Source organism: Ovis aries, chromosome 8 (assembly GCF_016772045.2).
Source record: "Ovis aries strain OAR_USU_Benz2616 breed Rambouillet chromosome 8, ARS-UI_Ramb_v3.0, whole genome shotgun sequence".
Taxonomy (NCBI): domain Eukaryota; kingdom Metazoa; phylum Chordata; class Mammalia; order Artiodactyla; family Bovidae; genus Ovis; species Ovis aries.
This window is the reverse complement of record NC_056061.1, coordinates 20,954,656-21,026,744: the sequence shown is the minus strand read 5'-3', so window position 1 is coordinate 21,026,744 and position 72,089 is coordinate 20,954,656. Positions and strand designations below refer to the sequence as shown.

At 37.3% G+C, this 72,089-nt stretch overlaps 1 protein-coding gene across 1 annotated transcript; it reads left to right on the top strand.

Annotated features, from left to right (window-relative positions):
- The first annotated feature begins 15,261 nt into the window (after positions 1-15,261).
- RFX6 (regulatory factor X6) lies at positions 15,262-68,607 on the top strand. Its single transcript, XM_004011174.6, has 19 exons — positions 15,262-15,538; positions 15,795-15,951; positions 18,630-18,753; positions 20,502-20,563; positions 35,188-35,265; positions 36,334-36,361; positions 46,102-46,209; positions 49,669-49,746; positions 49,864-49,977; positions 52,065-52,114; positions 54,733-54,892; positions 56,040-56,184; positions 57,494-57,603; positions 58,549-58,666; positions 60,087-60,209; positions 61,014-61,220; positions 62,631-63,143; positions 64,406-64,618; positions 67,192-68,607. The coding sequence occupies exons 1-19, from the start codon at positions 15,319-15,321 to the stop codon at positions 67,365-67,367; spliced, it is 2,784 nt and encodes a 927-aa protein (XP_004011223.3). The 5' UTR covers positions 15,262-15,318; the 3' UTR covers positions 67,368-68,607.
- Positions 68,608-72,089: the final 3,482 nt, after the last annotated feature.

Genomic DNA, 72,089 nt, shown 5'->3' with positions numbered 1-72,089 from the left:
AGTGTCTTATAGTTTTCTGCATATAGGTCTTTCGTCTCTTTAGGTAGGTTTATTCCTAGGTATTTTATTCTTTTTGTTTCAATGGTGAATGGAATTGTTTCCTTCTCTTTCTAAGTTTTCATTGTTATTGTATAAGAGTGCATGGGATTTCTGTGTATTAATTTTATATCCCGTGACTTCACTATTTTCATTGAATAACTAATAATTTTCTGGTGGAACGTTTAGGATTTTCTATGTATAGTATCATGTCATCTGCTAATAGCGTGAGTTTTACTACTTCTTTTCCCATCTGGATTCCTTTTATTTCTTTTTCTTCTCTGATTGCCATGGCTAGGACTTCCAAAACTATGTTAAATAATAGTGGTGGGAGTGGGCACCCTTGTCTTATTCCTGATTTTAAAGGAAATGCTTTCAGTTTTTCACCATCAAGAATAATGTTTGCTGTGAGTTTGTCTTATATGGCCTTTATTATGTTGAGGTAGGTTCCTTCTATGCCTACTTTCTGAAGAGTTTTTATCATAAATGGGCTTTGAATTTTGTGAAGGCTTTCTCTGCATCTTTTGAGATGATCATATAGTTTTTATCTTTCAGTTTGTTGATGGGGTTGATTTGCATACGTTGAAGAATCCTTGTATCCTGGGATAAATCCCTCTTGATCATGGTGTATGATCCCTTTAATGTGTTGTTGGATTCTATTTGCTAGAATTTTGTTGAGGATTTTTTCATCTATGTTCATCAGGGATATTGGCCTGTAATTTTCTTTTTTGATGATATCTTTCCTCTGGTGGCTCAGACAGTAAAGAATCTGTCTGCAATGCAGGAGACTCAGGTTCAATCCTTGGGTCAGGAATATTCTCTGGAGAAGGGAATGGCTACCCACTCCAGTATTCTTGCCTGGAGAATTCCATGGACAGAGGAGCGTGGCAGTATCAGGGTGATGGTGGCCTTATAGAATGAGTTTGGAGTTTTCCTTCCTCTGCAATTTTCTGGAAGAGTTTGAGCAGGATAGGTATTAGTTCATCTCGAAACTTGGTAGAATTTGCCTGTGATGCCATCTGGTCCTGGACTTTTCTTTGTTGGAAGATTTTTTATCAGTTTTTATTTAAGTGTTTATGATTGGCCTGTTCGTGATTTCTGTTTCTTCCTTGTTCAGTTTTAGAAGGTTGTACTTTTCTAAGAACTTGTCCATTTCTTCCATATTTTTATAATAATTATTAAATTATTTCATTCAAATTTAAATTATGTCTTATAATAATCAAAAATACTCCACATGTAGTATTCTATTCATTTAATAGCATTCGCTAGTTGACTATGGAAATGAAAAAATTATCCCATGACTTCATAAGGAGCTAGAGAAAGATCTTGCAACTTCTTGGTACTAACTTTTATGTTCTTCAAAGCAGAGAACATGCAGGCAGTGCCAGGCATTGGTAACAGTGCATAGTGATATACATGCTAACAGAGAGACTGATGGCTGTTCCCAACACAGTGTCCCCAAGGGAAAGTATTGATTCCCCTCAGTCTCTTTTAGGGGATTCAGAGTCTCTTATCTGCTTACTTCTGTCTGTGAGAAGATTCATCTGTTTACCCTAGTGTGTTGGATATAACATTATCATTTTCTACATGTACTATGGTGTGAAAAAAACAGGAAAGCACTGTTGAGACTATTGAGAGATTGTGATCACCTTCTTATTCCTCAGCCTCCATATGTGTTATTATTATATTATTATTCCTCCATATGTGTTCTCTTCTCCTTTCTCCAACTCTCTCCTCCCTATTGTCATTCCAAATGAGCTGATGCCAAATCAAATCCAGTTGACAGATCCTTTGTTATGCTTCTAAGGTTTTAGACTGTGGCTAAGGCTGAGAGATATTTTCCTCCCTCATATCTTCACAAAGCAAATTTTCCTTGTCTTGATGTGAGACATTTATGACACTATGTCGATAAATCTATTTCTTGCAGTGATTCCCTGGTTATCTGCATATTTCACATGTACTTCAGGTAATTCTGGTGCAGATGGTCCAACTTCAAGAAGTGCCATTTTAAACCTTACATTAGGTCTAACAACCTACCTCTTCTTTTGACCTAATGTTTACTTACTTATTATGTTGTCCCATTGTTATTTATCCTTTACTGGCACCCAAAAGCAATATGTCATGGAAAGAGCAACATTTACTCAGCTCCTCCAACTGATAGATTGTTCCGTAAAGATGATGTATTGGTCTCAAAAGCTTTCAAACACAGTGAGAGATGAGGAATAAATATATTGTACACACAGTCTTAGAACCACAGCTTGCAGTTAGTAGGCATAGTGTCCATTCCACTCAGTGACAAGTAACAAAATTAGTGATTTAAGCAAAACTAATCTTGTTTAACTTGAGGAAATTACATGAGTTCTGAAAAGAGTTACTGATTTCAGTATTACATTAAAAAGCAATGTATTTCATCAAAAGTACTAGTGATTATTAGTCAAATGATGATATACAATAAAGTCATTGTAATCAATTATTCACATGTTAATTTTATAAAATACAAAAATGGAAAGGTTGAGAAAAAATAAAAGCTACAATCTTCAATATTCATGGAACAGAAATTTTAAGTAAGGGTATCATTTAGCTTGTATGTCACAACTGGGCAATGATAAACAGAAAGTATACCTAGTATACTAAGTATACTATTGAACTAAGTATACTATTGATTTTTTTTTGGTTAAATATAAGGATGAAATTATGATAAATCATGTATCCTACCTTAAATTTTAGATAATTTAATTTCTTCAAAATTTTCCATGACAGTATATATAACATAACTGAAAATTCATACTTACAATATAATCTTTTAATTATTTGCCTTGTTTCGGTGAGAATATTAGGACTAAAAAGCATTTCTGGTTTTGCCCATTTCTCCCAAGTAAGCACTGATATGACATGAAGTTGTTTACTGTTTTCACTTTTGGATTTTTTAAATTAAAATATAGTTGATTCCCAATATTGTGTTAGTTTCAGGTGTACAGCAAAGTGATTTTCCATATAGGTTATTATAAGATATTGAATATAATTCCCTGTGATATACCGTAGGTCCTTGTTTACCCATTTTATATATAGTAGTTTGTATCTGTTAATCCCAAGCTCCTAATTTATCTGTCCTTCCCCCTTTTCCCTTCTGGTAATTATAAGTTTGTTCTGTGGGTCTGTGAGTCTGTTTCTGTTTTGTAAATAAACTCTTTTGTATCATTTTTTAAGATTCCACATATAAGTATATCATGATATTTATCTTTCTCTGCCCAACTTATTTCTCTTAATGTGATCATTTCTAAGTCCACCCATGTTGCTGCAAATGGCATTATTTTATTCTTTTTTTATGGTTAGTGATATCCCACTACATATACATATACACACGCATACATACACATAACATATCTTCTTTATCCATTCATCTGTTGATGGGTGCTTAGGTTGTTTCCGTGTCTGGGCTATTAGTAATTAATGCTGCTTTTAACATTGGCATACATTATCTTTTCAAATTAATTTTCATCTTCTCTGGATATAGGCCCAGGAGTGAGATTATTGGATCATATGGTAACTCTAGTATTAGTTTTTTAAGGAACCTCCATGAAAAGTGAAAGTGAAGTCACTCAGTCATGTCCAACTCTTTTGAGACCCCATGGACTATAGCCTACCAGGCTCCTCCCTCCATGGGATTCTCCCTCCATGGGATTCTCCAGGCAAGAGTACTGGAGTGGGTTGCCATTTCCTTCTCCAGGGGATCTTCCTGACCCAGGGATCGAACCCAGGTCTCCCGCATTCCAGACAGCCGCTTTAACCTCTGAGCCACCAGGGAAGTTCTCCATAGTGGCTTCGCCAACTTACTTTCCCACCAACAGTGTAAAAGGTTTCCCTTTTCTCCACACCCTCCCTAGTGTTTATTATTTGTAGACTTTTTGATAATTCCTATTCTGACTGATTAGCTGGGTCATGAAGCTCTTTTTTGTACAATTCTTCTGTGTATAAGAATACACCTCTTCTAAATATCTTCTGCTTCTGTTAGGTCCCTACCATTTCTGTCCTTTATCAAGCCCATCTTTGCATGAAATGTTCCCTTGGTGTCTCTAATTTTCTTGAAGAGATCTCTAGTCTTTCCCATTCTGTTGTTTTCCTCTATTTCTTTGCATTGATCACTGAGGAAGGCTTTCTTATCTCTCCTGGCTATTCTTTGGAACTCTGCATTCAGATGCTTATATCTTTCCTTTTCTCCTTTGCTTTTCACTTCTCTTCTTTTCACAGCTATTTGTAAGGCCTTCTCAGAGAGCCATTTTGCTTTTTTGCATTTCTTTTCCATGGGGATGGTCTTGATCCCTGTCTTCTGTACAATGTCATGAACTTCCTTCCATAGTTCATCAGGCACTCTGTCTATCAAATCTAGGCCCTTAAATCTATTTCTCACTTCCACTGTATAATCATAAGGGATTTGATTTAGGTCATACATGAATGGTCTAGTGGTTTTCCCGACTTTCTTTAAGTCTGAATTTGGCAATAGGGAGTTCATGATCTGAGCCACAGTCAGCTCCCGGTCTTGTTTTTATTGACAGTATAGAGCTTCTCCATCTTTGGCTGCAAAGAATATAATCAATCTGATTTTGGTGTTGACCATCTGGTGAAGTCAATGTGTAGAGTCCTCTCTTGTGTTGTTGGAAGATGGTGTTTGCTATGACCAGTGTGTTCTCTTGGCAAAACTTTGTTAGCCTTTGCCCTGCTTCATTCCGTACTCCAAGGCCAAATCTGCCTGTTACTCCAGGTGTTTCTTGACTTCCTACTTTTGCATTCCAGTTCCCAATAATGAAAAGGACATCTTTCTTGGGTGTTACTTCTAAAAGGTCTTGTAGGTCTTCATAAAAGAAACAGAAGCAGAAGATACTAAGAAGAGGTGGCAAGAATACACAGAAGAACTGTACAGAAAAGAGCTTCATGACCCAGATAATCACGATGGCATGATCACTCATCTAGAGCCAGACATCCTGGAATGTGAAGTCAAGTGGGCCTTAGAAAGCATCGCTATAACAAAGCTAGTGGAGGTGATGGAATTCCAGTTGAGCTATTTCAAATCCTGAAAGATGATGCTGTGAAAGTGCTGCACTCAATATGCCAGCAAATTTGGAAAACTCAGCAGTGGCCACAGGACTAGAAGAGGTCAGTTTTCATTCTAATCCCAAAGAAAGGCAATGCCAAAGAATGCTCAAACTACCTCACAATTGCACTCATCTCACATGCTAGTAAAGTAATGCTCAAAATTCTCCAAGCCAGGCTTCAGCAGTACATGAACCGTGAAATTCCTGATGTTCAAGCTGGATTTAGAAAAGGCAGAGGAATCAGAGATCAAATTGCCAACATCCGCTGGATCATCAAAAAAGCAAGAGAGTTCCAGAAAAACATCTATTTCTGCTTTATTGGCTACGCCAAAGCCTTTGACTGTGTGGATCACAATAAACTGTGGAAAATTCTGAAAGAGATGGGAATACAGACCACCTGACCTGCCTCTTGAGAAACCTATATGCAGGTCAGGAAGCAACAGTTAGAACTGGACATGGAACAACAACAGACTGGTTCCAAATAGGAAAAGGAGTATGTCAAGGCTGTATATTGTCACCCTGCTTATTTAACTTATATGCAGAGTACATCATGAGAAACGCTGGACTGGAAGAAGCTTAAGCTGGAATCAAGATTGCCGAGAGAAATACCAATAACCTCAGATATGCCAATGACACCACCCTTATGGCAGAAAGTGAAGAGGAACTAAAAAGCCTCTTGATGAAAGTGAAAGAGGAGAGTGCAAAAGTTGGCTTAAAGCTCAACATTCAGAAAATGAAGATCATGGCATCTGGTCCCATCACTTCATGGGAAACAGTGGAAACAGTGTCAGACTTTATTTTTTTGGGCTCCAAAATCACTGCAGATGGTGATTGCAGCCATGAAATTAAAAGATGCTACCTCCTTGGAAGGAAAGTTATGACCAACCTAGATAGCATATTCAAAAACAGAGATATTACTTTGCCAACAAAGGACTGTCTAGTCAAGGGTATGGTTTTTCCATATGGTTTTCCATACAGTCATGTATGGATATAAGAGTTGGACTGTGAAGAAAGCTGAATGCTGAAGAATTGATGCTTTTGAACTGTGGTGTTGGAGAAGACTCTTGAGAGTCCTTTGGACTGCAAGGAGGTCCAACCAGCCCATCCTAAAGGAGATCAGTCCTGGGTGTTCTTTGGAAAGACTGATGCTAAAGCTGAAACTCCAGTACTTTGGCCACCTCATGCGAAGAGTTGACTCATTGGAAAAGACTCTGATGCTGGGAGGGATTGTGGGCAGGAGGAGAAGGGGACGACCGAGAATTAGATGGCTGGATGGCATCTCCGACCCGATGGACATGAGTTTGAGTAAACTCCGGGAGTTGGTGACAGACAGGGAGGTCTAGCGTGCTGCGATTCATGGGGTTGCAAAGAGTCGGACACAACAGAGTGACTGAACTGAACTGAACTGAACTGAACTGATTCTGACTGATGTAAGGTGATACCTCATTGTAGTTTTGATTTGCATGTCTCTAATTATAATAGCAATTTTGAGCATCTTTTCATGTACCCATTGTCCATCTGTATATCTTCTTCAGAGAAATGCTTATTTAGGTTTTCTGCCATTTTTTCATTGGGTTACTTGGTTATCTTGTTATTGAGCTCTATGGGCTGTTTGTATATTTTGGAAATTAAGCCTCTGTCTTTCACATTGTTTGTGATTTTTTTCTGCCATTCTTTAGATTGTCTTTTTTTTGTTTATGGTTTATTTGGCTGTTCAAAAGCTTATACGTTTGATTAGGTCCCATTTCTTTATTTTTGCTTTTATTTATTTTTTTGCCCTGGGGCACTGTATTGTTTTCATCTTATATACTACACATTATATTTTGAAATTAAATGTTGGCTAATTAACATATTTTTACATAATTTATTTATCTGAAATAATAGGCATTTCAGCTGCAAGGCCACTAGGAAAATGTGTGGTAAGTATAATACTGTAATGAAAAGTTTTCAAATGAATAGAGTTTGTTTAGCTCTCAAATGTGCTTAATTTATTCAGAGGATTTAGTGTGCACACTTCTTTTTTTCTGCGTATATCCATAGAGTGTGTCTCTGTACAGACTCTTCACTTTGAAGAAGCAAGTGCAGAATTTGCTGGGCTTGGGGATAGAAGGAGATGTGCCTCTGAAAATTATATTCCACTTGCAGCCAGAAACTTTACAGAGTTGTTTTGCTGTACTGGGCACTCCATGTTGCTTCTCTGGAAAATGGGATGCATATGTAGATCTCTCTGTGTGTTTAGTGTGAATTTCCTTAAAAAGTCAAGAAAAAAAATAAAATATGTATGGTTTGCATAAGTAGATGCAATGGTTATTTTTCATTTGGTGTTCTTGTGTATATTTTTGAATTTAATCTTTATGAACTCTTTGAAGTAAGTTTTATTACTCAAATCTCCCACACCTTTGAGTTCTATTCTTCTTCTTCTTAAAAAAAAAAATACACACAAGCCAAAACCCCATGAAAACCAAATAAAAATTCGTCCACATATACTAGCCAAATTGCTTTCCCACAAGCTACTGCTACTTCTAAAGTGTCTAAAAGTTCAACAAACTTTTTGCAATATGCAAGGCTATCACCGATCCATCATTAAATCAGTGAGATTTTGACATGTAACAAACCACCCCAAACTTTACTGGCATAAAGCCACAATCGTTTATTAGTGCACAAATTTATAGGTCAGCAATTTGGGTTGAGCTCAGCTGGGCTGGACTTCACTGAGACTCACTCATGAAGTTGCACTCAGCTGGCAAGTCAGCTGGAGACTAGTTACCTCAGATTGGCTTCTTTTAGATCACTCACATGTCTAGCAGTTGGTTCTTGTTATTAATTAACTCTGGGTGTCACTGGAGTGATGGATCTGACGTGTCTCTAGCAGGCTAGCCTGGGCTTGGCCACATGGTGGTGTATCAAGGTTTCCAGCATCATCAAGAGAACTGGAGATTCAATATATATTAGGTGCTTTTCAAGACTCTGCTTGCATGTTTGCTAATAGACATGTTCAGACTCAACATAGGGGATTTCCCAAAGGCATGGGTGGAGAATTCATGAATCATTAGGAGCTAATACTGTAAAGAAATCTATCAGCATCACCCTGTATGCATCCTCAATATGTTCTTGAATCACTCCTTTCTTTTCTGTTTTCACTGCCATTTTCCTAGTCCAGACCTTTGTTTATCACCTGGAGTAGCAATCCTCATATCAGACAAAATAGACCTTAAAATAAAGAATATTACAAGAAATAAGGAAGGGCACTACCTAATGATCAAGGGATCAATCCAAGAGGAGGACATAACAATTGTAAATATCTATGCACCCAACATAGGAGCACCTCAATACATAAGACAGACACTAACAGACATAAAAGGAGAAATTGACAGTAACATGATAGTAGTAAGGGACTTTAACACCCCACTCACACCAATGGACAGATCATCAAAACAGAAAGTTAATAAGGAAACACAAGTCTTAAATGACACATTAGATGAGATGGATCTCATTGATATCTTCAGGACATTCCATCCAAATGCAGAAAAATACACTTTCTTCTCAAGTGCACATGGAACATTCTCCAGGATAGACCACATCTTGGGTCACAAATCAAATCTCAGTAAATTTAAGAAAATTAAAATCATATTAAGCATCTTCTCTGACCACAGTGCTATGAGGCTAGATATCAATTACAAGAAAAAAACTGTAAGAAGCACAAATACATGGAGATTAAACAACACGTTTCTGAATAACCAACAAGTTAATGAAGAACTCAAAAGGGAAATCAAAAAATTTCTAGAAACAAATGACAATGAAAACATGACAACTTAAAACCTTTGGGATACAGTGAAAGCAGTTCTAAGAGGGAAGTTTATAGCAATACAACCCTACTTCAAGAAACAAGAAAAACCTCAAATAGACAACCTAACTTCACACCTAAAACAAGGGGAAAAAGAACAACAACAACAAAACCAAAATTAGTAGAAGGAAAGAAATCATGAAGGCCTGAGCAGAAATAAACAAAAAAGAAATGAAAGAAACAAGAGCAAAGATTAATAAAACCAAAAGCTGGTTCTTTGAGAAGATAAACAAAATTGGCAAACCTTTAGCCAGACTTATCCAGAAAACAAGAGAGAAGAATCAAATCAACAAAATTAGAAATGAAGGAGAGGTTACAACAGACGATGCAGAAATACAAAGGATTATAAGAGACTATTGAGAACAACCATATGGCAATAAAATAGATCACCTGGAAGAATGGACAGATTCTTAGAAAAGTTCAATTTTCCAAGACTGAACCAGGATGGAATAGAAATTATGAACAACCCAATTGCAAGCACTGAAATTGAAGCTGTGATCAAAAATCTCCCAAAAAACAAAAGCCCAGGACCAGATGGCTTTACAGGAGAATTCTAGCAAACATTTAGAGAAGAGCTAATGCCTATCCTTGTAAAACTCTTTCAAAAAATTGCAGAGGAAGGAACACTTTCGAACTCATCTTATGAGGTCACCATCACCCTGATATGAAAATCAGACAAACACAACACAAAAAAAGAAAACTATAGACGAATATCACTGATTAACATAGATGCAAAAATCCTCAACAAAATTTTAGCAAACAGAATTCAGCAAAACATCAAGAAGCTTATACACCACGATCAAGTTGGGTTGCATCCTTTCATCCAAGGATGCAAGGATTCTTCAATATACACAAATCAATCAATGTGATACACTATATTAACAAATTGAAAGATAAAAATCATATGATAATCTCAATGGATACAGAAAAAGCCTTTGACAAAATTCAGCACCCATTTATGATCAAAACTCTTCAAAAAATGGGCATACAAGGAACCTACCTCAACATAGTTAAGGTGATATATGATAAGCCTACACCAAACATTATTCTCAGTAGTGAAAAACTGAAAGCATTCCACTTAAGATAGGAACAAGACAAGAGTGTCCACTTTTGCCACTATTATTCAACATAGTTCTGGAAGTCCTAGCTACAGCAATCAGAGAAGAAAAATAAATAAAAGGAATCCAGATCGGAAAAGAAGTAAAGCTCTCACTCTTTGCAGATGACATGATACTGTACATTAAAACCCTAAAGATAGTATCAGAAAGTTATTAGAGCTAATCAGTGAATTTAGCAAAGTTTCAGGATATAAAATCAATATACAAATCAATTGCATTTCTATATACTAATAATGAAAAATCAGAAGAGAAATTAAGGAATTGATCCCATTCACCATTGCAACAAAAAGAATAAAAGATCTAGGAATAAACTTACCTAAGGAGACAAAAAAACTGTATACAGAAAATTATAAGACACTAATGAAATTGCAAGGAGATCCAACCAGTCCATTCTGAAGGAGATCAGCCCTGGGATTTCTTTGGAAGGAATGATGCTAAAGCTGAAACTCCAGTACTTTGGCCACCTCATGCGAAGAGCTGACTCATTGGAAAAGACTGATGCTGGGAGCGATTGGGGGCAGGAGGAGAAGAGGACGACCGAGGATGAGATGGCTGGATGGCATCACTGACTCGATGAACGTGAGTCTGAGTGAATTCTGGGAGTTGGTGATGGACAGGGAGGCCTGGCATGCTGCGATTTATGGGGTCGCAACGAGTCGGACACGACTGAGTGACTGAACTGAACTGAACTGAAGGATAATGATATTGAACATCCTTTCATGTGTTTATTGGACATTTATTTACCTTCTTTGAAGAAATGTCTATTCATATCTTAGGTCCGTCTATAAATTGGGCTGCTATCTTTTCATTGTGGAGTTATAACAATTATTTAGATATTTTGGGTACTAGATCTTTATCAGATAAGTGATTTTTAACTGTTCTGTCATTCTATGTGTTTTCACTTTCTTGATAGTGTGTTCCTTGATGTACACAGTTTAGTACAGTTCATCTTTTTTTGTTTGTTGCTGTGCTTTTGGTATTATATTTAAGAAATATCTGCTTACTCTAAGGACATGCAGATTTATACTTAGATTTCCTTTTAAGAGCTGTACAGTTTTAGCTCTTATATTTAGGTCTCTGATTCATTTTGAGTTAATTTTTTTATATATTAGAAGTGTGAGGAAGAGCATCAAATTCAAAAGCCCAGAAAGAGTCTGGGCAAGGAGCAAAATGTTTCTCAGAATCATTCTGCAATGAAAGAGAAAATTTATTTTTCTTTTTTGCCTATGGAGCTAAAAAAAGATCTAAAGTTTCAGAATAAAACTATGGATACCTTTTATTGAGTGCTTAACTGTTCCAGTCACTGTCATAAAAAAGAACACACCTAGGTTCTTTTTCACGATGTTTTATTTAATTCTTACATCTGTGCTATAGGGTGGTATCTTATGTCAGCAGAACATGAGTCAAGCAGTCATCTACAAATGTGATTTTTAAGAAACTGTTTCAAGGAGAAACAAAGGATGGGGCAGGACAGAGAAGAGGAAGAAGCCAAATAAGAATGTGTTTCCACAACCTAGATGTCCATCAACAGATGAATGGATAAGGAAGTTGTGGTACATATACACAATGGAATATTACTCAGCTATAAAAAGGAATGCATTTGAGTCAGTTCTAATGAGGTGGAGGAACCTAGAGCCTATTATACAAAGTGAAGTTAAGTCAGAAAAGGACAAATGTCATGTATTAACACATGTATACGGAATCTAGATAGTACTGGTGATCCTACTTGCAGGGCAGGAAAGAAGGCATGGACATTTTGGACACAGTGGGGAAGGAGAGGGTGGGATGATATGAGAGAACAGTAGGGAGGAAGGTAGGAAGGGTTTCAAGAGGGAGGGGACATACGGATACCTAATGCGGATTCATGTCAAAGTATGGCAAAAACCATCATAATATCATAAATTGGTTATCCTCTAATTTAAAAAGCTAATAAAATTTTAAAAAGGAAAAACAGAAAAAAACCAGGCTTCCAGGAACAGCCCAGCAGATGATGCTTCAGCCTGATCCCACAGAGGAAATCTGGATTGTAAACTGCAGCTCATATTTATCCAGCACGAGGTCAATGAGCTAGACTTTTATTTTCCTTAATCGTCAGTCATTGGCTAAGGGCTATCCAGGGGACGTATAAACACTGAGGTACTGGGGCTCACTCTGCCTATGGGCAAAGGTTGTCTAGTAGCCTAGGGCAGTTCCTCCAAAGAAGAGTCTCAGGTTCTTTCAGGCAGTGGGTGGTAGAGCTGGTTACTGGAAATAAAAGGAAATTGAAGCTGGAGAAAGTGTGGTTCACAAATGTAAGGTGGACCCAAGAGGATCTGAGAAAGCACCCATGAGTCTGCTATAGATAGCTACTATTTTTTCCAGTTTAGAGAGAAAGAAACAGAAAGGTTAAGTGCCCAGAGTCACTAGGAGAATGAGTGTCAGTGTATCTGACTCCAAATTCCTTTTCCCTTTAATGTGGTACCTCCAGTCATGAAGCCAGAGAAGGCAATGGCACCCTACTCCCGTACTCTTGCCTGGAAAATCCCATGGATGGAGGAGCCTGGTGGGCTGCAGTCCATCGGGTCGCTAAGAGTCGGACATGACTAAGCGACTTCACTTTCACTTTTTATTTCCATGCATTGGAGAAGGAAATGGCAACCCACTCCAGTGTTCTTGCCTGGAGAATCCCAGGGACGGGGGAGCCTGGTGGGCTGCTGTCTATGGGGTCGCACAGAGTCAGATATGACTGAAGCGACTTAGCAGCAGCCAGTCATGAAGATACTCTCATTTGGGAACTTCCAAGAATCTGCTTTCTTGTATATTGTTGGGTTGTTTTATTCAAACAGTAAACTTTTTCAGATATTCTTTGAGATCTGTACTGCATACAGAATTTGTATGTGCGTATGTGAGTGTATGCATGTGCTTTTATCTTCTGGGAAGAGAATCTATGGCTTATGCAAATTTCTTAAAGGAATACAAAAACCAAAATGCTTAGAAGCAGTATTTTAAAAGATCATTTTCTATATTTACCTATTTTCCTGCCTAGGATTTTTTTTTTTAACTTGCTTATCAGTCTTATGTCTCTAAATCATTTTTCTTAGGAGCTCAAATTATGATAATCACAAATGGCAGTTTAGGATGATAAAAGCTTTTTTCCCCCCCTTTTCAGAACACCACTCTTACTGCATCTGACAGGGATTGGTATGAACTCTTTTTTAAACATCTGGTATAATTCAGCATTCAAGTCCTCTTGTCCTAGGCTTTTATTGTTGGAAATGTTTTTATTACTGATTCAAGCTCTTCACTTATGATAAGTCTTTCAGATTTTTATTTCTGACCAGTAGTACAAAGAACTTACATATTATTTTGTTAGGGGAAAGAGTTTACTTAAAAATAAAGCAAGAAATTCACTTGGGGCCTTAAACAGTTTGTGTTTTCGCTGATCAATTCAACTGGATAATTGCCAGATATTCACTTAGTGTCCGTATGACATACACACACACATACAACCTGTCCATCAAGTGATATTTTTAAAAAGCTATTTTTAAATCCTAGTAATTTTTTTGAATGTTTTTCTTCTGATTATGTGATACAAGTGGACAGAGTCTTTCTGTGTACAGTTAACCACGAGGACTTCCTTTATAGAGTGAGTCTGAGGGTGTTTCTGTAAAGAAGGGACATTCTAAACTTTATCATTGTAGGACTGAGCCCCATGGACTGAGAAAACTCTGAGGCTTTACAGAGACAGGGTACTGGGTGGAGGAGACTGATACTCAAGGTTGTAGGGAGTGATGGTGGTATAGACTTAGAGCTTTGGTTGCCTGGATAGCTGGACTGCCCCAACCTAGATCCAGGCTCTGGAGGTACCAGGAGAAAATCTCTGACAGAGAAGTGGTGACTTTTCCATAAGTTACGCTGAAAAATGGGTAAGGGTCAAATGTACTCATAATGTTAGCCACTTTGGCAAAGTAATGCTCTTAGATTGTTTTACTCCCACCTATAATCCACCCTTCAGCCATCCACCACCTTGGGTCCCATTTTGCTTTTTCCATGTTATATTTGGATATAATATAGTTTAATATTGTTAAATTTCAGGAGTGATCTATCTTACTAAGCTCCAAATGAGGATGGCAGGCTGCAGATTGTGGTGAAGAAGTGTGAATGAAAGCAAGATATTTGCTCTCTCTGGAGAGCACCAAACATATAGATAGTGAGCACAGGGCAATATCTGTCAAAAGAACAGAAGGTGGAAGGAAGGAAAGATTCGGTGTCAATGGGGCAACACAGAGCCCAAGTCTACTGATTTCTCCTTAAAGAAAGAACAAGATATTTTCCCCCATACACGACTATCTCGGCATTTTAGATTGGAAATGAAATGTGGCAACTTCATTTTTTCATTTCCGCAATGGTCCATTGCACTACTACCAGGTATGAGGGGTGAGGAATCGCCAGGGATGCGTTTAAATTACAAAATACGTAGAGAGTGGATGCATCTTTTCCTCTAAGCTCAGAGCCAGATCCCCAGAGGGCAGAGAGGCAGGCATTCTGCGCTGGGGAGCAAGGCAGTCTTCCCACTAGTGGGCCGAGATGGCGTCTGTCCGGGTCACTGAGAAGACCCCTTACCACTCCCCACCCCCCACCGCCCAGGATTACTCTGGGAATAAATCAGCCCAGACCATGTTCTGCAAAGACTGAGCGGTGCTCTGAGGTCCCCCTCCTCCGGCCTGGGCGTGCAGAATCAGGGCAGTCCCCTGAAGCATCCTTGATGTCACCCGAGAGTAGAGGTGGGGAGAGTTGCTTCTCCCCTCCCTCGGCCCCCCACCCCACCCCGAGATGACAGTGTCGCTTTCTTGGTTCCTTGGAGAGCTTTGGGTGTGGAAAAGTGTCCTCGGTCCCAGCTCAAGATGGGAGAAGAGGAAACAGAGGGAAGAGATGTGGGGAAAGGGACTTCATTGCTCAGGCTTGACTCGCGCAGGTGAGAAGTGAGTTCTGAGCGGAGCATCTGTCAGGATGGCAGGCAGGTGGAGACGGGCAGTCCCGCCTCGGCCCACCCGGTTCCCTGGGCTGTCAGAGCTGCCCCTGGGCCGGGCCTTCCTTCTCCGCGACGCCCGGGGGATCCCGAGCCGCGGCCTCCGCCTCCGCCCCAGCGGCCCGGGGTCCGCAGCCCCGCCCCGCCCCGCCCCGCCCCGGCCTCCCGGCTCCGCTGGGCGCCGGTCGAGCGGCTGGCGCCCAAGTCTCGGCGGCCAGGAGGATGGCCAAGGTCCCGGAGCTGGAAGACGCCTTCCTGCAGGCGCAGGCTTCTCCCCCGGTTTCCCCCGAAGTCCAGGAGTGTTGTGTGCAGCTCCTGGGCAAGGGTTTGCTCGTTTACCCCGAAGAAAGGGTGTACCTGACGGGCGAAGCGCAGCCGGGGCGCGAGCTGGGCAGCGGGGAGAAAGCGGACGACTCGGAGCTGCCCGGGGGAGTTAAAGCCGGTGAGTGCTCTGCCCTCCCGGGACGTGACTGGGACTCGGATGTAGTTTTAAAAGGGCCTCCAATGATAAACACATCGCAAACGTACATGTGTTTCCCCTAGGAAAATGCTGGTCGAATAGAAATTAAGTCTAAGGGATTTTGTATAACTCTCCTCCGAACCCCCCATAGACCACCCCGTTTGACGCCAAGATACATTTAGAGCTAATTAATTGATTTTATATTCTGGTTTTCTTTATCTTTTCAACTGGCAATTAGAAATGCATTTAAGCAATGGTAACTTTTCCTCCGAAGAAGAGGATGCGGATAATCCAGACAGCAAAACTAAAGCAACCGATCCACACCTCTCACAGAAGAAAACCATCACGCAGATTATGAAGGATAAAAAGAAGCAGACCCAGCTCACCCTGCAGTGGTAAGGCTCGCTCAAGGGTACCCTTGAATTTTGAAAGTCAGTATATTCAGATTCTTTGCTTTTTTCCATTTGGTTCTCTCAAACGTTCTTGCAGGAGTTTAAAAGACCAATTAGAAATTCATCCAAAAATTGTTTTCACTGAATGTTTTGTATAGAGACATATTCTGGTAAAGGTGAAAAATGATCTGCAATGCAAATAAAAACCATCACTTTGTTCATTATTGGCTAACTTCTTTGTAATTTTGTAATTTCTTTGTTGTAGTTTCATTATTGTAATTCCTTTGAATGTAAGCAATAATGAATTTTAATGACTTGTTCAACATGCAATCAACTCATAAGCTTTTATGTTTATAAAACATGATTCTTAAAAAATAAGTTAAAAAGAGGAAGGATCTTAACCCTACCTTTTACCATAGAGTGCAAATTCAAAATTGTGTATCAGTTGTGTATCAATTCAGCCATAAGATGAAATATGTTTGAACTAGAAGACATAGATCAATCAGTTAAAATGGTGCTATTAACTTAAATAAATATTCAACTATTTTAAAAGTAGCTTTTATATATGATTTATTACAGTGAAATATCACTAATTAGATTTTATGGAAAATCTTCTAAAACCAAGAGTTTATCAGTAGGCTCTCTAAGTAAAAGTCCTACAGAAACTTTTATAATATTGTTTCAAAAGGAAGAGGAATCTAAAGTAAAAACATAATATTAAACTTCCCTATGTAGGGTAAAGAAATTTCCTCCCAAATTCCAAATAGGATGCAAATAAGTAAAAATGTCTATTTGCTAATAAGTTACACAATCTGTTTATATGTAAAATGTGATCTAAATCTTAAAAAAATACAATAGAAAAAGCAGTATCTTAATAAAAACTAGTACATTTTATTTCATTTAAACATTGAATTACAATTTGCATATACTGTTTGTGATTGTGTCCTTAATTCTTCCAAACATTTGAAATATAAGTTTAATATCCTTCTAAAATTATGGCTAATCTATTGAAATTGATATTTCATTTATTAGTTGAGAATATACTAGGGCAGTAAATAATTGAGCTAATTATCTTAAATATTTAGGAAACAGCTATTTTCTTTAGGATAATTGGAGCAAAAAGGTTTTGACTTCAGATATATTATGAAGGCTTTTTGAATGATCACTTCCATTCAATTTGAATGAATGGAAACAAATGGGTTTTTATTTTATAAATATAAATACATTACAATTAAAGAAAAAAGTCATATCCAAAATTAAGATTGTATTTATGTCTAGGATTAGTCAGTATTTTGAAGACAAAAACAATGCCAACAATATCAATACAGCCAGATGAAAAAGTGGACATTATATGTGTCATTTAAATATAGTTAAAACAGTTGAATATTTCTCAGTAATTTTCATATGTTTTGAGACTATAAAATGTCATCATTTTTGTTTGAACTTTCCACACTCTCACCCCCTCCCAGAGATATATAGTTTTAAAAAAACCTACATGAGTTATTTACCTTTTGATAATTTTCCCTTACGACTACAGATTAGAGTGGGGATGTTAAAAATTAGAATTAAAAATTAAAGTGCCTGAGTAGCTTCAATTTTCACTGTCAACTAGGTGTTTGGTTTTGTGTATGTAAATTTTACTGGGATTTCCATCTTTCTAAGACAAAGGAAAAAAAGAACCAAATCCCAGGAAACATCCTGTAGCTTTTATCTCACGCACCTTGGGAACATGTTAAATCAGAGATCTTGAAGAGTTTCACTCAATTTTAACCTAAATGTATATTCTATATTGTGTTGCTCTTGTATAGTACTAATTATGATCTTACTGTACATAAAAAGAAAGTAAGTAAATTTTAGCCATTATCGTCTACTGAAAGGGTGGAAGAATTGAGACTAGAATCCACAAGTTCTGATTTCTTGATGGCTGTTCAGGTATTTGTAACACTTAAATATATGTTATTACCTTTATATAAATTGTGTGCAATTGCAATTGCTGGTATCCAAATTAAGTGGAATTATTTCTAAATTTTCAAAGATTATATGATTATGTTTATAATATAGAACCGAATTTAGTGTCACGTTTGGCGGCATCCATAGAGAATAACATTATGTTTCGTGAGTACAGGATCTTTTAGGTAATGATAAGTACTAATTACAGCAAAAAAGGGTAGAGATAGAGGTAAACTGGTACTATTTCAAACTTACAGTTAATGTATTCTTATGTATTTTGCAAATAAATGTGTCACCATACTTCCGTAACTATTCAATGTTCAGAGCCAGTTTGGGAGTGAAAGTAAGAGATTGTAGGAAGCCTCTCGACAATGTTATTTTAAAAATCCATCACCTTCAATTTCACCATTCATATTTGGATATCACAGAGCAAAGCATGATGAACAGTGAAGATTTACTCAGAAGTAAGGCTTATTCAGGCAGGTGGACCAGGCAGAAGTGATTTTGTCTTAGCCGTGGGTGTTTTAACTGCACTAACAGGTGTTCATTGAGGTTCTTGCTCTTCTAACTTTAATCCTTGTGATCATATTTTCAATATTATCCAGAATAAAAGAACATGAACACTTTTATATAGAGTCTGTGTTCAAAGGGAGCAGTAAAACAATGTGAGAGGGGGAAGGAAAGAAGAAATAAAGAAAAGGTTTGAACTAATTCTTTGCCCTTTTTCTTAGGCTTGAAGAGAATTACATTGTATGTGAAGGAGTTTGCTTACCACGGTGCATCCTTTATGCACACTACTTAGATTTCTGCAGGAAAGAGAAATTAGAGCCAGCCTGCGCGGCCACCTTTGGAAAGGTAAATAACACATTTTGGCTATACTACCTTACAACTGAAGTCGTGTGAGGCAAACAGTATGGAAACAAACTTAACTGTTCAAGTTTTCTTACAGAATATTAAGAAATCTGTTTTGTAAATGAAATCTCTTAAAGACTGCATTTGGAACTGCTATATGTTTAATGTAGATTTTACCTACTATTTGTTTTACCTTGAACTGTAATTCTGTATGTTTTAAATATTAGAACCCTGGCTACCAGATTTAATGTGACCTTAAAAGAAGCTTCAAATAAGCTTCATTCCCTTCAAAGAGGGATACATTAAAAAGAATTATATGGCCTGTACTGAGAAGCAAAATCAAGTGGAAATGACAAGTATCTCGTTAATATATTTGGTGATTGCATTTATTCTATCTCATAAACAGTTCTCTTAATTCTCCATTTGCTCTTAAGTATATTTACACCCCAAACTCCTGAGATGTTGTGACGGGATTGGTTAAATTTCTCTCCTTTAAAAACATTCGTTTTTACTGAACCTGTGTGGTTAGGATGGGAATTGCTATAACTGAATGCTACTGTATTTACATACATAGGACTCATTTTAAGAATTTGGAAATAGTATCTATCTCTTGAGAAAGTCTTGGTTTTTGAGATTCTTGTCCTACTCTATTGTCTTGAAATCTCAGATATCCCAGAAAAATTGGAAGTTTAGATCTCAACTATTACATCTCTTATCAACTGAAATCCAAATTCTAACCTGTAGAGGGACTCATTGTATTAGAAAATAATGATGACTATGGTCTGGCTTCTCAGTTTTTTTTAAAAATAAAATAATTTATGAATTTATTTTGAAAACTTATCTGTTTACAGCACACAGTTTGATAAGGGCATGGTAATCCAGTGATTTTGGTTCCAGCCTAGGCTCTAATTTGTTGGGAGACCTGAAAAGCACTTAATCTCCTCAAAACTCAGTTCACTCATTCTATAAAATGAGGAGTTGCATAAGATGACTTCTAACATCCATTTTAGCTGTAATATTTTACTAGGCCTCCTTATGATAGTAATTCTTAACTGTTTGGGGAGCCATGAAACACTGAGGATGTGATAAAAACTACAGAACCAGTCCTCAAGAAATTGATGCATATTAATGCATAAAGTTTGCCATGGAGTCTTTAGAAGATCATGTCTAGATCTCCTAAGATTCACATTAAAACTGCTGTTTTATGCAGAAGAGATTTTTGTTCATTAATCAAGCGCTAATTTTTAGCCAGTTTAGAGGAAAAGAATTTAAAACACTAAAATCTGAAACCACAGAAAATAAAAAATTTAAAACACTGCTGTGGAGATCTGGTAAGACAAAGAAAATTTCCATGTCCTTTCAGAGCTGGAGATAGATATTTAATTTGGATAAATCTCTGCAAAGAATTACTATAAAGAAACCCAGATCTTCCCACAAAGAAGAAGAATTTGGAAACTTTATTTATATAAATAAAGTAATAATTGTTCTAGTAATAACATCAAGCAAGAGCACATATGGGTATAATCTGCTTTGGAAATTGAGAAAAGGACAATGAAACAATATCATCAAAAAAACCCCTCTCTCCCTGTGCAGCCGTGTCATTATGTATCAATATGTGCATGACATTGTTTTTTCCAGACTAAGTATTTACTCAAAGCTCAGCATTTGTTTTCTAGAATTAATTGGTCGTGAGAGGCTTGCAATAGAACCACACACCTTGTGAAAACTAAAGTAATTGACTTTCATTTCAGACAATTCGTCAAAAGTTTCCCCTCTTGACGACTCGGCGACTGGGAACAAGAGGCCATTCAAAGTAAGGCACATGAGTGAGCACATTTCAGATCTGTCCACATGGTACCTTTACATGAGGACTAAGACAGTGTGAAACAAGGATTGTCTTTATCGGTGAATAGAACTAGGTATTCTCTTCTTGATAAAGCAGAGAACTGCTTTACTAACTATTAAGACCTAAAAAGAAAAAAATAAATGGATTGTAGAATAATGTTTAAAAAGCTAAATTTACACAGAAAAATCATATTTTTCTGGTGAAATACTCTTTTCATTATTTTTATTATTTTCATTAATTTTACATTATTTATTTAATTTTGGCTCTACAGCATCTTTGCGGCTGCTCGGGCTTTTCTCTAGTTTCAGCGAGTGGGGGCTACTCTGTAGCTGTGGTGCACAGGCTCCTCATTGCGGTGGGTTCACTTGTTGCAGGACACAGACTCGAGGGTGCACGGCTTTCAGGAGTTGTGGTTCCCGGGCTCTAAAGCACAGACTCAGTAGTTGTAGTACACAGGCTGTTGCTCCGTGTCATGTGGGATCTTCTCAGACCAGGAATCGAACTTGTGTCTCCTGCATTGGCAGGCGGACTCTATACCACTGAGCCACCGGGGAAGTCTTCTGGTAGAATAATCTAAATGAATCATTTTTATAACCTCAAAGGCACGGCTGAAGGTGCCAGCATCATGAAAAGGAAATGCACATGGATACCCAAGTGAATGGGTGGAATCCACACACTTCCAAAGAGCAGGAAGGGGAGGGAGGGATTGAACATGGTCCAGGTTCTTCCTTTGGTTTTCTTTCCCAGATAATAATTTTTTTATATCACCCTCTTTTCCATTCAAGACAAATGGCAGGCACAAATGACTCAGTGGAAATATGAATATAAAATAAGCAGTCACATTTTCTCTCTGTTGGTAACGTTAGCTTTTATATATCTCTCATGACAATCTTTGCGGAGCCTTCAGTTACGGGTTCCTGTTCATCCGTTATTTCTTTTGTCCACCGTGTTTTTTTTAGTTTTTCCTTTCCTAATGTCTACAAACATATTCAGATCTCTTCTGTGTTGATAAAAATAAAATTATCTCAAACCTGCTATACTCTCCAATATTGCTGTTATTTTTCTTCTCTTTGCTATTTCTTGAGAGTAGCTATCTGTTCACTTACCTTACCACTGATCACATACCTCTGTCTCGTCCATTTCTCGTCCATTACCTGGACAAAAACTCAATGGCTCGTTTTTACTGTTACTGATCTTCTAGGCACGTGTCTAGAGTTTGAATCCACTGATAATGTCCTCTTAAATAAATGCATAAAGCTTCCTCTGTGGCTTTTCTGTCACACCACTATCAAGTCTTTTTCCCTCTTCTGCCACTTATTTTCCAGTTTATCCAGTGTCTCTTTCTGCCCTAACATGTAGTCCAGCATTGTCCAAAAAAAATATAATGCGACCACACATTTAATTCGAAATTTTCTAGAAGCCACGTTAAAAAAGTAAGATGAGATTGATTTTAATATTTTTTTAAGCCAGCATATCCAAAACTTGATAATTTGACCATATAAAAATAAAATTATTGATGAGATATTTTACATTCTTTCTTTTCTACCAGTGTTTGAGATCCCATGTGTATTTTATAGCTACACTACATAGCAATTCAGACTAGTCACATTTCAGATGGCTCAGTAATAGACATGTGATTTGTGGCTTTTCTATTGGCTAGCTCAGCCCTAGTCATTTGCCAAAAAAATAGATCCTATTTTATTATGAATTCTCTTGAACCTGTGTCTCTCTCCATTCATACTTCTAAAACCTGACCTTGACCCTGTCTTTCTCCTCTGTTCAGTACAGTTCTCATCTTGACCTTGTGAAGTTCAGATTCAATCTTTTCTCTGTCATCCTCAGACACTTTCACCTGCTCATGACAAGCTTTTGTAACCTTGACATTAAAGGTCCGTTACGATTCGGTGCCAAACCATTTTCTTGCCTTACTATCTGCTCCTCACTTTTAAGCATGAAGCCTGTGCTCTCACCAACTTATTGATCACTTAGCTCCCTTTGCTTCCCTCTCAACTGCCACTGTTTTGTTCATGCTGTCTTCCTCCATGGAAGATCTCCTTTTCCCTAGAAAGGAGTTGAACCCCTACCCATTTAAAAGAATGTCTCCTGAACTGCCTCTTTTGAATCTTTTCTTTGCCTCTTGACATTTTGTAGGCTTTTTCTTTGTACCCTCATAGCAGTTTTTGATACCTATCCTAGTGGGAAATTAACTCATCTCCTCCTCTCAAAAGATAGTGTTTTGAAGATAGAGACTGTCTCGCCCATTCTTGTATTCTTTCTGTGGTCTGCTATGTAATAGATTGGACTCCCCTGGTGAAAGTGAAAGTTGCTCAGTTGTGTCCGACTCTTTGCAACCCCATGGACTGTACAGTCCATGGAATTCTCCAGGCCAAAATACTGGAATCAGTAGTGTTCTCCTTCTTCAGGGGATCTTCAAGCTAGGGATTGAACCCAGATCTTCCGCATTGTGGGCAGATTCCTTACCAGCTGAGCCACAAGGGAAGCCCAGGACTTCCTTGGTGGATCAGTGGCAAAGAATCCGCTGGCCAATGCAGGAGATGTGGGTTTGATCCCTGGGTTGGGTAGACCCCTCAGAGAAGGAAATAGTGACCCACTTGAGTATTCTTTCTTGGGAAATCCCATGGACAGAGGAGTGTGATGGGCTACAGTTCAAGGGGTAGCAGAAGAGTTGGACGCAACTTAGCAACAAAACAAAAACAATATAATAGGTTATCAATTAATATCTATTTCACTGATTCCTATTAATGTTAATAGTATTGTGACCTGAGAAATGAAATGCCAGATTGAAAAAGACAAAATTGGCTCATTCCTTTGAACCAAATCAGCTTTTTTTCAAATTTGAATCAGTTTAACTGGCTAATTTCTACTGAATTTGATTCCTGCTGAACTGTGTAAGGAGATAAAAGATTAAATAGTGTTTGAGGTAAATAGACAGTGGAAAAAGAGGCTAAGCCATGCAGAGAAATCCTCTTCACAGGGTCTACAAGAGGACAAGCAGGCAGGCTGCAGAGAAAGTCGATTAATCCTAGAAGGAGCCTTTAGGATTAGAATGAATCATTAACCTTGTCCATTGTGACAGTGAGGCTCCCGTGTGTAGGTTTATGTTTTAAAACAATATATAGTGACTTCAGGGAGTTTGTTTGGTATCTAACAGCTGATGCCCAAGAGCATAGCATTAACAATTTGAATTTGTTCCTACTTTGCTGATACGCCATTTGCTTTTTATAAATTGCATATTATACTTTCGGGATTTGATATCATGGGGACATTTTTTCCTATCAGCTAAGTGTGTTGAAAGATATGGCAAGCTATAGAGTTCGTGTATTTTGTCATTGTTCATATTTTGATGTAATTATTCTCAGTGAGATGATTTTCCTGACTTTTTTCATTTCCAAGAAATACTCTTAGACTTTTTTTTAAATCTTAGAAGATAATATATCAAGAGGTAGAGTCACCTAGTGGTTAGGAGTATGAGGTTTAAAGTTGAACAAATCTGAGCTTTAATCCCATATTCCCATATATAACTGGGTGAGTTGTTCAGCTTTTCATCAAGAAATTGGCTATGCCATTTGGTATGAAAATTAAATGAAAAAGTATAGAAATGAATGGAGACGTGAACATGCTTTCAACCTCGCTATCCTTAATAGTAAAGAATTATTATTAATAGTAATATGAAATTAATAATATATTATTCACAGTGCATCCAAAAATCAGCAATGCAATTAAAAGTTATTACTTATCAAGCACTACACACAAATGCACACACACACACTCACTCTCTAATCTTTGCGATGACAATACAAGATTGGAATTACTGTGTTTTACAAAGGAGGAAACTGCAGTTCAGAGATCACTGACTTGCCCAAGGCCATACAGATTCTATAAAATAGAAATGTTGGCATTTAAATCAAGGTTTATTTGGCTGTAAAGTTTGTGCTTTAACAACTGATAAAATTTCTTCTCTCCAATATGTTATATCAAAGAGTTATATAATTGAACTTTTGGGATTTTGAGGTATACATTTTATTTATTTTTTCTGATATAGCAGTTGTAAATGTTTGTTAATATATTAGACTCTTCTTCAAAGAGCTAACAACATTTCTCAAGCATCAGCATAAGGCATTTAAAATTATTTTATATTTATTTAGAGATATTTTTGTTTTCTATAAAAGCAAATTTGTTTTACGTTCTGCTTTGAATTTTTGTCCAAAATTTCTCTATGTTGGCATATTATCTTTACAATCATCGTTTCTACTGGCTATTTAATATTTCAAAAATTTGCCTTTTATGAAAAATATTTTTATGTGTTTGGAAATGTGAAAAATTGAGGAAACAAATATAAATGAAGAAGTAAGCATGTTATAATTTCTCCCAATTTTACTAGTAATTTTGGAAAACTTTTTCTTGTCATTTGTATAATAGTGCCCAGAATGTACCATCACTAAATATCTATTAAATTATTTCTAACATATGAATAAATTTAGTATTAATTTATTTATAAGTAAATAGTAAACACAGTCTTCCATCCTTCCATTCACTCTCACCGTCCCCTTCCTGCCAAGGAAACCAATAATCCCAATGGCAGTTTTGCATGTTCTCAATACCAGTATAAAAAGTGACTTTGCTTTTGAGGTTTTTTCCTCTCTTCTCCTTGATTCACCACCAATGTCAATAATACACCTTGATTTTCTTTCCTGTGCAAAATTTTAAATTTAGATTTTGAATAAATAGAAATGGATCAAAATTCTATAGGTACAAAGAATGTTTAATGAAAAGTAATTTCTGCTTATTTTATATCATGAAAGTATTATTTTGGATGTAATATCTTATGGATTTTTATTGATGTATAAAGCATGGTGCTAAAGAGTTTTAGACAATAGTAAAGTAGAGTACATACTGTCAAAAAACTTTCACTATTAATATTCATGTATTCAGTAAACATTTTACTGTTGTGTCCTGGTGCTATTAAGCCCTAGAGATACAATGATTAGCAAGAGTCTGTGTCCCACCATTGCTCAAAACCGCTCAGCAGAATAAGGGAAAAGACAGGGGAGCCCACTGAGCAGATTTCATGAGACTTCATGCACACAGTAAACTGTTTGATTTGAAGTTACATTTTAATTTCTTGTAGACTTTGATCAGTCAAATCTCGGTTTTCAGACATGACAGATAAAAGCTATTATCTTATTTATTAGTAGTGATTTAGTGGGTTAATAAAACTGATATGGCAGCTGCTCTTATCATAGTAAGTTATTGCAAGGCCCTGAACAGCTTAATCCCATCATTTCCTTATCAGTTATCATTTGTCTAATGTAAACTAACATCAGGGCTACTAGCTCAGTGGGAACATATGTTTCAGGAATTCTATATAATGACAAAATGGAAAAGAAGGTGCAGGTATAAACTGATCATCAAATGAAGGAAAGTATTGGACACAAAGTAAATATTTTAGTACTAAAAAGAGGAGCAATAATTTCATTTGTCCTATTAAAATATAACACACTCACTTGAAAATGTGGACATAAAAATTAATGAATAATTTTTCTTCATTCCTAAAATGTAAATGATGTCTGTCACCTGTTACAAGGCAAAGGACAGTTGATGCTAATGAATGAACACAATTTCGTTAATCACAAGGACTACTAGTATTATGCAAATGTTTTATTAGCTAACTTCGGTAATCATATCCAGGATTCTTAAGCAGTTATCATATATCTTTCAGGATAAAAATGGATAAAAATCATATAGGGAGAAAGAACTGTGAAATATTTGGAAATAGAGTAACCTACAGCATAGGCATTGTCTATTGGTATATAAATTTAAAAAACTATTTATCCCATAGTGAGGCAAACCTCACTTTTTAATTCAACATTTACCTGTATATATTCTTATTATTCGAGAATATTTCTGGCAAATATTTCCTAGCAAGATTTATTTTAGGGTAATATTTTAACAACAAATACTGATATAAAATGTTGCAAGTGAGATGAAAAAAATTCACATATACTTTGTTTGAAATTACTCTCCCCTGTTTTATGAGTTTTATCTTCAGCTATTAGGAAGACAGAGAGCTGCTCAATTATCTCTCTCAAAGACACTAAATCATCACTCAAATGATAACATGTTCCTAGTCAGACTAAAAGGAAGATTAAAGGGGAAAGATTATTTTACTGGCACTGGAAGAAACTGGATATGAAGTGTGCTAAAGCATTACAATGGTCATTGCAAAATATTGAGATTTATATTTCTAGTCTTTTCACCTAAATATACTGACTGCCATGTCCTTTATATACATTGTTCAGGTATACAACTTTTGTTCAACTCCAATATTTTACCAGTAACCTGAAAAGGCACAGTCTCAGAAAGCAGTTATTGAAAACTATTGGCTTTAAGAAAATGTGTGTTTTATCAGTTTCTAGATTTCTAGCAGAACACATTGACTGGTCCAATAAATGAGGATTTTTCTAAGGGGGAATACAATGAAGGGAAAGATACAATTCCCTTCCTGTAAATCTTATTGGTTAGTAGGAGAGATAAGCTGTGTGTGCACATACCAATAGTATGAGATACAAAGCTACATGGGATAACTGACCAAGAGTTTGAAGGACAGAGAAATTAATTTTACCTAAGATACCATGCAAAACTTCGTTGAATCATGTATAACAAATGAGGACATGTAGGAAGAAGGGCATTCCCAGAGAAGAGGCTCAACAAGATAAAAGCATGAAGGGAGGAAAGCACACATTGTTTATGGAAAGCAAGGAACTCAGAAAGAGATAAATTCTCTTTATTATTATTCAGTATAAATAGTTACCACATATTAAGCAACTATTACATGTAAAGAACTTAACATATACTTCACCTTGAACTTCCACAGCAGCCTGCAAGTAAAGTAATATTTATTTTACTTTACTTTATATGTAAACTATATATTCAATAAATGTAATACTTTATTATTATTATTATTATTATTATTCACAAAAGTGAAAGTAAAGTCGCTCAGTCGTGTCCGACTCTTTGCGACCCCATGGACTGTAGCCTACCAGGCTCCTCCATCCATGGGATCTTCCAGGCGAGAATACTAGAGTGGGTTGCCATTTCCTTCTCCAGGAGATCTTCCCAACCGAGGGATTGAACTCAGGTCTCCCTAAATCATTCAGTACTTGTGGTAGAGTTAAAGGAAATAGTCGATTTCCTCACATCACATTAGACAAGAGATTTTAAAATCTCTATCAAATTTTAAATTGTGCTATGTTTAAGTGTATGATACTATATGCATGCCCTTTATTAACAAATTCTTGTTTTTAACATTTTCTTTATGACATACTGTTATTTTTAACTTTTTTCATGTGATAAATTTATTTATTCAACAAATATTTATTGATTTCCCTTTATAGGGAGCTTATATTCTAGAGGGTATGTTTGTTTACATATAGAATTTCAAATATGAAACATTCAGACCAACGGTATTGTTCTTAATGATTCAAGTTAGCTATTAATTCTTAATGATTAATGCTGAAGTTGGAGAGGGAATGTGTCTGCTAAGTGCAAGCATGTTTGAACTATATTTCATCTAAGAATTTCTAATTATAAATTAAATTAAGATGCAGTGTAATTTTGTATCATGAGTATGGAGGGAACATGGTCTCACAGAGAGTGCTCTGTGGAGCTTCGGGTTTGAATATTGTCTTCAAACTCATAATCTTTCACACAACTTATTCAAAAAAATCACATAACCTTTTTGAACTTTGCTTTGAAATGGAAATATTACTTTACTAGCAGGCTGCTGTGGAATTTCAAGGTGAAATATAGGTAAAATTCTTTACATGTAATAGTTGCTCAATAAGTGGTAACTGTTTATACTAGTATTGACTATCACCTGCTTCAGTTTTAACACATATTAATTTGCAATTCTTTCTTTGCATGCTTCGCCCCGCCCCACGAGACTACCCACTCCCCCAGGGCAGAAACCCTCATCAGTCTCTATTTGAATCCTTAGCTCCTAGCACACAGTGAGCCTTGGATGCATATTTGAAAGAAAGAGTGTTCACTCTTTCACTAGTTCCTTGTTGGCCAGCATATTTATAAGGTTGTGCTCATGTAACATGCTCAAGTACATCAACATGTCTCAATTATGAGACATTGCTAATGAGAAAAGGGCTGGCTGCTTCTCCCTTGTAGAGTGGAAAATTGCTGACCAATTACCTTCTTCAGGTGTCAATGTGTATCTGGTTGATGGTATCATTTATATGTGACCTATGAATAAAAGATTTATATGTGACCTACTTAAAAGATTTTTTTTTCAGATATAATATCTTGATTCTCATTGTAGGTGGAGGTATTAAATACTTCTATTTTTAAAGATGTGTGTGTGCATAGTTGCTCAGTTGTGTCCGACTCTTTGCGACCCCATGGGCTGTAGTGAGTCAGGCTCCTCTGTCCATGGGGATTCTCCAGGCAAGAATACTGGAGTGAGTTGCCATGCCTTCCTCCAGGAAATCTTCCTGACCCAGGTCTCCCGCATTGCAGGTGGATTCTTTACCGTCTGAGCAACCAGGGAAACCCAGAATAAAGATATTCTGCCTTAATGATGAGAAGGGAGGAAGCGAAAATAATAGCTGTTTTATAAAAATGAGGAACAAATGAATTGTGAAATAAAAATATTCTTTCCTTAAAAATCTGAAGTAAAAAAAGAAATACAAATCCGTTACTCAGTATTTTGGGGGGGGGTCCTAAAGGATGTTGCAATTTTTACAAAAAGTGATCATCAAGTGATATTTTTAAATGAAAGTAAAGTTTGCCTAAGGGTTTTTCAGTGTGGTTGCTGCTCTGTGACTGGCAGGCAGCCGGGCTCAGGAAGCCATGAACCACGATGAAATTCAGAAACGTATAGGTTCCTGGTTGATCATCCATGTCTGGTTTTTAATCATTGTGTTGACAGCTCACACGGTGGTCAGGATACAGTGTGCCATCCAATATTTGCTGAACTCGTGGTTATCCCTTTGATTTGTCTTACAAATGTTGTCTACCACATGTGAAGGCAAGTAGTTCCTTCTCAGTTTACATGGCAAACATTTCATCATGGTGTAATATTACTTACATGTTGAAAAAAGGATTATAGATGAGAAACAAGAAGATCAAATTATATAAAAGAATGAGTGCTGAGTACTAAGTTGCTTCCGTCATGTCTGATTCTTTGTGACCCTATGGACTGTAGCATGCCAGGTTCCCCGTCCATGGGATTCTCTAAGCAAGAATACTAACTAGAGTGGGTTGCTATGCTCTTCTCCAGGGCATCTTCCCAACCCAGGGACTGAACCCATGTCTCTTAGTCTCCTGCATTGACAGGGGGATTTTCTTTTTACCCCTAGCACCACCTGGAAGATCAATCAGCTTTTAAAGCAATGCTTACCATGTATTGCTTCAGACAGTGGCTACAATGATGTTTGTATTAATTCATTTTTATTTGGAGTATAATTGATTTACAATGCTGTGTTAGTGAAGTTATTTGTTTGTTTGTTTGTTTTTTAGTTTTTATTTTTAAATTTTAAATTCTTTAATTCTTACATGCATTCACAAACATGAACCCCCCTCCCACCTCCCTCCCCATAACATCTTTCTGGGTCATCCCCATACACCAGCCCCAAGCATGCTGCATCCTGCGTCAGACATAGACTGGCGATTCAATTCACATGATAGTATACATGTTAGAATGTCATTCTCCCAAATCATCCCACCCTCTCCCTCTCCCTCTGAGTCCAAAAGTCCGTTATACACATCTGTGTCTCTTTCCCTGTCTTGCATACAGGGTCGTCATTGCCATCTTCCTAAATTCCATATATATGTGTTAGTATACTGTATTGGTGTTTTTCTTTCTGGCTTACTTCACTCTGTATAATCGGCTCCAGTTTCATCCATCTCATCAGAACTGATTCAAATGAATTCTTTTAACAGCTGAGTAATACTCCATTGTGTATATGTACCACAGCTTTCTTATCCATTCATCTGCTGATGGACATCTAGGTTGTTTCCATGTCCTGGCTATTATAAACAGTGCTGCGATGAACATTGGGGTACATGTGTCTCTTTCAATTCTGGTTTCTCGGTGTGTATGCCCAGAAGTGGGATTGCTGGGTCATAAGGTAGTTCTATTTGCAATTTTTAAGGAATCTCCACACTGTTCTCCATAGTGGCTGTACTAGTTTGCATTCCCACCAACAGTGTAGGAGGGTTCCTTTCTCCACACCCTCTCCAGCATTTATTGCTTGTAGATTTTTGGATCGCAGCCATTCTGACTGGTGTGAAGTGGTACCTCATTGTGGTTTTGATTTGCATTTCTCTAATAATGAGTGATGTTGAGCATCTTTTCATGTGTTTGTTAGCCATCCGTATGTCTTCTTTGGAGAAATGTCTATTTAGTTCTTTGGCCCATTTTTGATAGGGTCGTTTATTTTTCTGGAGTTGAGCTGCAGAAGTTGCTTGTATATTTTGAGATGAGTTGTTTGTCAGTTGCTTCATTTGCTATTATTTTCTCCCATTCAGAAGGCTGTCTTTTCACCTTGCTTATATTTTCCTTTGTTGTGCAGAAGCTTTTAATTTTAATTAGATCCCATTTGTTTATTTTTGCTTTTATTTCCAGCATTCTGGGAGGTGGATCATAGAGGATCCTGCTGTGATTTATGTCTGAGAGTGTTTTGCCTATGTTCTCCTCTAGGAGTTTTATAGTTTCTGATCTTACATTTAGATCTTTAATCCATTTTGAGTTTATTTTTGTGTGCGGTGTTAGAAAGTGATCTAGTTTCATTCTTTTACAAGTGGTTGACCAGTTTTCCCAGCACCACTTGTTAAAGAGATTGTCTTTACTCCATTGTATATTCTTGCCTCCTTTGTCAAAGATAAGGTGTCCATATGTGTGGATTTATCTCTGGGCTTTCTATTTTGTTCCATTGATCTATATGTCTGTCTTTGTGCCAGTACCATACTGTCTTGATGACTGTGGCTTTGTAGTAGAGCCTGAAGTCAGGCAAGTTGATTCCTCCCGTTCCATTCTTCTTTCTCAAGATTGCTTTGGCTATTCGAGGTTTTTTGTATTTCCATACAAATCTTGAAATTATTTGTTCTAGTTCTGTGAAAATGTGGCTGGTAGCTTGATAGGGATTGCATTGAATTTGTAAATTGCTTTGGGTAGTACACTCATTTTCACTATATTGATTCTTCCGATCCATGAACATGGTATATTTCTCCATCTATTAGTGTCCTCTTTGATTTCTTTCATCAGTGTTTTATAGTTTTCTATATATAGGTCTTTAGTTTCTTTAGGTAGATATATTCCTAAGTATTTTATTCTTTTGTTGCAATGGTGAATGGAATTGTTTCCTTAATTTCTTTTCTACTTTCTCATTATTCGTGTATAGGAATGCAAGGGATTTCTGTGTGTTGATTTTATATCCTGCAACTTTACTATATTCATTGATGAGCTCTAATAATTTTCTGGTGGAGTCTTTAGGGTTTTCCATGTAGAGGATCATGTCATCTGCAAACAGTGAGAGTTTTACTTCTTCTTTCCAATTTGGATTCCTTTTATTTCTTTTTCTGCTCTGATTGCTGTGGCCAAAACTTCCAGAACTATGTTGAATAGTAGCGGTGAAAGTGGACACCTTGTCTTGTTCCTGACTTTAGGGAAATGCTTTCAATTTTTCACCATTGAGGATAATGTTTGCTGTGGGTTTGTCATAGATAGCTTTTATTATGTTGAGGTATGTTCCTTCTATTCCTGCTTTCTGGAGAGTTTTTATCATAAATGGATGTTGAATTTTGTCAAAGGCCTTCTGCATCTATTGAGATAATCATATGGTTTTTATTTTCAATTTGTTAATGTGGTGAATTACATTGATTGATTTGCGGATATTGAAGAATCCTTGCATCCCTGGGATAAAGCCCACTTGGTCATGGTGTATGATCTTTTTAATGTGTTGTTGGATTCTGATTGCTAGAATTTTGTTGAGGATTTTTGCATCTATGTTCATCAGAGATATTGGCCTGTAGTTTTCTTTTTTGTGACATCTTTGTCAGGTTTTGGTATTAGGGTGATGGTGGCCTCATAGAATGAGTTTGGAAGTTTACCTTCCAACTGTGGCATCTATAGAGCAAAGAGCAAGCTTTGCAAAAGATCATGAAATTGCCGTTTATTTTCACTGTAATAGTTTCTCTTGTTCTCAGGCATTTCTTGCTTTATTTAACCCAATACAAAGTCATTTTCTTTTGGTATCTTAGTTCTAAAACCTAATAAAAGAAAAATAGTTATAATTATTTCAGACTTATGTTCACTAACTAATCCTAATATGCTTGGCCAAATGTCATCTAAATATGTCCATTTGTTATGGTTTTTAGGTATTTACCTTATCATTTTCTATTACTATAGCTGCTTTTGGTAATGTCTTTATCTATGATTTAAATAGTTTTCTTCTTTTAGCTTCTAATTAGAGACAAATAAACTCAAATTTTGGAGTTTTCTCAAGTTTCGTATTTCCTTCATTTCTCTCTTTGTCCCAATATACCATAGCAGTGTTTTTCCCTTATCTACCAGAGGGTTATTTTTTTACTGTAAAAGTGGAGCTTATTCTCTTTAGGTTAATAGACTGCTTTCGGTTTTCTGCCAAAACTGAAGGCTTGAAAACTTATACCAAGTCTGCTACATTCCTAAAATATCTTCCCTACCTTGATCAAATAGAACAGCTCTTTCTGAAGCATTTCTTATTATAATTGTGTAATTTTTTTCATATTTAGAAATGCTTTCTTTTCCATCTCAAATGGCCCAGTGTCATTAGAGGCATCTTCTCTACCACTATACTGCCAGAAACCTGACGGGTGAGAAGCCATCTCTGGGACTCACACTCACAGAGGGCTCTGTTTCTGCCCTCTTTCAGCTGGTCTCCTCAGGAGACAAGGAAGTCACAGCCCGTATGGATGTGCCCACCTGGAGACTACATGCTCCCTCCGGCCCACATTTTAAGTCCATGGGGCCCAAGAACTCCAAACGGCCTCAGGCCTGCCTCTGGGCCTATGCAGGCCTCTTCCCTCATCCATCCTCAAGAGACAGAGACCTGCTAGGCGGCTCGGGGGCAGCTGTTCAGGTGTGTGTGAGGGTGGATCTTGGATGTGGAGGCTGGAGTGGTCTCGAGCAGCCCCTCACAGGGAGCAGAGGAGCAGAGGCTGGGGAGAGGAGTGAGGTGGGGATGGCTCTTCTCACACCACCATGTTTCCTCGTGGAACTTCAGGAGGCCAGGCATTCTAAGCTCAGACCTACCTGCCCGATCATTATGGCCGTATGCTGTCACGACAGGAGGACAGGAACATTTTGTTTCACAGTGTGTTCACACGACTTAATTAGGTATAAGGCCTGTGGGCCCCCATTTGTACTCTTGTCCTGAGACTTGAAAACATTTAGGGTCAGAGTTGCTCTGCCAAGTCCCTTCTTTATTATTGAGGTCAGCAAAGGGGCCTTGAAGCATAGATCCTCCATTGTCTTCTCCACTTTAAACTCAGATGGCGATGCTAAGAAACGAACTTTTAAATATGATTACACTGAAGTCTACTGGAAGCCCCCTTATCTTTTTCTTTCATTCTTTCCCTGATTTTAGATGAGTGCAAATTGAAATGGTAGATAACCAAATATTTAATGGTGCTGCATGGTAGGCAGAGAAGGGAGGGAAAGTGAAGGCAGAAATTAGCAGACTTTGGCCAGCCTCACTAAATACCCACTGTCCACCTGGTGTTTGTGTCCCCTGTGTAGCATTCGTACTTGAGTGTGAAGTAAGTTGGGATTCTGCAGTTGAGGAGAATGAGGTACAATTTGAGATTCCACGGGATGCTGCATTGGCCCGTGTCTCACTCCATAGAGACACTGATAGCAAATTGTTCGTTACATTCCACATTTCATATTTCCACTGATTCACCACATAGTTGTTTTCTCCCCACTGTCGCATAAAAACTTGAAGTGAAAATGACAGTGAATTGGGTTTTTCACTCCTCCTGAGGAAAATAACTTTTAAAGGGTCATATGCTTTGTACATATTCTTATACATGACATCATTGTCTCCCCCACACATAAAGTCACATTCTTCTCCATTCAATAGATGTACTGTGAAGAAGACCCACCGTTTTCTGTTTCAATTGACCACATTCAAATTGAACCAAGCAATTTGTTGATAGATACACTGGATATATTTAGAGCCGGTGTCTACATTTACAAATTTAAGTGCCTACAGTTAAATGCCTACAATTACATTTTTTTTTCTTTTTCTGGCTTTTGAGACCTAATTTTTTAGAGGTTTGAAAGGGATTGGCAGTAGGTGATTTTCCTTCTTTTTCAAGCTTAGAGCCAGAAATATGACCATAAGTAGGCTTAGTTACTGTTAAAGAAGGATTAAACACATTAAGATGTTACTTGAAAAAAGTCAGGAAAGGAAGATGATGATCAAGGGACTGCAGTTCTCACCTGTGATTCACTTCAATTCTACTTTAGTTTTCCACTTCAAGAAACTATATTAACACAGAGCTGGTTCTTGTTCCAGGTATCATTATTATGGGATTGGCATCAAAGAGAGTAGTGCATATTACCATTCCGTTTATTCTGGAAAAGGCCTGACAAGGTAGAGTCCTGCTATCTTCAAGACAAGTTCTCTGAATGTCTTTAAATAATATATATCGAATAAAATGACTTGCTAATTTTGCTTATTGAAATGTTTTCCTTTCAGCATCAGACCTTAATTTTAACTTTGTATGGACACTTACAATGACTGGGCAATTTATATAATTTGCAGTCATTAATGAGAAATTAATGGTGAGCCAGGTGTCCCAGAGAGATGTAAAAAAGAAACCAGGGAAGCAGAATTGCTTTTAAATTAATATTTGCTTCTAAGGCTAAATTGATTTTCAAGCTAGATTCAATAAAATAAAGGCAGAAAATATATTTTTTTCTATGTGATAACCTGCTTTAAAGATGCTTTGGCCAGTATCTTATGAGAATGAAAAGCTTATTCATCTCTAGTCACATATGCTCTGATATATCAGCTTACTTTAGTATGATAAGGCTTCTGACCCCAGCTACTGAGTCTCTGTGAAGGAAAAAATACAAATGAATATAAAGAACATGTTGCTCTAATCTGCCATCAACTCTCAGGAGGATATTATTGACAAGTAAGGTGGCATCCAATGAAACCAGTGATAATATGCAATTATTATTTTTTAAAAATTAGAACTCCAAATGATTAAATCTGCATCTGAAATTTCTTTATGGTTTGATTTACCAATAACTGCTCTAACTCTCAAAAGAATGATTTATTTTTAAAAGTAAGGTATCTTATGGAAAAACAAATAACTTCAGTCACCTGAGTCATACTAAGATGAACTCAGATACTATAGAGAACTTAATGGCAGCTTATTAACCACTGCTTGTTGTGAAGTGAAAATACAGGTTAGAACACACAAATGCTTCATATTGTGTGCCTTCATTGTCTCAATTCTTACCTGACTGCTCAACATCCTTTATTCTACTTTCCCTTAGAGGCTTGGGTCCCTTTGAAAATCAAACACATTTCTCTAGATTTATTTCACTAGTCGTGGTATAAAGTTACTACTTTTGTAGATCCTCTGCATTTCCTTGATAGCTCTAACTGTATGTGTATTTTTAATTACTGAAAAATATTCTTATTTTTAAGGTTTTCTGGAAGCAAGCTGAAGAATGAGGTAAGAATTATTTTCATTTACATTGTATATCGCTATAACATGTATTACAATCTTAACAACAGGGTTATTCATCCTTATTGGCAAATATAGAAATAAATGTTATTTATGAAGAGTCCCTTGAATGGCTGAGCACTTCAGACAGAGTTAAATTAGATTTGGGGCAACTAACGATTCTTTACATGGACCTACTGAACCTCCAAATAACGTAGCAGGGGGAATTTTTCAATTATTCTCATCTAATGTTAGATACTAGAAAGAGTATTTTTTTAAAGACCACCGTTGATCCAAGAAATTTTTATTTAAACTTTAAAAAGCCTAAAGCTGAGGATATGGAAAAAAATGGTATTTGGAGTATATATACCTATTTAGACAAAACCTTTAGTAGTAGTTAAGAACCCAAATGTTATGCTGTGATGTTTTGCCATGTGTGTGTGTGATGCTGCTGCTCTGTTCTGCACTGGGAGTGATGGCAGGGTGTGGCAGAGGTGGGAGCCCAGGAGAAAGGGCCCAGCACACACACAGCACACACTTTCTCACCCAACACACACTTTCTCTGTAGACTCCCCTCCCCCTTCTCACTCCCAACCAAAGGACAGGTCAACAAACTGACTTTATCTAAATGACTGAAACTACCATTAGAGACTGCATGGCTAATTAGGCACATGATCAGGTCTTCATTATCCTCAAGTTAACTAATCATTAAAGGAGGTGCCACAGAACCCGGGCCCGTGGCAATGTGTTGTGTGGTCCATCTGGACCTGAGGGAAATTGTAACTCCATTAGTTTGGTGAAATGATGCAAGCATATTAAGAAATAATATAAAAACCCCCAATCTTCTGAAATGACCAATTTCTTCCCACAAGTGCTTTTAATACATTTAATGGCTAATTACATAATAAAATCCTCCAGATTGCTTTTTTTATCAATGAAATAATAGCTCTTTATTAGATAAACAGTTGTGAAAGTGCAAAAATATTGACTTAGAAATACACTTCAGTTGACTGAAGTTTATGTCAATAGGGAGTTTAAATCATTTCTCTCAGGTGTTCCTTCTACTGTTTTGAAGAGCTGGTGGTACCATCAGTCCATTAGCTGGTACAGCATGCAGGTGGCAAGCCTCGCTTTATCGAGTAAAAGAAAATTTTTTCTCATGTCTACTTCTTCCCCCTTAGAAGAGCACAATAAAAACTCGGGTATAGATTTTGTTAATAAAGTAAAAATAATTTTTCGATTAGGCTATCCAGCCTATTTTTCTAACCTGAAGCAATAATAGAGTATAATTATTGTGATTATTATATAAATGAACACAGTTAAGGGCCATTGAAAAGCTTGAAAATATTCTTTTTGTTGTTCAGTCACTAAGTCATGTCTAACTTTTTGTGACCCCATGGACTGCAGCATGCCAGGCTTCCCTGTCCCTCACTATCTCCTGGAGCTTGCTCAAACTCATGTTTATTGAGTCAGTGATGTCATCCAACCATCTCATCCTCTGTTGCCCCCTTCTCCTCTTGCCCTCAGTCTTTCCCAGCATCAGGGTCTTTCCCAATGAGTCTAAATACTTTTTAAAAATTATGATAAGATGCTTGTTTAACAAAGTTGAAATTTTAAAAAATTGTTTTGTATTTGGAGTGACCAACCATCAGTTTGCTCAGGATGTGAAACTTTCAGTGCAAATCTTTATATCCTTCAGGTCATTTAAGCATTAAGAATGGTGAGATAGGGAAAATAGGTAATAATATTACTAATTTACAGCTAAGGAAACTGTGATGTATTTGTTTTCTTACAAATTCAAAATGAAATTCTATTTTTTAAACCCATGGTTGAAATGTTAATTGATAGATATGTGGTATTATAGGTATGTGGGACCAAAATTGTGAATGGATAAGTTTAATCCTATATACTGTAGCAGGAAAACGTACCTTGAGCAAGTAATCATAACTAATTATAAACAGTGTCTTGAGAGTTAACCTAGTATAAGTGATTCAGGACATTTCCCACAGGAAGTAACATTTAAAGATAGAACTGAGATAAGTAGGATTTGGAGGAGGAGGAGGAGAGGAGTGGTCCAGACAGATGGAACATGGATTAGGATTTCTCAGCCTTAGTACCACTGACATTTTAGGCCAGATAATTCTGTGTAGTGGGAGATGTCCTGTGCATTTGTAGGATATTTCAACATCACAGATCTCTGGTTTCTATCCATCAGATCCAATAGCTCTCCCTCCACCTCACTGTGAAAACCAAAAATGACTCTGATGTTGCCAAATATTAAAAACCAGCAAACAGGAAGGCAAACAAAAGGAGCATCATGCTATAGATACATGGTTAGTCTGGATAAGAAAATATCCAAATAAGGATAAAAGCCCAAAGGATGGAGAGAAATGACTGATTTTAGCCTGGAAGTACTGGAAGACAAGCAGGTAGAAAGAATAGAAAGACAAAGGGCTCAGTTTGGAACTTGCTATATATGATGTTGTGTCCGACTCTTTGTGACCCCATGGACTGCAGCCCGCCAGGCTCCTCTGTCCATAGAATTCTCCAGGCAAGAATACTGAAGCGGGTAGCCATTCCCGTCTCCAGGGGATTTTCCCAACCTAGGGAATGAACCCAAATCTCTTGCATTGCAAGCAGATTCTTTACTGTCTGAGCCACCAGGAAGCCACCAAGGAAAAGACCCTGATCCTGAGAAAGACTGAGGGTGAGAGGAGGAGAGGATGACAGAGGATGAGATGGTTGTATAGCACCAGCAACTCAACAAACATGAGTTTGAGCCAACTCTGAGTGATAGTGAAGAACAGGGAAGTCTGATTTGCTGCAGTCTGTGGGCTTGCAAAGAGCTGGACATGACTTAGTGGCTGAACAACAACAAATATTTGATGTGTTTATAAAATATCCAGTGTATACTTGAAGTGAGCAGTTGGATATATATGACTGGATGAGAGGATTTAGGTATTTAGTTTGATGGTGACTGAAGTCATGGTAAAGGGTAAACACATTTAGGTAGAAAATAAAGGAGAAGAAAAAAACATTATGAGAAAAGAGTTGTGAAAAGTGGGAAAGAAGAACAAGAGGAGGATCCAGAGAGGGAAGAGAAAGGAGAAATAGTGGCACGGAAGCCAGGAGAAAAGAGTGCTTCCAAGGGAAGGGAATGCTTGCTGCTATCAAATGGGGCTAAAGGGCCATCAAGATACGGACTGGAAAAGGTCTGTGGAACGAGTTAAGTACAGATAATAACTGCAGGGAGAACATTTTCACTGCTGGGGTTTCGTTGGTTTGTGAGAGAGCTAGGGTTTGATTGATTTGTGAAATGAGTGGGAAGTGGAATTGAATGCAGAAAACTTAGTCAGGATAGCGGTGGGCTTGACAATTAGTTCAGAAGGAAGATTGAACTGTGGTTCTAACGTTGATAAAACATAGTAAAGAGGAGAGACTGAAGATGTGAAAGAGAGTTGAGAGTACAGGGTCACTGAAGAGATGGGCAAGGAAGGGCTTTAGAGTGGAGGAAGTGGCCCTAGAGAGAAGGACATTTATTTCATTAAAACTGGAAAGAGGAATGGGTTAGTTCAGATGAAGTGGGTTTGTGGATTTTGTGGCAGGAAATTGAGGGAGATTGGTGGTTTTGGTTTCCTCTCTGAGGTATCAGCAGTCAGGTCATTTTCTGTGAGTGAAATCTTGGTAGAGGGTAGTAGAAGTCTGAAGAACTTTGAAGTCTCAGCTCTTCTCAGTCAGGATTTCCAGAGAGAATGTAGTCTTAATGCCCCAAGACATCCATTGTATGTAGGGAATGAGCTCTTTTATGCAACTGAAATTGTACTAGCCAAGTGCTTTCCTTGGGAGAACTGAGAAAATGCTCATTCAAATTGTTTTCTTACAGAACTTTTCTCACAGATTCCCTGTTGAAAGAGGTGGGAACAGTCTCTGGGGAAGACAGGAAAGGTAGAACATTGTAAAATGTAAATTTCAGGAAACAGCAGAAATGCAAAATATTTGGGAGTAGTCAAAAGAAAAGGCATCCCTGGTGGCTCAGATGGTAAAGAATCTGCCTGCAAAGCAGGAGACCCAGGTTCAATCCCTGGGTTGGGAAGATCCTCTGAAAAAGGGAATGGCTACCCTGTGTCAATTCTTCCTTAAATTTAGACATTTAATACTCTATTTAAAAATTTGAGAGGGAGGTGGGAGGGGGCTTCAGGATGGGGAACACGTGTACACCCGTGGTGGATGCATGTTGATGTATGGCAAAACCAATACAGTATTGTAAAGTAATTAGCCTCCAATTAAAATAAATAAATTGATATTAAAAAATTTGAATGAGCAGTTATTTTGGGAAATTAACTTGATCTAAAAGGATATATGGGGTTTCCCAGGTTGCTCAGTGGTAAAGAATCCACCTGCCAATGCAGGAGACACAGGGACATGCGTTCGATGCCTGGATGGGGAAGATTCCTGGCAGTACGAAATGGCAACTCATTGTAGTGTTCTTGTCTGGGGAATTCCATGGACAAAGCAGCCTGGCAGCCTACAGTCCATGTGGTCACGATGAGTGTGACACGACTCAGTGACTGAGCATGCACGCATGCACAAAGGATATGCAGGAAGTAATAGTTGAGAGAAGTATAAAGAAGAAGAATCAAAGGAGACTTGCCTGGCAGATATCAAAATTATGACAGTATTATACTGACTCAAATGTAGGTAGAACAAATCTACAGTAGAGATTAGATACCTGAAAAAAGGCCCAAGTGTATGTAATAATTTAGTGTGTGAGAAAGGTCACATTATACCCAATGAAGGAAGAAGTATTTTTCAATGAATTGTCGTAATTCCTTTACGGAAAAAGAGAGAGTACCAAATAAATAAATAAAATTCTTCAGGGCATGATGTTAGAAAAATGGTCTACTTTGAAAAAAAAATTCTAAAGCTTATATCTTTATGAAGTTCATATATGTTATTAAATACAAAAATAATAATTAGAAGGAACTATATCTACCTCATTTCTGAAGGGGGAATAACCTTTTAAGCATGAAAACAATTTAAGAAATTTCAAAGGGAAAAAAATGAAAACATGAAAATGAAAAATTATTTAAATCAAAGTATCATATACAAAATCTGAAGTCAACAAAAGACAATGGGAAGATATTAGTCCATTGTCACATGCAAATATGACAATAGGATATCTCTACTACACGAAGAAATACTAGCAATTTATTTTAAAAAATAGGAGGACCTCAATAACAGTTTTTTAAAAAGACATGAATAGACAAAACACACGAGGAAGAAAAGGCCAATAAATGCATGAACATGAACTACCAAATAAATTTAAATTAATATTTTAAATAATGAAATTATCAAATATAAAAATTATTATTAAGCTGGTAAAAGTATGGTGAGATAAGCTCTTTCACATCCTGCTGGTGAAGACAGAACACATTTTCTGGAAGATCTTTGCAAGATCCATGTTCAAATCTTAAGTGTTCATACTCTTTCTCCCACTAATTTCACCTTTGTATGAATCTCACTTAAAGAAATAGTAGAAAATGCAAACAAAATATTATGTACAAAATTGTTATTAACTATGGTATGAAACATATCAATCTAAATGACTAATAATAAAAAATGGTCACATAATTTGTAAGACTTTTATAGGACTGAATATCATATCATTTATTAAAGACTTTTAATGACATGGAGGAGTGTTAGGAAGAAAAACAGGATGCAAAGACAAATATATGTTTATATGGCTTCAAATATGTAAAATGTATAACATAAATTTAGATATATATCATATATAAGTGATAGAGGATTAATATCTACATATACTGTGCTATGCAGTATGGCAGCCACTAGCCACAAATGACTATTACTTACATAAAATAAAATATTCACTTTCTTTGTCACATTATTTACATTTCAAGTGCTGGCTAGTGAATATTGTATTTGAACAGTGCAGATAATAGAACATTTTCCCCATCCCAGAAAGTTCTATCAGATGGCACTATTTTAGAGTGTGTTCAACTCAATAATAAAAATTGTCTGAGCCACAAGAGGAGCCCAATAAAAAGACCACCCAATAGAAATACAGTAAAGTATATGAACAGGCAAGTCACCAAGATGAAAAAGAATGCCATACACGGCGTTGGTGCTCACGGTGCCTGTTCTGATTGACCAGGTTATATAATGTGTGTGTGCATGCGTGCTAAGTTGCTTCAGCCGTGTCTGACTCTGTGTGACCCCATGGACTGAAGCCCGCCAGGCTCCTCTGTTCCTGGGATTCTCCAGGCAAGAATACTGGAGTGGGTTGCCTTGCCCTTCCTCAGGGGATCTTCCTGACCCAAGGATTGAACCTGTGTTTCCTACAGCTCCTGCACTGCAAGCAGACTCTTTACCACTGAGCCACTGGGGAAGCCCTCTATAATGCGTAGTCAATAAATATTTTGAATACCACCCTGCCAATAAATATATCTATTTTTAAATCAAGAAAATTAACATTAAAATCTTAATGAGTAATCATTTTACTATTACTGAACTAGCAGCAATTAAAACTATTAAAATATAGCCTTGTTAAGAATGGGAGCTAAGAAGCTTTTCTAAATGGTAGAAGGGGCAATACCTAATAAAACAGAAATTCACACACATTATGACTGCCTTCCTAGAGAAACCTTCACACCATGTACAAGAAGGCATGTATGTGGATGTTCATTGCAGTATTGTTTATAATTTCAGAATATCAAAAAATACAATTCCATTATGATATAGTAGGAAAATAAAATATTATATATTTAGGAAAATTCTACACTGCTTTGGAAATGAGTGAACTATAGCCTTAAGAATCAAATTAGGTTCATCTCAAACACTTAAAGTTGTGTGCAAAAATCTCATTGAATGTAGAAAAATACATACTATATGGTACCAGTTTTAAAGCAATAGTATATGTTATTTAAAAGCATTTACATATGAGGTAAATTTCCAAAGGTTTGTATAGTAATGATATAAACCAAATCCAGAACATTAATTATTCCTTATGAGGGGGATGGGAATGAAATTAGAGAGGGAGACAGAGGCCACATTAGTATTTCAAATGTCTGATGTCTCAAGACAGTAAGTATGAGTATTTATTACTTTTTATATATACCTTCTTTTAAGTTTTAAATGGCTCATAACATAAAAGCGAACAAAATCAATGGCAACAAAAGCAAAACAAAACATGGAGAGGAAATTAAGAGCGATTATCAACCAGCAGCATGAATTTTTATTGTTTAAAATGTTTTATTCATAAATATAGTGATTCACATTTCAAAAATACCTTAGAGAAAGTCTCAGAACCCTCTAATTGCTAGGAATAAACAAGCAAATGAAACCTAGCTTTAACACTTTGTCCTGGTCAAAGAAAACTTTTCCTATGAGTCTTCGAGCGTGGGTCCAATTTTGTTTTCAGTGGTTCTGGTAATGAAGTTGCCATTATTTTCTAAGGAATAGTCCCTTGATTTCATATACTATTTTAACCAGGAAGTTTCCCTGATAGCCTTCTCCTTAATATCAACTGTTCATGACCAGTTTAACAACTTTGTACCAAGATAAATAGCAAATCCTCCCTCCTTGGTATATGCTTTTCAAATATTTGTAGACTGTTATCATGTTCTCTTTTAGTCATCACTTAACCAAACTGTGCAGCTTAAATCCTTTAATCTTTCCTCATAAATCAGCCCCTCTTGCTTCTAATCATATTGTTTCTTTTCTGTAGGTTCCTTCTTGTTTTCTTTTGGAAATAAGATTCCTAATCGTTCAAGAGTAGTGAAGTCATCAGTTGAGAGAAAAAAAAGAAAAAGAAACAGACCTCCATAGCTGGTCTAAGATTTGGCACCTCGTTTACTGCAATTAAAATAACCTCCTAGTGGAATGAAAATGAACATCTAATTTTTCCCAGTTTATCAATCTCTCCTTTCTTTTTGTGTTATAGGTTCTAGACAGAATATTATCATTTGATTTATACCAGCTTTGTACACATTTGTTAACATATCCAGGCAAATTTAATTTTTGACTTTTTTTCTTTAGTCACTCTTTCCCCTGTTGATGTTCCATATGTGTTGCCAGCTTCTATCACAAAACTATTATTTATCAACATGAGAATTTTAAATAATAGTTAAAAGACATATACTCTAATATGTATTTCCATAGCACTCTAACATTTTTATTGGGAAATGTATTATTGTAACACAGGCACACACACGGGGTTTTTAAAATAAGCCTAAGATAAAAACTCATGACCTACCTCACTGTTTAAAAGAGAAAAGTCCTCTTTGTGCCCTCACCACAATCACTTCCGGTCCCTACCAAACATTACTGCTCACAGAATTTGGTGCTAATTACTCCTTTGTCATTCATTAAAGTTTATCACTTATGAATGTATACCATCAATATTAAACAATGTAGTGATGATTGTACTTAGTACCATCTTTTGAAATGATTAAAATAGTAAATATTATATACTGTTTATCATTGTCCAATTTGTTATCACCAATGCATTATTTATTATTGGCCCTACATAAAAATGGATTCACTTTTTCTATGACTTTCTGGCTTCATTCAACATTAGGTTTTATAATTCATCAATGTTAATATCTGTAGGCGTTCTCCACAAACGAAACCAACAATCAGTTGCGACCTATGAGTGTGTGCGTCATCTGACCCTTTGCAACCCTGAGGACTGTAGCCCGCTAGGCTCTTCTGTCCATGGGATTTCCTAGGCAAGAATATTGAAGTGGGTTGCCATTTCCTCCACCAGGGCATCTTCCCGACCCAGGGATCCAACCTGCGTCTCCTACATCTCCTAACAGTGCTAAAGGCAGATTCTTTAACACCGAGCCATCTGGGAAGGCCTTGCTAGGGCTCTGGTTCCGTCATGACTTACGTATTCTTACTCTCTATGTGTGGGTTTCTTGTGCGTACATTAGAATTACAGTATTATATCTTGCTTAGTTGTCACTTTTTCTGACTTTCGGAAAACTACCAGAGGATGCTTCGTGGCTTAGTCGTGACTGACTCTTTGCAACCCTTTGGACTGTGGCCACCAGGCTCCTCTGTTCATGGGATTTTCCAGGCAGGAATACTGGAGTAGGTTGCTATTTGCTTCTCCAGCCTTTGAAGGGTGTTTTCCAAAATATTCAAAATAAAACAAGTACCTGAATTTGGCAGAAGGAGGGAGGTTGAGATGGGAAAATCCTGAGTACTAGTTTGGGAATCTGAAGAGTTAGGCTTCAATCACAATTTTACCACTAATTATCTCTGAGGCATAATAATTAAAACTTCTTACCATCTCATAATCCATAAATGATTTGGTAATTCATAAGTGAATCTGGCAATTTCTGACCCTTTCATATTAAATTAATTTCAGTAGCCTAAAAGTAGCTCTTTAAAACATATCATTAACTAATGTAAACTTGTGAACTAAAATTTCTAAAAGTTGTGAAAACTGAAAAAGTGTTTAAAACTAAAATCCAAAGTAAAAGAAAAATGCCCCGACTATGAAACTATGTATGATTTGGCAACAGTAATTCTGCTGAAATATCTAGTTTATCCATGTATTTGATCTAATAAACAGTTTACCCAAACCTCCTGACTTGTTATGAAAGAGAAAGAAGAATGAAATTTTGTAGGTTTCTATATTGTTAGAATTGTATATTGTAGAATTGTCTGTCATTATCAAATAGCTGATAATGATTTATTTCTTTTCATTTTTAAAATTATAGGGTGGCTTCACTCGTAAATATTCACTTAGCTCAAAAACTGGAACACTTCTTCCAGAATTCCCCAGCGCTCAACACCTTGTGTACCAAGGATGCCTTTCTAAGGACAAGGTATTAATTAAAGATACTTCTCTATTGATTTTCTGATATGTTGGTTCCATATCTCAATTTGCTGGGAATCTCATGGCACTCGTGGGAAACAGAAATCTGCATAATCAAACATAATTGACTGATTTATAGGAGGGACAAATGTTTACTAACATCGATTCAGGACTTTCCAATTAATTATTTACCATCTCCCTGATAGTATATTATCAGAAGGTGGTATAATAAACCTCAAAAGACTAAAGTTTATTTTTTGTTTAAAACTCAGTATCAAGGAAGAAAATCCTAGAATATGCCTATCATATGCAATTTCTTTCATTTTAAGTGTTATTTTCTACTAGCACCATTTCATTTCAGTAATTAGTCATCAACCACTTCTCTAGGACAGAATTTGTTCCTATCACTGAGGCGGAGATACCTTACTCGAAGATTCCAAAGATTCTTCTCAATTATAAAATTTTGTGCTCTGTTGCAAATTTTTTTGAAAGTTAAAGAAGAAACAGTTTCCTGAAATCCAGTTTATAAAATAAACTGCATTGCTTATGTAATAAAATTGAAAGCTAAATGCTCCCCTATTTCTAAACTTCTAGAGACATTTGCTGGGTATCTGCTGGCTGACTAATAGCAGGATCCATTATTGTATCAGAGCATAAAGATTTCTGCCTTCTTTTCAACTAAAGTTCATTGTCTATTAGCATTTGAGAAAATATCTTTCAGAGTATATTTAAGTCAGTTCATAATTTTAAGGTGCAAAGACAGATGAATATGATTAACAATGTCCAGCTGTATTTAGTAATGGGCATTTGTAGAAACTGGAAATTAAAATGACATGCTGTTAAAAAGGTCTATTCATAGATAAGTAGAGATGCACAGTAACTTCATTCTAATTCATAATAATGACAGACTTATTTTCCCAGTTAGGAACAGGCAAAATATTGAAGGTAATTCGCAGATCCAGGCAAGCCTCTTAAATAATGTCTACTTCCTACTATGCTCCTCTCCCATCACATTTCTCAATGTCATCACATCATCTTTTAACCTTATGGAAATAATATGATATTATCACTTCAGATTGGAGACACTTCCAGTAAATGTTAACATGTGACAATTTGTGGGGGAACTTGTGGAAATCTGCAGGACCTTGGGGAACACAGTTCTTTGGGGGAGGGTATTGTTGGGTCACCTTTGTGGAGAGGATGGCTCACATGCAAACATATCAAGAAGATGTTTACTGTGTAAATATACCAGGTGAGGAGGGTAGATGGAGAGAGTAACTAAGAAAAAAAGTGAGAAACATGTTCCAGTAGTTTATTTCAGCCTTCTCTAACCTCCAAGGAATTCCTTATCTGTCAACTTGAAAAACTGGTCTGTAGATCATTTCTCACTCAGTATTCAAGATGCTTAAATAAGCTCTGGTTTCTAAATTCATTCCCAGTGGCCCCCATCATGAGCCCCATACTTCCCTTTGTCCTTTGAGGACAGCTGGGCCCTGCCTTTTACCTTCCTAGACAGTAGCCAAGTTCCCCAGGTAACGTGTCAGTTCACAGAAAGAGGGGTGTGGCTGAAGCTGAACACTTTTAAGCACCTACTTTCTTGAGGCAGATATGATGGAGACTGCCTAGTGAGAAGCTGACCCCAGTGAGCGGTGTTGGCTGAAGCTGAGGGACCTGCTTTTTGCCCCCATCAGAGCATCACTCAAGACAGACACTACCTCCTCTCTTGCTCACTGACTTTACTAGAGCGAAGACTTGCCTCTAATTCTACCCTCTATAATGTGATGTATGTTCTCAGAAAATTGAGCAAAATTATGTTTATAAAGACTACAAAGTATGCTACAGTGAAAAGTTCTTACCCTAAGACTGTGTAACTATTAAATAAGCAAAGTACCAATGATAAGATTTAAAATTTGTGATGCTTTCTGTATGGAAGAAAAAAAAATTGACACAAATAAATGGAAACACTTGTGAAGAAGTTCACTTTTCTTTAGTGGCTTTCAGGGGTCAAAGGGTTAATTTTTGACAACAGTTATTAATTCCTTTCTATCATTCATGCTGTTCTTATCCTCATTTAAAACTATGTCTTGCGGCCCATCTGAAAATTGTTGCTTAAGGTAAAGAGCATATTTCATTTGCATCAGTGGTGACATATCCTGGCAGAGGTGTGTAGTCAGCATACCTCCTTAGAGGTAGATTGGTAATTTTCATGCCATCATCATACAGCTTTACACTAAACCACAAAGATGTCTGATGTCGCTGGGCTGCAGGGATAAAGGTTGGAGAGCAAAGAATTGGAGTAGGACACCCCTGTCACCATCACCGCCCTGGATACTATAAAGATAAAAATAGTTAACCATAGAATTGTATTATGGATTATTCCAGCCACTTTCATGTGTTAATTTATTTAGTCCTCATAACAACCCGATTAGATATTTACTGTTTTTATGATCTCCATTTTATAGATGAGGAAATTAAAACACATAAATGTTAAGTACTTTGCCCAACATCACATAGCTACTAAGTGGCAGATGAGAGCTACCATTCAAATTCAGGTATCCTGCAGGCAGAGTTCACACCTCTAACATCTAAGCCTGTTCCTCTGTTCACATAGAACACACAACCTGTAACAGATAGCAATATTTCTAGCTTATAAAATAAAAATGTTTTGAACATGGGTGTCCCTAGTTTGCCAAAAGATTAACAAGTTCTAACCCTCTGCAAATTGTAAGATGTTTAAGATTTTCTATCTGCGGATACAAGTATTAGTGTATACATGGAAACAGAGAATTTTTGCAACAGACATTTAATGTTGAAATCTTTTTTGGCCAACGTGTCATTTAATATTATTAGTAATTTGAGGTAATACAGTAAGATCTTATACTTTCCATGAGGAAAATTGTTCCATGTGCATCACGTCTTGTTTTATCTTCTTCAACACCTTATAAGTAATATGTCATTACTACTTGAAGATATAAAGCTTGGGGTCAGAGACAAAGCAACCTGTGCAAAGCAGTGCAGTGGAGCCAACATTCAGTGTTAGCTGACTCCACAACCAAAGCTGGAAACCACTGCTCCGCGCTGCCCAAGCACCTGCTAATAACACTGTGTGAAGAGTTCATGTATGTTACCATTTTACATTTATTTCTCCAATCAAAGGAGATTTTCTTATTAAGCAGAAAACTACAATGTCGCTTTGACTGATAGTTCCCTAAACAATCACTTTTTTCGTTTTTCTTATCACACTGTCCTGCAACTATCCATTTGCTCACCTTTCTCCCTTCACAAGGCAGTGTGCTCCTTAAAATAAGAATTACGCCTTCATCTTTGTTTCCTCAGCATTGAGCACAGTGCTTGGTACATAACAGGAATTTTAACGATCTGCTTGAATATATGAACAAATGTATGCGTGAACAAAATGAAGGCAGCATTGAAAGGGTGCTTTTGTTAAGATTTTTCTTCCTTGATATAGGTTGATACCCTAATAATGATGTACAAAACTCACTGCCAGTGCATCTTGGACAATGCAATAAATGGAAACTTTGAGGAGGTAAGAGTAACAAAGAACACTTTGCTGACTGTATTATATAAACATTCTTTTCTTGTTTTTCATACAAGTTCATGTTAAGGAAAAATGTTAATGTACGTACTCTTTGCTCTCAACTAGATCCAGCATTTCTTATTACACTTTTGGCAAGGAATGCCTGATCATCTTCTTCCCCTGCTTGAAAACCCAGTTATAATTGACATTTTCTGTGTTTGTGACTCAATTCTTTATAAGGTAAGCTCTTTAGGATGACTTAAATATATATTTCTCATTCCATCTAAACTTTTCAATGTTTTCAATAAACTTGCTATTTCTAGCTGGAGATACACTATTAATTTTTTTCTGATTAGAAAGCAATCAGCTTAATAGTATGTATGTAATAGTGAATGTATTTTAATGTAAATTTATATTAAGTAAAACAAAAATCAGTTTCTGTTTACAGCTAAGAATGATTCTCAATATGACACACTTCCATAAAAACTTATATAATTTTATTAACTGTCTAAGATGTTTTCAGAATGAATAGTGGCTTTTCCACAGTACCAGAGTTTGGGGAAAAGCAGAATTAAGCACTCTTACAGGACTAATACCTTGAAAAATCTGGAAATCTCTAATGTCAATGCATTAATGATGAATTTTGTTCTTAAGCCAAATAAGAGTCCCTAAGTGTCTACAGAAGGATCAGGAAGGATATCGAATGCAAAGAGGAGATGGTTGGCCACAGAACCAGCCATTCAGCCGGAAAGAGGGTAAAGCTAATTCCCCCAGGAATCTGTTCCCAAGTTAGAGTAGATACAGGTCCAAGCTGAGGGAGAAAACTGTATTACAATTTGGGTATTTTTAATTGAGTCTATCTGCATTAACCTGTTAAATTGTCATAAGGAAAAACAAAAGCTTTCCTTTTAAAACATATTAATAATTTGGGTAAGCAAGAAAACCCAAGCTGGAGCCCTGTTAAGTATTTTGGAGGAAAAATCCATCTAAGTTAGTTGCTGCTATTACATTCACAACTTTGCAGAGAAGTGAAGCAGACCCTAAACAGTCCAGAAGCAACTTTGCACATCAAGAACTGGAGGGTGGGCTTGACCTAGGATGAGGGAGCCCATATTTTCATCCTCTGTTCCAGTCTTCCTTACTGCAGGATAAGAGAATAGAGTAAGTGCTGTATATTCTCTACCTTTAGTTAAAGTTGGAGAAAAACAAAGGAGGGCAAGGATTGTCTCATTTCTCTGGATCAAATTAGAATATCATCATCTAGAGAGAAATGGTTCAGTTTGCACTAAGTGATTATCTGCAATGTTTAAGACATGATCAGGTAATCGGAAAGGTGAAAGCAGGTGGTTCCAAAAGTCAGTATAAGACCTGGGCTCGTACACGCACATTTACCAGCAGCAAGGTAAAGCTGTTCCGACTGTCTTTCAGACCTCCAAAACATATCCATAAAGCGTGGCTTTCCGCATTGCCAAATGGTCTATTTCTTTGCCTTCAGCACAGAAGTCCAGAGTTTAAGTACCTTTCCATACACAAAGTTTTTCCCACAGTGAGCACTGTAAAGAGAGTAGTGTATTGCAACATGAGCTTTGGCAAGACCTTCATCCCACCTCTAGAGACTGGTCAGCTTTTAGTCCTTAAAACTGTACATAATTACCAAGGCCAGTTCACTGGTGGCGAGCATACTGGGCATCTACCATACTGTCTGGTCTTAGTGTTTCATATACATGGACTACAGGTGAGTGTTGCTAGTCGGCTACAGAGGCCTTTGTGGATGAGTGTTTACTCTCATTTTGAAATATCTTCTGAAGCCCTCTTGGTCCTCGTCCCCAGGCTGGCCCACTCCGTTTATGAGCCAGCCCATGGGATCCATACTGTTCATATCCTATCTGATTTCCCATCTCCTTGATTTATCCGTTTTTCCTGAGCTGGTATCAGTCAGCACTAATTTTTTCTTTCCACTTGTTCTCATCAAGGTCCTATTCACCATCTCACCCATGTTTAAGGTCCAGTCAGTCTAGCCCTTTCTTTTCAGTGTTCCTTATGTTCTGAAAACTAGCACTCTGTACTCAGTATATTCATATCACCTGCTTAACTGGCATTGCAATATTTCTATAGACCCCTCCCCTTGCCTTTTACACACACACAAACACACACACACACAGCTCACATATACATTCATTTTAGAGATAAAAGTACAACTTTCAGAAATGAGTTAACATATTATTCTCTGGAAAGCTCGGAATAAAAAGTAGCTGACAAAGAGTAAGTGTGTCTCTATAGAAATATTAAGTAAGGTTTTATGCTAACTCTCTTTTGCTGTGATTAAGGTTCTTACAGATGTACTCATTCCTGCCACGATGCAAGAAATGCCTGAAAGGTAGGTTCAGTCAATAAAATATACTTGCTTGTAAAGGGTTTAACCTTATACATTATAATAAAGCAAAACATTCAGTAGAAATTCATTCATTTACCAGTATTATTTTCCTGCTCCTGCCTGTTTGTATTAGCTGAAGAGATGTGCCCCAATCTTTATATTCAAACCTCAGTGGACAAAATTGATGGGACAATCCTGAAATCCCTTTGAGAGCTGCCCAAGTGAAAAATAAATATTTAAGTATAGTTGACCTTTAAGATACTTGAGGAAGTTCTTCAATGGAAACTGGCTAGAGGAAGATAAATGGGATAATTTGTGGAAAATAACCACAATAATAAAAACATAAGGAAAATTGTTTTATATTTATTATACTTTAGTCTTAATTTTGAAAATCAGAAAGGAACATAATGGAATTATTACCTTCTTTTTAATAAAGGAGTAAGATCTCAAATGGAAATGATGCCTGAAGATTTTTCTTGAAGTCTTTTCTGATGTAAGAACAAGAGAAACTTGAAACAAAGCCAATTTAAAAAATGATAAATTCTAATAAAGTAATGAAATTTATTTTAGTATTTGGGGATACAAATGTACATAGGCAGGGATAATAGGTTCTCAATAAATACATTATGATTGATGAAACAATCTTTATTTTTTATTTACCTTTTCCTCTAGACTGGTTTGTTTATTTAAATAGTAGTTGGTCTGTCAATAGTTTCTTGTAATTATTGATACATAGTCTTTAAACATCTAATCTGAGCTCTGAATTAGGTAGACAACACTTCTGTGCCACAGCAAAATGGCTATGCTTACATAGTCGGGAAGATCCCCTGGAGAAGGAAATGGCAACCCACTGCAGTACTCTTGCCTGGAGAATCCCATGGAGGGAGGAGCCTGGAGGGCTACAGTCCATGGGGTCGCAAAGAGTCGGACACGACTGAGCGACTTCACTTCACTACACTTCACTTCTGCATAGCAACAGGCATTCAGTCAAGTGCTGTGTGTGCTGTGCTCAGTCGCTAAGTCGTGTCCCATGTGACCGCATGGACTGCAGCCTACTAGGGTCCACGGGATTTTCCCAGCAAGAATACTGGAATGGGTTGCCATTTCGTTTTCCAGGGGATCTTCCTGATCCAGGGATCGAACCCTGCATCTGCTGTACTGGCAGGCAGATCCTCTACCACTGAGCCACCTGGGAAGCCATTCAGCCATGTAACTAACAACTAGTAACAGCTGAATTTTATTAAACATGGTGTGGGAGTTTAATCATACCCAAATTATTTCACTTAATTCCTACAACCAACCTGAAAAGTACTATTTATATATTTATCTCTTAAGTATGCAAGTAGTTTGTATTCATTTAGAAAATGAAAAACATCCATAAGTGCATTTTAAAAAATCCCAGAGGGATGGTATGGGGAGGGAGGTGGGAGGGGGGTTCAGGATTGGGAACACATGTACACCTGTGGCGGATTCATGCTGATGTATGGCAAAACCTATACAGTATTGCAAAGTAAAAAATAAATAAATTTTTAAAAAATCACTGATAATCTTAGATTTTTAATGTCAGGTTATTATCTCACAAACTTTTTTCTGAGAATGTTAAAAGATGGAATTATAGTACACATGCCATTGCAGTATACTGTGAAAATCTTCCCATATCAACAAACACAGATGAGCATTTTTTAAATGATTGGATAGACATCTAGCATCTGAAAAATACTATATTTAATCAGTTCCTTTTCACTAAACAATTGGATTTTTTTTGAAAAACAACTTGTCACACTATTCCAAACTGTTATGATCCCAAATTCACAAAGAGGAACCTGGGAGTACAAAGAAGTTAATTTATTTGCCAAAATTAGTAGGAAGCAGAACCTAGATTTTAATTGAGGTCTGTTTAACTCCAATTCCTGCTCCCCAAGGTATGCCCCATCCTAAATATATTTAATCAGTTTCATTACGATGTCATATGTAGGTTGTTGACTGACTTATAAATTTTTGTATATTCTCATAATATATATATACAACCAACATTTGCAACCTCATTTTCTAAATGAGGTCCTATAATTTGTGGTAATTTATTCTATAGTTATATTTGAATTATAGGAATTATTAGGAATTTGAAATATAGGAATCATGTAGAATTATAGGAATATGTTACTAGAAACAAATATTAAATACTTGAAATGCATTGTGATCCCTATGCATGTCTCTCAAGAAGCCAAGACAGATCCAATCAAGTGCACACTTACCTTTTCCCAGAACTATTTTATAGAAGATGATTGAATTATCAAAATTAATAATAAAGTATATCTTTATTGATCACTTTCTGCCTGCCAAGTTTTAACCCAAACACTTTCCATGAATTACTTCATGTAGTTCTCATTATAATCCTGTGACATGAATGCTATTCTTATTCCCATTTAACAGATGAGAAAATTAGAGTTTCAGGAGACTGAGTATTTTGATCAAGATGATAAATGGCAGACCTAGGCTTAGTTCAGTCATGTTCTTAGAATCACAGAATAATGCTACACTTCTATCAACCTGCATTTATTTAATGCATTGTGAACTATTTAGTATTTAATACAGAGTTTTTTGTTCTTTGGGAATTTGTATAGCTTATTAGCAGACATAAGAAATTTTGCTAAGAATTGGGAACAATGGGTTGTTTCATCCTTGGAAAATTTGCCAGAAGCTCTAACTGACAAGAAAATACCTATTGTGAGAAGATTTGTATCATCTCTGAAACGACAAACATCTTTCTTACATCTTGCACAGGTATGTCAGTCAGCCGAGGGTATCTGAGTCACCAAACCAAAACTGAATCATTTGTTAGCAAAGACTGAGGAACTTTAAGAGACTGGGGACAAAGTAGACAACAATTAAATCCAATGTGAGATCCTAGAGTGAATGCTAGAACAGAGAAAGGACATTAGTGGGAAAACTGATAAAATTTGAGTTATGTCTATAGTTTAGTTACTAGTATTGTACTCACGTTGGTTTCCTGATTTTGGTAATATACAATGGTAATGTAAAGTGATGACATAAGGAAAAGCTGGGTAGAGAGTACATGGAAATACTCTACACTATTTTTTGCAAATTTTTTGTAAATTTAAAATTATTTCAAAATAGAAAGTAAAAAGAGAAAAAAACCTTTTTGAATGTAATATAAAATATAAAGCTCTTATTTGCCACATGAATTCTATTAATAAATAAATCCAATTAATAAAATTAATAGATGGTGGGGAATGAGCCCATCCGATATTTTGAAACCCACAACACACTTTAAGTGAAAGAAGGTGAAGTCGCTCAGTCATGTCCGACTCTTTGTGACCCCATGGACTGTAGCCTACCAGGCTCCTCTGTCCATAGGATTTTCCAGACAAGAGTACTGGAGTGGGGTGCTATTTCCTTCTCCAGAGGATCTTCCCGACCCAGGGATCAAACCCAGGTCTCCCACATTGTAAGCAAGTGCTTTACCATCTGAGCCACCAGGGAAGTCACTTTAAACTACTTCTAATTTAGTTCTCTTAAATAGGAGGAATAAAGTAATTCCTAAATTAGAGTTATATGTTTGTATATTGTTAAAATATACTTCCCCTCTCCTCAAATGACCCTTTGCTTTATGAAGGTCATCAGCCTCTGAAATTTTGAAAGAGTTAGTTTCAGATAAGAAATATAACATTGTGAAACTCTTTATTTTATGACCATGGATTAAAAAAAAATATTTTCTTATTCCCAAACTAGTTTTCAAACCTTTAACAGAGATGACCACGAGTCTCAGCTACTGCTTTTAGTTTTAAAATAAGAAATGAGTTATTTATGATGCATTTCTCTCAGAGAATTATTTCTCTAGAAGCTAAATTTTTCTTTAGATGGAAGATCAATGACATAATTTAGTATCCTTTTTACTTTCTTTATGCAGATTGCCAGACCAGCTCTCTTTGACCAGCATGTTGTGAATTCTATGGTATCTGATATTGAAAAGGTTGACTTGAATAGCATCGGATCGCAGGCCCTTCTCACCATTTCAGGCAGCACAGACACTGAATCTGATATCTACACTGAATGTAAGCCTTCTCTCTTTATTTAGAGCAGGGTCTCAATCTCAGTGCTATCCATGTCTTAGACTGGATAACTGTTTGATGGGGCAGGGCAGGGACCGTCTTGTGTATTGAAGGATGTTTAGCAGCATCCCTGGGCACTATCCCCTACATGCCAGTAGCAACCACCCCAAGTTGTGACAACCAAATATATCTCCAGACATTCCCAAGTGTCCCCTTGGACTACAAAATCATTGAGAAACCTTGGTTTATAGAAATACTTTTAATTTGAAAAATTGTTCTCTATTTTAAAACAGTTGTACTTACTGATTGTGAAAAACCTGGAAAATATAGAAAATGTTAAGAGGAAAATAAAAGCCATCTATAGTCTCATTGTCTAGAAATAACCCAAATAGGAAAAAACCTAGGAATAATGAAAATGGTTTTGAGTTTCCTTCCAGCTTTACATTACATGCATATGCATTTCCACATGTTTTCCACTCTTGGCATCATATGGGGTACAATGCATATCAAAATAGTATCTCAACGCAATCATGTTTTTCAAAGCAGAAGTGCCCTGCTTAGCTTTGGACAGTCTGACATTTACCAAGCCAGTATATGTGACCACACAACCAAGCCCCATTTCCCAGGGATAACACCCAAGTGTTTTTCCTACCATTTCTCTCTGAAAAGACCGAAAAAATGCAGCCTCCTATAGGCTATAACTCACTGCTCTCTCGGGACAGGCCAACCTTAGTCCTGCTTTCTGTTTCCTAACAAAATTATATTACCCTTTGGGATTCAGTAAACCTCAAACTGTTTAATAAAATGATAGTCCTAAACTGCCCCTTTAACTTTTACATGATAAAAGATTATTCATTTAAGTGGCTCATTTCTGCAGGGCAGAATTTAATTTTTGCTAAAGATAAAGGGTATTTCAGAAAGCAGGAAATCAACAAGTCTAGCCTAGTTCATTCGTTAACTTTCAACTAATCCATTGCATTTAATGAAAGCATTGCATTCAAAATGAATTATCATCTCTATTGACAACTTACTCCTCCCTAGTGCATAATATATAAACCTGCATTTCAGTATATACCAAGACATATACACTTGTGACTAACATTTTGAATAGTCAAGAACTAAGAATTTTTTGTTAGTTTGCAGGATATGAAATTAATTTCTTTAACACATTTAACTTAATCTACCTGTCTTTCCCTTTTATACTATAAAATTACCAGTTATTCTAGTTTTAGGTTTTATCTTGGGTTCAAAATAGAATACAACATTAGGCTGTCTTTCTTTTTTTTTTTTTTTTTTTCTTTTTACATGGTAGATGATTCTATCACAGTGTTTCAAGAACTGAAAGATCTCCTTAAGAAGAATGCCACTGTGGAGGCTTTCATTGAATGGTTGGATACTGTGGTGGAGCAGAGAGTTATTAAGGTATTTTTCAGATATATTCAGAAAATAAGATTTTGTTAATAGCAAATGCTAAACTGGCTGTAATTTCTTGAGTGGTGGGGGGTGGTGATAGGATATGTGTAATAATGCTTTGAAAAGCTTTTGAAACCCTACCAATAAGGTAAGTCAAATATCGAGATTAGAAATATGGCAGCTTTGAGAGCATTGGACATGAATTGGATTTTATTTATTGTTTTCTGACAGGCTATGAGACACTGTGCTTTCGCTATCAGTCAATAAGTTTACAACTGAGTAACATCAGTAGTGAAAGATGAACTTAAAACTGGAAAGATCTGGCCCTTTTCTTAAAAAGCATGTTTTCATAAAAGGTGACAGAAGATATAGTTTTAAGTAATTTGCATTTTTTAATTCCAGGAGCTCAGTATTTTGTGTTTTGTATGTGGTTTCTTCAGCTCGTTCAGTTAATCTTCAAGTCATCCATCACACAAGGCCATAAGAACAAATATATCCATCACCAATTGGTGTTAGCCATTCCATATCAAGGAAACTAGTTATAGTGAGGAACTTTTTTTTCTCCTGGAAGGAAAACAGATTACCATTCAGGACCAGAGAAGGCAGTTAATCATTCACAGAAATATATAACCCTTTCTTCATACTTCGCTTCTGCTCTTTTTAAAGCTCTGTCAAAGGAAAATTGAGAGAAAATATTTTGTAAATTATTTAATTTTGTTGTCCAATTCTGTTAGGTAACAAAACCATACACAATAAAGATCTATGAACCTGAGAAATGACAGCAAAGACAGATGGAAATTAAATCCCTGGGCAGATCATTTTATTTGATGAAATAAAAGGCATGCTGTGCCATCTGTCCATCTGTCAGTTTATCTACCTCTTGATCTTATGTACAAAGCATTTAATGATGAGATAAGAGATTTTATAGTTTGGTTTTTGTTGCTTTACTTTTAGACCAGCAAGCAAAATGGGAGATCATTAAAGAAGAGGGCTCAAGACTTCCTGCTGAAGTGGAGCTTTTTTGGTGCTCGAGTAATGCATAATCTCACCTTGAACAACGCACCCAGTTTTGGTATCTTATGTGCTTTATAAAACTCTTCTTAGATGAATTATATCATTCATTCCTCAGTCACATTTCCTATCAATTATTAAACGTCTGGCTCTGTCACTTCTCCAATCTGACTATTAAACCAGTAGACAATGATTGTTATTAGCCTGGGTATTAGAGTCAGACAACTTGCAGAGTTAAATCCTTACACTGCTTTTCTTTGAGTTTGCTTTTACCCAAGCTAACCTGCCTATTGTAGAAATGGGAGAATACTTCTTTCATTGGGTTACATGGGCAATTGAGTGAGGTGATATATATAAAAATACATTCCCAGCAACTGGTATACACAGTAAACAGCAGCTGTAACCATTACATTCCATCAGTGCTTGGATAAATTTCCTTTGTTAAACAAGCAAATAAACAATAATCCATATGTTACTTTCCAAAGGTACTATTCATTACAGTATGGTAATGAATCTTTTCCAGGAACCCACAAAGCTGTATTCCAAGAGTCAAAGAGGTGATTAAAAGACATGCTGTCATGTTTCCTGACCCATATGACTTATGAAAAAATTGAGTCAAGTTATCTTATTTAAAAGTTGAATACCTTCTTTTTCCTAAAATTTCTCAGATTCTTTGTTGGTAGTTATAAGGCTATCTACACTTCGTAATTGCATTTTGCAAAATCTTCACATTATAAAATAGGTTACGGTTAAGTAAATTGTCTTCATTTAATTTCTAACAGAATTAGATTGAACTAGTGAACTTGTATTGAGGCATGAACAAAACATATTGTCTATTATCTGAAAAGTGTTGCTTATGCTTAAGGTTTCTTAAATTATATAATACTTAATCCTGACTTTATTATGAAAAAAGACTCATTGGGAAATCTGTTGAATAAAAGAAGTTTAAGGTTTTCCAGGATATCTTCCACATGAAAATTACTCTTTTTCTTTTTTTTTAATGAAAGAACATTTTTGTTTCAGGAGAAACAGACATCTTCTCACTTGATACTTTTTTCAGACCATGTTGGCTATTGTCTAATTATTTAGTCCAAAGTAAACAGAAATAGAGGAGAGTAGAGCTCATTCTCCCTGGGTTAAAGCTTATCACACTCCAATGTATGCCCTCTTAAAGCATAAAGCATGTCTCACTTTCATCCGTATTTTCCTTTGATGTAATTAGTGGCCAAAGAGCTGGCAGGACAGCACACACAGGGAGCTGGGCAGGCGGTTCACAAAAAGATTAGAGACCCAAGTTAAGCATGTTGGTCTTAGCAGGTCATTTAAAGTCCAACAAGTATTTGTTTATTTCAGTTGCTCCTTGTAAAGTGCTGCGAGATGGTCACAAAGATAACTTGACGTCTCTCTTTTTTCTTTCCTTCTCTTTCTTTCCCTTATTTCATCTCGCAATGCCCTCTCCTCATTCCTCATCCATAAACAAGGTTCTTTCCATTTGATCCGAATGCTTCTTGATGAATACATTCTGCTCGCCATGGAGACCCAGTTTAATAATGACAAAGAGCAGGAGTTACAGAATTTATTGGACAAGTATATGAAGAATTCAGGTAATTTAAAATGTACATCTTATTTTGCATCTTTCTTTGTTGAAACCTAATTTCAGGAATTTGTAAGCACACCTGTTAAGTGGACTGATAGTAGACGCAGATTTTTCCCCATCAAACTGTCACTGATAGAGGATACTAACACTAAGAGAGCCCTATTTCTTCTTTCCTCCATTGGTACACAGAGTAGTCAAGTAGTCAACTGGAAACTCTGAAGAATAAAATTGATATTAACTTCCGAGAACTTAGATAAAATTGGAGAAATGAACACAAAAATAACTATAATTCAAGATAACATGTCTTATAAATGGTGCAGAGATGAGTTCTATGGGAATTTAGAGAGGGAAGGAAACTCATCTATTCGGCATGTGATGATTGCATTTGGAAGGCTATTCACTACAGAGTGGATTATTTAGTGCCCCTAAGAAAACACCTGGATGGCTGGATGGCATCACCGATGCAGCAGACATGAACTTGAGCAAACTTTGGGGGATGGTGAGGGACAGCAAGGCCTGGCATGCTGCAGTCCATGGGGTCACAAAGAGTTGGACATGACTGGGCTACTGAACAAAAGCAACAAGAAAATATCTACACCCACAAGTATATGGTTAGCAAAGCCCAGCACCTCTGCCAAGACCAAAGGTCTGCCTGTCTTATTTCCCATGGAGAACATTTCTCAAAAATTTCCAGATTTATGACACAGCCCTGGAACATTTATAGTTTGTTTGTTTTGTTTTTCACTTGGGCTTATCTACTAGGAATGTGGCAATGATGTTAGCTTTCCTATTTAAAAAAAAAACTTTCCAGATGCAAGTAAAGCTGCCTTCACTGCTTCTCCGAGTTCATGCTTTCTGGCCAACCGTAATAAAGGAAGCACTGTTCCCAGCGATACTGTGAAGAATGAAAGCCATGTGGAGACAACGTATCTTCCTCTGCCATCTAGTCAACCTGGAGGCTTAACCTCCGCTCTGCACCCGTTCCCTGCTGGGAATACAGACAGCATGCCGCTTCCAGGTAGGCTGTGAGACAACCAAGAACATCACTCAGGCTTCAGTATGTCTCACAGGAACCTATTCCTTTGTTTTCTTAAAGCTAATAACCTCCAGGTATTCCAAGAATAAAAAGGCTTATCTCCAATGACTTCTAATAAACCTTTATAATATTTTTGTGATTTTCAACAGTTGTCATTCATATTTTTATCAACACCATTTTAAAGACAGACATCACACTCTAACATACTCTTCTAGTTATATTAGAAGTCCAAATACTTGGTTATTTTCACTTGGTGGAAGAAAGAAATTAGATGAGGTGTCCACGGAATCCTTAAGATGCTTTGAAAGTCAAAAAATATGAGCTACTTACTTATTTATGGATTTTGAGGAGACTTTATTCGTCCACCATTATAAAATAGATTCAGGGGACCTGCAACTAAGACCTGATGCAGCCAAATAAATAAAAAAAGTTTTTTTTAAAGATTCAGCTAGTTTAGGATAACCGTCACAAAAATTTTTCCCTTTGGGCTATGTTTCCCTGTTGGTCTGAATGTTTATGGCTTAAACTAGCTACTAGATAATACTTTAAATCCACTTATTGCCTTATGTCTTCCTTGAAATCATATATACCTTATTTGTTGGACACACAGAAATTTAACTGTGGAAGGGCCTTATAGTTCAGGGGCCTAATTCCAACAACGGAAAGCTAGAGGCCCAGGGATTTGGTAGCTTTCATAGCTCACTGCTTATCAGTGGGGTTTGCATGGAGTTTTGAATTGGCTGCTTTGAAGCCATGGTCTTTTTGACGTTATTGCATTTTTCTTTCACACTATACATTGGCTTCCCAGGTGACACTAGTGGTAAAGACCCTGCCTGCCAGTGCAGGAGAGAGTTGCAGTTTCGATCCCTGGGTTAGGAAGATCCCCTGGAGGAGGGCACGGCAATCCACTTCAGTATTCTTGCCTGGAGAATATCATGGACAGAGGAGCCTGGTGGGCTATAGTCCATAGGGTCACAAACAGTTGGACATGACTGAAGCGATGGGATGTACAATGTCCCTTCTATACATCAAACCATTTAGCATTCAGTGTGTTTTTTTAATTACAGAGAAAGGTAAACAGCAGACCCTTTGCCCTTCCCAAGCTTGAGCTCTAATCATCTTTATACAGATGGAAGGATGAAGCCATCTCAGGCTCTTCTCCATGGTCAGTAACTCCAAAAGTTGTCACTATTGTGAAATACATACGTGTTACGATGATATTTTTAAGCCTAGAGTTTTGTTGTTTCCCCAGTCCTGTTATTTTTGGAGGTTAGAAATGATCCAAGTTGGGAAAAAAGATATATTAATAAATCTTTTGCATAATTTTAAATGTTGTGAGCCCAATCTGTTCTTAATGTGCCACTACTGAATGCTCTGGTAACTTTTTTCCAGGTCAAATGGAGCTTTCCCAGAGTTCTGGTCATCTGATGACACCACCTATTTCTCCAGCTATGGCGAGCCGAGGAAGCGTCATTAACCAGGGGCCAATGGCAGGGAGACCCCCGAGTGTGGGCCCAGTACTGTCAGCCCCATCACACTGCTCAGCATACTCAGAGCCTATTTATCCGACTTTCCCTCAAGCCAGCCATGACTTCTATGGGACCAACTCTAACTATCAGACTGTGTTTAGGACACAGCCTCACACCCCATCAGGACTCTATCCTCATCGCCCGGAACATGGTCGATGCATGGTCTGGAGTGACCAGCAGCTTTCTAGAGACTTCTTCAGTGGCAGCTGTGCTGGGTCCCCATATAATTCTCGGCCACCTTCCAGCTATGGACCATCCCCACATGGCCAAGATCCACATAGCCTGCAGTTTTTAAATACAGGAAGCTTCAATTTCTTGAGCAATGCAGGGCCTGCCAGCTGCCAAGGAGCAACACTGCCTCCTAATTCACCTAATGGTATTGAAATTTTTAAAGAATTTTTCCTTTCCTGAGATGGCAGTTAGGCAAAACCAGACATTGTGTGGTGAACAGCACATCATCCTGTGTAGAACTTTCTCAAGATCATGGAATCTTAGACATTTGGAGCTAATTTCAGCCATGTACAAGCATATCCTTGGGCTTCCTGGGTAGCTCAGCTGGTAAAGAATCTACCTGCAATGCAGGAGACCCCAGTTCTTTTCCTGAGTCAGGAAGTTCCCCTGGAGAAGGGATAGGCTACCCACTCCAGTATTCTTGAGCTTCCCTGGTGACTCAGATGGTAAAGAATCTGCCTGCAATGCAGGAGATCTGGGTTTGATCCCTGGGTTGGGAATATCCCCTGGAAGAGGGCATGGCAACTCACTCCAGTATTCTTGCCTGGAGAATCCCCATGGACAGAGAGAGGAGCCTGGCAGGGTACAGTCTATGGGGTCACAAAGAGCCAGACACGACTGAGTGAGTAAGCACAGCACAACACAAACATATCCCTAATTCTTGTGGCTTTATTACAGTTGTCCTTCTAAAAGCCACACAGGGTGAAAACATTGTCAAACCATATGCTGTGTCCTTTGAAGATATCTTTAGTGAATAATGTTTCTTCCAGAGAACTAGCAGCAGATCTTAAAGATTAGGACCTAGACAGTGCTTCCTGTTAGGCTGGTAAAACACATAAAGCTACTGAATTGAAAAGCTCTGTGGACTTATTCAGCCACCAAAGTGGCTGCTCTGTTGCTCCTCTCCTCAGCAAAGACCAGTCCTCCTCCCAGAAACATCAGTCTGTAAATAAAACTGGTACTTGATAAGTAATCTTTGTGAAAGGCTAATAGTGATTTTTTCTTCATAGGCATCATAAGATCTTATTAATTTAGAGAAGGGAAATATGAGAGAGGTGTAGTCTTATATCTCAAAATTAATAATATGATAACTTCTACATATTTTAAAAACAAAAAACAACAAGTGAACCATATCCATGGGTTTGGGTGGACTCCGGGAGTTAGTGATGGACATGGAGGCCTGGCCTCCATGGGGTCGCAAAGAGTCAGACACGACTGAGTGACTGAACTGAACTGAACTATATCCATATATAAGCACATCCAACTGTATTGTAAATGTTGATGTTAATGTAGTATTTACAGTAGGGTATCCTGAGGGATCTCTCCTATTACCTTGTTCTTTCATTTCTCTTCCTGAATATTATTTGTGATAAGTTAACTTTACTTTCTCAACACTTTCTGTCATAGGGTACTATGGGAGCAACGTCAACTACCCAGAGTCTCATAGACTTGGATCGATGGTGAATCAGCACGTTTCCGTCATCAGCAGTGTTCGCTCCCTGCCTCCATATGGTGACATTCATGATCCGCTCAACATTTTAGATGATGGTAGCAGAAAGCAGACCAGCTCATTTTATGCAGACCCACCACCTTCGGTTGCATGTCGAGCTCCTGTAGTAGGTAAATTATATTAATAGTTTTTGAAAATATTTTTAAAATGTTGTTAACCTCAGGTATACAATATTAACTGGGCACTCATGTTCCCACCTTTGTTTTATCAGTTTAGATCTGAAGTTATATTTTTTAATCTGTTAGGAACAATCTTACCATTTTTCAATTTATATGTTATTCTTTCCAGAAAGAATCTCTGGCATCTAATTTGTATGAAAATATTTCATATAACCTATATAAACTGTAAGGGCAATAATGATATCTTTTTCTCACTTTCTCTTATTCACCATTGGAAGCAGGACCAGTGACAAGAGCTGTCTTTGGACACCATAATCTCTATCAGTATCATAAAACCACTCCAGGTTTTTAAAAATGGTGACTTGTGAGGAAGGTTACTCTCACTTTCTCATTTGTACATAAAATTTGTACATAAAATGTGATTGTAGAAAATGTTGTTTTCTTAGTCTATAATGTACATTTTAAGTAAAAATGAGCAAAACTGTATGTTTGCCATGAAGTCCCCTAGCATCTTATTCCAACAAAGTTGCTGTCCCTGAGAAAATACCACAACTTGTACTAGATGATTCGCCAGCCCCCAGCAAAGTGTCTGCCACATAGTAGGATCGCCATATAGCAGTGAATTGAAAAAAGGGAACAGAAAAAAAGGCATAGACTTAGTCTCTAAACCGCTAATAATGTAACACAGGCAAAGTATATATCCATGTAAGTATCAGGGCAGGTGCAGTGTTAGTGTTTATATGAGATGATTGAAATCTTCCAGCGGAATTGATTTCAGATTAGCGTTAAGTAGAGGGTATCAACACCCAAGCAGAGCATAAGGGAAAACTGAATAAAGTCCATTCTCCTTTCTCAGTGTGTTTTTCCAATAATCCAATAGGAAGCACTTCATCCCTTCCTATGACCATTACAGATGCTCCCTGAGCAGAGTCTGCCAGCTCATCTCATGCCGTCTGCATATGGTCGTTGCTTCTGTGTTACTCTAATGAAGCAGAAAATTCCACTTCAGGAAGTTTCCTTGCTGTGAGACTAAAATGTACCGTGTTGCTGTTGTTACTATTAGTTCTGTTTACTTATAGAGATAGTAGACACCTTGATGGAACATAGTTTGGATATAGGAGAGACTCTAAGCTTTAGTTGTCTGAGCTGGCTTATAAGTGAATTGCAAAGAAGACTTCAAGGTGAAAAGAGGGAATAGAGTAAGCTGAGTGAGTACCACAAGGAGTGTGTGTGTGTGTGTGCTCAGTTGCTCAGTTGTGTCCGACTCTTTGTGACCCCATGAACTGTAGCCTACCAGGCTCCTCTGTCCATGGTATTTTCCAGGCAAGAGTACTAGAGAGGGTTGCCATTTCCTTCTCCAGGAGATCTTCCCCACCAAGGGATTGAACCTGAGTCTCCTGCGCTGGCAGGCAGTTTCTTTACCACTGAACCACCTGGGAAGCACCACAAGGGAAGTTAGGACCTATAAGTAAATGTCCTTAGTTATGAACCTGCTTTTTAGTGACAGAGATGATGGTACTTAGAAAAAGAAGAAAAGCAGTACTAAGAAAGCAGCAACCAAAAATGCAGGAAATGTAGTGCCTAGTGAGCCAATTAGTGAACAATTTTGAGGACCTACTGTGATGTGCCAATCCTCATTTTAGGAGGGCAGTTATGGCAGTGATCAGGTCAGAGTTCCTGCTTGTAAGAAGTCTGCAAAGATCAAGCAATGAAAATATTTTTAAAATGCATTTAAAAAGATAATTTCAGATACTCTCAGGTCAATTAAATACTACGGTAAAATGACAGACAGTAATGGATGAGCTGCTTTTGCTAAAATAGTTGGGAAAGGAATCCTGAGGCAGAAACATTTGAGTTGAAAGCTGAATGATAAGGAGGAGGTAATGTGAAGATCTGATGGTGCAAGTTCTAGGCAGAAGGAATGGCAAGTTGCATAGCCTCTGAAATGAGAATTCTTTGGCTTCAATGGGTAGAAAGAAGGCTCATGTGTTTTGAGCATGGTGAATGAAGAGAGGGGAGTAAAATAAATCAGAAGACAGAGGCCAGTTCACCTAGGGTAATATGAACCAGGGCAAGGAGCTTGGATTTTGTTCTAAGGGTAATGGAAAGTCATTGTAGCATTTGAGAAGAGGGACAATTTGATGTCTACTTCAGCAAGATTATCCTAGCCACTCTCTACAGGGTGAAAAGTGAAGCAAACAAAGGAGAGAGTCCTGAGACTAGTTAGGAGGCCTCTGTGTTAGTCCAGGTAAAGAGAAGATGGTGGTTTGAACGCCAATTGTGGAGATGCAGATGGAAAGAGGAAGTAGAGTGGGGGTATATTTTGGTGATAAAGTTGTCTGAATTTACGTTTGAAATTGAGTTTTCTTTGTGAAATATGTTGAAGAAGGAAAATGCAAAGGGGGAAATGAAGATAAGAATTGCTCTGAGAAACCATACACACTCAACTTTAGTACAAATATATATGCTAAATGCACAAGTAAGTATGAAGGCTTAAAGTGAGTGGCACAGAAAAAAGAAAATGTCAGTCTTTTTTCAATTGCTAATTATATTTTCCCTTACAGCATCCAGCCTGCAAACCCCAATTCCTTCCTCCTCCTCCCAGTGTATGTATGGAACTTCCAATCAATATCCAGCTCAAGAACCCCTGGACTCCCATGGAGCAAATGGAAGAGAAATGGTATCCTCTCTACCACCAATCAACACTGTGTTCATGGGAACAGCGGCTGGAGGCACTTAAAGCAATAGTGTCGGGTGGGGTTTGAAACTAAAAAATCTCTGCCATTCAAATCCTATCTACTCAGACTGCCATCAGAGAAAGAAAATGGACTATGCAGTGGCAGGATATTGTTTTTCAGGTCACTGGCATAAAACTATGGACAACTCCATAGTGAATGGAAATACTTGCAGAATTTGCCTTGCAAACAATTTGTTTAGAATGTATGTGGTCCCATTATTAATTATGCATCAAACATTATCAAATGAACCAATGGAGGTTTGAAGACCCAGACATTTCAACTATGAAGATATAATATTTCTCTTCTTAATTTATTGAAAATCTGTGTGCTGTTTCATTTTTGGTTTTTTAAAAAGAGAAACATTTATTTAATGCTTTTAAAATACTTTTAATTTATTAGGATCGCAGAATCACTGTTTACTATCCCTTATTTGACAACCGTCAAATGTGTATGGCTACCTCCTATGGAAATGTTTACAGGATCAAGACTTAGTTCAATTCAGCCTCAACCAAAGATGCTTGACTTTCAATTCCTGTGCATTAGTTTGATGATTTCTGTTACATAGCAGTATTCCAATTCTATGTAACCGAATGGAGATTACAAATGCTTTCCTTCTTTATTTAAAAAAGATAGGAAGAAATAAAGTATGGAAATATTTTTAAAGGCTTGGTTGCTCTCAGGGCTGGTACTGTTTCTAAAGAATTCTTAGGATTGGCAGGCAAAGTGCCTTGGTATATCAAATTAAAAACAGTAATTCTAGAATATTTGCATATCATATCCATGCATATAAATACAAAGAAATTGTGACTTGTAGACTGTTTCAACTTCTACAGATATGGAAGCAGTCTTTAACTGAGTACTTTGCTTAGAAACTGAGAGTGAATGAGTATTTAAGCATCATCTAGATGCAAAAACCAACACAGAAATATAAACCAATGCAATTTGATACACCATTCATCTAGCTGTATCTTTTCATACGTTTTAACTGAAAAAGTCTGTTGTTAAGACTTGTGGCCTATAGTAATGCGAAACTTCTATCAACTTTACAGGTTTTTCCTATAATCTTATGACAGGTGTTCTATTATTTTTATTAAGCAGAGGGTTATACTCTAAGTCCTGGGTACATCATTATAAAAGGATCTGTAAGCCCTAAACACCCATTTTACATCATGATGTAATTTGGTAAAGACCAACTGTGGAATTGTTTTCAGCAAGCAATAAACAATTTTATTATCTGTGGACTTGTTGGAGTGTTGCTACCATTTGCTAGTATGTAGTTATGAGCTAGTTAATTAGCAGAAATATTTTGCAACAATAACAAATCATGAGAAATCTAAGTGTCCTATTGTTTGCTATGGTAATATCATGAGTACAAAGGAAATGAAATTAATAAGGGCTTGGATTGAAGGAGAAAACAAAACAGCTTTAAGAAGTATTTGGCCATGAATATTAAAACTTAAAACCAAATTTCCACTGTATAGTAATTAAATATATATTCAGCATGTTTTATGTCAGACACAATGAAAATACAAAGATGAAAAAGACAGTGCCAATATCTTTAGTAAGTTCTGATGTAATGAGAAAGGAAAGATAAGTAAAATCTCAACTGAAGATTTTTGATTAAAAAGCAAGGTGGGGAAACAGTGTTTAGGGAACATCTAGCCTACTGAAGAGGAACTAAAAAGCCTCCTGATGAAAGTGAAAGAGGAGAGTGAAAAAGCTGGCTTAAAGCTCAACATTCAGAAAACTAAGATCATGGCATCTGGTCCCATCATTTCATGGGAAATAGATGGGTAAACAATGGAAACAGTGTCAGACTTTATTTTGGGGGGCTCCAAAATCACTGCAGATGGTGACTGCAGCCATGAAATGAAAAGATACTTACTCCTTGTAAGGAAATTTATGACCAACCTAGATAGCATATTCAAAAGCAGAGATATTACTTTGCCAACAAAGGTCCATCTAGTCAAGGCTGTGGTTTTTCCAGTGGTCATGTATGGATGTGAGAGTAGGACTGTGAAGAAAGCTGAGCACCAAAGAATTGATGCTTTTGAACTGTGGTGCTGGAGAAGACTCTTGAGAGTCCCTTGGACTGCAAGGAGATCCAACCAGTCCATTCTCAAGGAGATCAGCCCTGGGATTTCTTTGAAAGGAATGATGCTGAAGCTGAAACTCCAATACTTTGGCCACCTCACCTCATGCGAAGAGTTGACTCATTGGAAAAGACTCTGATGCTGAGAGGGATTAGGGGCAGGAGGAGACGGGGAAGACAGAGGATGAGATGGCTAGATGGCATCACTGACTTGATGGACGTGAGTTTGAGTGAAGTCCGGGAGTTGGTGATGGACAGGGAGGTCTGGCGTGCTGCGATTCATGGGGTCACAAAGAGTCGGACACAACTGAGCGACTGAACTGAACTGAACTATATCCTTCATGGATCTAAAGTTTGGCTGTTTTCTACACAAAATGCCTTAAGCAGCCAAACTTTAGATCCATGAAGGAACTAATTTTAATGTAGTTAACTAATTTTAATATAGTTAAGAGAATCTTGCCTAGATTTTTGTGTTTCTAAAAGTAAATTATTCTTGAAAACCTGTTAGAAATTGTGGAATATCAATTATAAAGAGGTGATCTGTTCAAACTAATGCTTATGTGAATTACAAAACTAAGGTTAAAAATTTTTAATGGTAGGTTTATAACTCAATTTTGGGTGTACTATCTTTCAAGTCTTAAGGTGGTTACTAAATATACATAACATAAAAATGAATGTTTTAATTAATTTGCTGGATCCTTAATACAATTCAGAGACCAAAGGCCTGCTTTGTAACAACTTGAAGAAAAACTAAAACCCAGCTGAATCGTTAACATAGACCCACAGATCAGAAGGGATCTGGTTTATCTTCTCTCCAGGTGGCACTGCCATAAGAAAAGTCAGAACTATCATCATCAGTTATATGTTCCCTAGTACACTTTCCAGGTGGCACTAGTGGTAAAGAACCCGCCTGCCGATGCAGGAGACTTAAGAGACTTGGGTTTGATCCCTGGGTTGGGAAGATCTCCTGGAGGAGGAAATGGCAACCCACTCCAGTATTCTTGCCTGCAGAATCCCATGGACAGAGGAGCCTGGCTGGCTGCAGTCCATAGGGTTGCACACAGTAGGACATGACAAAAGCAACTTAGCATGCATGCAAGTACACTTTCAGGTCAGAAGGAATTTTTTTTGTTTAATAATTTAAGCTAAATTTAAATTACAGTTGTGATGCAGAATCTTTCTCTTTCTTTCTCCTTTGAAAAAAGAAAAAGTCCAAAAGACACTGAAGGTAGCCCGGGTCATAGTTTAGAAATGGTGAGGGGAATATTTTTCATTGGCATGATGCTTAACGAGGGCCGGTGCACTGGCCTGTAGTGTCAGGACCAGGGATATGAATATTCTGCAATGCATGAGAGAGATCTGAAGAACTGTCCTACTTCAAAAGCCAAACTGTGGAGAAATAGAGGTAAACCAGTAGGTTATGAGGGGATCGTCCCAAAATTTTGCCCAATAATGGCAATCTGTATTAAATGTTCCTATGTCCATGAAATTCTCCAGGCAAGGATACTGGAGTGGTAGCCATTCCCGTCTCCAGGAGATCTTCCAGAGCCAGGGATCGAACCCAGGTCTCCTGCACTGCAGGCAGATCCTTTACTATCTGACCCACTAGGACAGAAGAGCTCGGCAGGCTATAGTCCATAGGGTCACAGAGAGTTGGATGCAGCTGAAGCAACTAAGCACATTAAATGTTATTTAACCCAATCAGATCATCTCTCGAGGAGCAGCGACTGGGGAACTAATACACTTAATCTAGAGAAACAAACAGGCAGAGGAGCGGAGCTAAAGGCAGAGGAAAAGAAGAGAAAGCAGCTGAGCTGGTCCAGGAGTTCAGAAGGCAGCAATAGGCGGACCCCTCCAATGGGACGCTGAGGCGGCAGGTCCTCAGGCCTGATGTAGAACCCCGGCTCTGTGACTGTGCCATCCTGACTACCAGGGAACGATGCCAAATCCTCCTCTCTCCATTCAGATTTGCTGGGAGCCATTAATGGACACGGGCTGCATTTAGCCATCCAGAGCATAGCTGCTCTGACCACACCATCAAATCCACAACAGCGTGTGTTTCCTCTTTTTCAGAAAAACCTGACAGACAACACATTAGAAGCTTACCAATTTGTGCTTTTGAACCACTAATTCATGCTCGTACAAATGCAGTCCACCGAAAAAGGACAAAGAATCGTGCCACTCCTTGAAAGGCAGCCCAGATGATACATTCTCTTTCCCTCTACCTCCCTCCCTCAAGAAAAAAAAGAAAAAAGAAAGGAAGAAAGAAAACCACTTCGAGATAAATGAATGCTAAAATCCAAACCCAGAGTTCTATCTTTTCAAAAAAGCAGGAGGCAGATGAGAGTATGCTTAAACTTCCTGGAAAGGGATATTACAGGTACTCAGATTTCTTTATAGACCTGAGTCTAAAGGGAGTGAAATTAATTGTCATACAAGTCTCATAATAACAGCTATGAGATCTTATAAGGCCTGGAGGAGTAAACTGTTTATACTGTATTTTAAAGGCAGATTTATAATCCTAGGTGAGTTATAGAAATTTAAACAAAAACCTTCTAGAAAAGTAAACAATAATGATAATGGCATACAGGACATTTTGTGCTTTGGAAAAGATAAGAAATGATGAATTTAT

Bases quoted from the DNA above. Each gene is read 5' to 3' on its own strand.
- RFX6 (XM_004011174.6), top strand. From the start codon at position 15,319: ATGGCCAAGGTCCCGGAGCTGGAAGACGCCTTCCTGCAGGCGCAGGCT. The intron at 20,564-35,187 runs GTAAGGCACATG...TTCTTGTTCCAG, and splicing joins GGAACAAGAGGCCATTCAAA to GTATCATTATTATGGGATTG. The intron at 58,667-60,086 runs GTATCTTATGTG...TCCATAAACAAG, and splicing joins GAACAACGCACCCAGTTTTG to GTTCTTTCCATTTGATCCGA.